The 72,089-nt window shown below is 34.2% G+C and overlaps 2 protein-coding genes across 3 annotated transcripts; one reads left to right on the top strand and one right to left on the bottom strand.

Annotated features, from left to right (window-relative positions):
- The first annotated feature begins 29,879 nt into the window (after positions 1 to 29,879).
- LOC145062671 (E3 ubiquitin-protein ligase RSP5-like) lies at positions 29,880 to 33,502 on the top strand. Of its 2 annotated transcripts, XM_079010247.1 has the most exons (8): positions 29,880 to 30,267; positions 31,086 to 31,270; positions 31,368 to 31,756; positions 31,840 to 31,979; positions 32,628 to 32,730; positions 32,822 to 32,919; positions 33,010 to 33,077; positions 33,169 to 33,499. In XM_079010247.1, the coding sequence occupies exons 5-8, from the start codon at positions 32,648 to 32,650 to the stop codon at positions 33,232 to 33,234; spliced, it is 315 nt and encodes a 104-aa protein (XP_078866373.1). In that variant the 5' UTR covers positions 29,880 to 30,267; positions 31,086 to 31,270; positions 31,368 to 31,756; positions 31,840 to 31,979; positions 32,628 to 32,647; the 3' UTR covers positions 33,235 to 33,499. The 2 variants fall into 2 exon arrangements, with proteins under 2 accessions (XP_078866373.1, XP_078866371.1); XM_079010245.1 differs by lacking the exon at positions 32,628 to 32,730 and having other exon boundaries at positions 33,169 to 33,502.
- An 11,308-nt stretch (positions 33,503 to 44,810) lies between these two features.
- LOC145064115 (RING-H2 finger protein ATL56-like) lies at positions 44,811 to 45,356 on the bottom strand. Its single transcript, XM_079011627.1, has one exon. It carries the CDS (start codon positions 45,354 to 45,356, stop codon positions 44,811 to 44,813), a length of 546 nt encoding a protein of 181 aa, XP_078867753.1.
- Between the last annotated feature and the right edge of the window lie 26,733 nt (positions 45,357 to 72,089).

Genomic DNA, 72,089 nt, shown 5'->3' with positions numbered 1-72,089 from the left:
AACTGGGTTCACTTCATTCATCGGGCTTCTTACGAGCAGAGCTTCGGCTCGGAAACTTTTTTCTTCGTGGGATCCTCGAGCTTCAGGACTTTCTTCGAGTCTCGGGATGATACCGGGGCTTCGGGGGTACTTCTTTGCATGTAAATCGAGGTAATATGAGTGAGAGGAGATAATTTGAGCAACCAAACTCGGCTGGCCCTTCAAATCTATTTACAGGGAAAAATCTGCCTTTGCCACATCGTGGTACGGTTTACCACGCCGTGGTGGCTGGGTCGTCACTGCATGCGTCATTTCAAGTGGGTCTGACAGACTCCAGAGCTCTTGCCACGTCGTGGTGGCTGATAGTTTTGGGGTTTCCCGCCACGAACTTCAGAAATTCATAACTTTCGCATACGAACTCCATTTTCGACGTTCTTTATATCGATGCCTAGGTGAGAATACTTTCTACAACTCTCGTTTAGACTCATTTGGCTAATTTTGACTTTATTTTTAATATATTATAAATATATTACTTTTATATTATTTTTAGTAGGTCGGGACAGGAAAACTCCGTTATAAATTCATAACTTCTTCATCTGACGTCCGTTTTCGCCTATCTTTTTATCGTTTCACTACTATTAACGAGATCTTCGATTCTTGTTTAGATTGTTTCGACTAAAAATCACTCGATCTCAAATTGAGGATTCGGGCTGCATACTGCTAAGTCAAAACTTCGGAAAAATCATAACTTCCTGATACGAAGTCAGATTTGGGCATTCTTTTCATGCACGCTCTCAGTTTAATGAACTCTAAGAATTTCGTTTGGATAACTAGGGCTAATATTGCTCTATCTTAATTTCGTATTTTACATCATTTAGCGTCGTGCCAGTTGTCATAACTTCTTCATTATAACTCGGATTTCGGCATTCTTTATATATTCGGAAACCTCGTTTCAACTACTACAATATTATCCATAGATATCGGCTTTATCTAACATTTCATTTTGAAGCTTATGTTTATTCTTAATTAAATTAAGACACACAATTAAGCACAAAACACATAATACTCAAACAATACACTTCTATTATTTCAAAACGGGTTACAAAGGTAAACTTAGACTATTATATCAATATTAATGATAAACCCAGAAACACAGGCGTTACACTATGTATTCTGCTATAATGTATTCTATGTATTATATCATATTCTGTCATAATATATAAAGTCATAGAAATTGCAAGTAACATGAAAGGATAAAAACCATGGTTAGATATTTGTTATTCATTTGATTGTTAATAAATTGAGACGATAAAAATCTGTTAATTTTTTTTATTCATGTCTTTCGATTATGTTTTTGCTTAATTATTTATATGTTGATAATAAATTCTGCTAGAATTTTAATGTTTTATTTAGATAAAATTTTAATATTTATATGTTGATAATGTATTCTAACAGAATTTTACTGTTGTATTCTAAAAAAATTTGTGATAGAAATGGTTTGAAGAACTGATGGGAAAGGTTTGAAAATTGAATTAAAGAATGATCACTCAATTTTTAAGAATGTTGTTATTTTTTAAGAATTACACTTGTTATTTTTTCAGAATGTTGTTATTATTCAAAGAATTATGATTAATTATTTGGTATATTATTAGTTCAAGATTCTATTTTGTGTATTCTTTTAAGATTGTATTTAGTACTTTATGATTGGCATTATGTTATTCTGACAAAATATGTTAGAATGTAGTTATTTTTCAATCTCGGATTCCAGAACTTTGTTATTATTCAATAAAATTTCTAATAGAATAAAATTCTGAAAGATCATCATTCTAACTAAAAAAATACTCTGACAGAATAAATCAGTTATGTTTACAAATTATGTTAGAACTAATAATGAATTAATTAAAAAAAATCATATTTTTAAAATTAGGAGAATTAATTATCCATAAATATCCGAAAATTTCCTTTTATAATTGTAGTTAATTGTCCAAAATACACTTTTGCTAAAATTTGTGAGATTATATGGTACATGTTGTCCCATTGTAATATCATACACTCTAAAATCATGTCCATTAATAAATTCCATCCGTTGGTCCAGATTTGTGCATTCTAGCACACAATCGTTAGTAAAAAAACAAAATAACCTAACTATATATATATATATATATATATATATATATATATATATATATATATATATAAGTTCAATAGAGAACCGTCATCGAAAAAAAAACCGAATATACCGTTATTCACGATTTTTCGTTCCCTTTTCATAGAGATCCATAATGATATATAAAAAACGAACTTTTTTTTTTTGAAAAAAACTCACTTAATTTTCAGGATTGATTTTTAGTTCATTTTTTAATTATGGTTCTCTATTGAACGTCACCCTATATATATATATATATATATATATATATATATATATATATATATATATATATATATATATATATATATAGGGTGAGCTTCAATAAAAAACCATAATTAACCAACGAACCAAAGAACCAATCTTTTTTTAAACTTTTAGAACTTATTTTTTATCAAAAAAAAAAAACTAAAAATACAGAAATTCATAACTTTTTATCATTTTCCAATGATATAAAATTCGATTTTTTTTACGTCAAATTTACAATGTGAATCTTTGAAAATTCACAACGTGAATCCGGATTCACACGATGAATCCGAAAAATATTTTTCACATTCACAATGTTAATATATGAATTTACATATTTTTAGAATTTCTTTTTTTCGATAAAAGATAAGCTCTAGAAATTGAAAAAAAGATTTTGTTACTTAAAGAATCAATAAAAAGGTAAGTGACTTATATAATAATTTTGGAATTAACATTATCGGATAAAAGATGACATTATCGGATAAAAGATGACGCAAAAGTAGTGTCCTTATTGTCAAGTTTGTATTTATACAATTGCAAAATTATATGGTTTCGCATAAACAACATAAAAATGAATGTTAGTGTGAAAACATTTTCAAAATATTCGTAAATTTTAATTATTATTTAATAATATTAACATTTTTAAATAATATAAAAAGTTGATAAGTAGACCGAGAACAAACTTTGACCATTGAAAATTTAAAGTTATCATGATATTTAGTTTTATATAATTTCATATTATATAAATAACTCTTTTATTTTTGTTTTGTGGGGAAAAAAGTAGATATAATTATTTTTATCTATCTTATATTGTCTTTAAGCTACTCTAATAAAATACCACTTATTATATTTATTAACTAGTTGTAAGACCCGTATAATATAAGGGTTGATTAAAATAAAATGTTAAGTACGAACGATTAAATAGAAATTTTATTTGAATTTGAAATTGAAATAAGTGAAAATTATGAGAAAAAAAACATGTAAAAAATAAATTAATTAAAATTATGAGTTTAGTGTGTACTAAACGGGTTAATTATAAGAAAATATTAAACATAAAGGTTTAAATTGTAAATTTATTTGGAATTAAATTTGAAATTTAAAATTTAAATTTTAAAATTTAAAAATTGATAGTCGTTATGGTAGGTTTAAACTATGGAAAGTAAATTAATGATATATTGAAAATGAAAATTAAAGTAATAACAAGTGGAAAATAAATTTATTTTAAATTATGACAAAATGACATGTGGCTAATCTTATGAGAGAAGGACATGTGGCAAAGTTATTTTCATTTATTAGAGTAGATTAACTATTTTCATTTTCTGATTTTATTAGTTATTTAGAATTATTTCGAATTTAATATCTTAAAACAAATAAAACTAAACAAAATATGACAAAGTCTAATCCATTTTAATTTTGCAATTGAAGGGTGTTTCTAACGGATGTGATATTTGCCGTTTCAAAGCTTTTAAGAAAAAGAAGGAAATCAAACTTTGTTATATATATATATATATATATATATATATATATATATATATATATATATATATATATATATATATATATATATATATATATATATATATATATACGAATTTTCAACGCAACGTAGGTTAAAAATATATTGTTAAAATGTTAAAAAATATATGTTTAAAATGGTTATAATATTGTCATTAACTTTGACATAATATTTTGAACAATATTATTTATTGACATCAATTCACATTCCTCGTTAATAAAATTAAATATAATTATATATTTAATATTATTTTTAACAATTTTTATGATTGATTAATTTAAATTTTTCCTTATGCCATTATTTTCCAATTTCAATAATGATGCAAATTTAAAATACAATTTATTTATTGTTAACGTTATGTGATTTATAAATTGATGTTATTATCATTTAAAGTTATTGGTCTTTAGTTTTAAACCATTTATTATTATTAATAAGTTAAAGAAGATTTTTAAGACACTCTTAATATTACTATTAAAATGTGAAACACACACTAAATAATAACTGATAAGATAGACAATTTGCATTTCAAAAGAGATTTGCATGGATTATATGACATATCCATGATTTTTATAATTTGATTTTATTATTTATAATTATGGTTCATTAGTTTTAAAACCACTTATTATTTTATTATTAATAAACGATAGAAAACTTTTAAAAGACATTTTTTATTATAATTAAAATGATAAACATATACTAAAATATAAAGTGATAAGATAGACAATTTACATTTTAAAGAGACTTACATGGATATTATATATAATATTGCATATCCATGATTTTTTATTAATTATTACTTTGAAGCAACACAAACATACAAACATATGTACAATATTTAATTAAATATTATCTATATCACTTTCCATAACATATGATCGATAATATGAATTTAGTCTAATTTACATTAAAGTTTCAACCACAACATACAATGATTGTTTTAAAATAATAACTAAACCAATAAAAATATAAAAAATGGATTTGTATATGACAAACTTACAAATTAAAAACTTTAACATAATAACATGGCTCGAAAAATGGTCCAAAGCCCTCAAACCAACACAAAACACTTAAACTTGTTTTCTTTGTGAATTTTGTATGTGATTTGTATTTGTGTGTCGACTCAAAGAGAATGACATTTTTATAGTAGACTATCCATTAATTGCTAATTAAACATATTAATAAGTTATAAACCTTTTCATTATATGTGATTAATTACTTTGAAGGTGAAAAGGTGTGGAGGTTTCAAATGCATGAGGTGCTTGGAAATTTGTGTGGGGGTTTCAAATGCATGAGGTGATAGGAAAAATGTCTCATTTATAGATTATAAAAATATTTTTAGGAAATATTTTAGTTAAAATGAGATTACAATTTAGTTTTGCATTTAGCACTACAATTTATCACTTTTAACTATTCACAAAATTTTCTTTGGGTTTTTAAGTGAAACTGAAATTTATATTTAAGTTGACACTGTAATGTTATATTTAAATTAACAATTTAAGTATCTTTTCCAAACTGTTCAAAAGTTGTAGCTTTAAACTGATAATGGTTTACACACAACAACATATTAAATCTAATAAATTAAGTATAATATGTAAAAGTTAAAGACATAACTTTATAAGTAGAAGTAAAAATATTATTTTAATATTAAAATTTAGTTTATATATGATTACACTTTATGTTTGATATTTAATTAACCTTATTAACATACTTATAATCATTATTAGAAAGACACTACAATTTATCATTTTTAACTATTTACAAAATATTTTTGGGTTATTTAAGTTGACTTATAATGTTATATATAAATTAACAATTTAAGTATTTTATACAAATTGTTCAAAAGTTGTAGCTTTAAAATGATAAATGTTTATATACAACATCATATTAAAACCAATAGGTTAAGGGCGTGTTTGGCTTAGCTTTTAAAAGCTCAAAAGTTCTTTTCCAAAAAGTTACAAAAAGTCAGGGAATCCTGACTTTTCCAAAAAGTTGATTTTCCTTGTATTAAAACTCCAAAAGTTACTAGTTTGCCAAACATCTTTTTGTTTTTTTTCTTTTACAAAAAGGACTTTTGGCTGTGAAAAGCTAAGCCAAACACCCCCAAAGTATAATATGTTAAAAGTTAAAAATATAACTTTGTAAGTAGAAGTATATATATTCTTTTAATATTGAAATTTAGTTTATATATAATTACACTTTAGGTTATTTAACCTTATTAACCAATTTATAATCATTATTAGAAAGAAATTGAAAAGTCACGAGAGTTTCAAATGAATGTGGTGAAAGGAAAAATGTTTCCTTTATAAGTATAGTGGACGAATTCCCAAATGTTACACAGTGTGCAATTATATTGTTTAAAATCTTGATTTTTATAACAAGTGTTTAGTTGCTAGAAGTTACTATAACCAAGTTAATAAAATTCATCAACGTCCGAATTAAAACGCAAGACCTTTTATCTAAAAGAAAAAATTCCACTAAGTGGGCTAGTCTCACATTGACATTTAATTAAATATACATTTCAGTTTAGGTTTTATATTTAAAAATATACATAATTTTTAACTATTAGAAAAATAGTCTTATGATATTTTGATTTATGGTTGTGATTTAAAAACATTTTTTATTTTAACCAATAAGTTATATGTATACATTTGGTTGAAAAATGAACAGTTGGTTTGAACTTAGATTAATAATTGATTTTAATGTATTAAATAAATCAAATTAAGGAGGTTAAAGTGAATGATTTAATTAAGTTAAAAAAAACCGAGTATGGTTGGTTAATTACTTGAAAGATTGTAACTTTGAAATGAATATTTTGCATTAATATGACTTTTATTATAAAATAAAAACCAAGATTAGTGAATAACTAAAAAATACACATTTTAACAATCTTGACATTGATATATCTTATTAGGTGTTTGTTTTATAGTTCCAACATTTAATATCATTTCTATTATTAAATATTAAGAATTTTTAAGTTGTGGAGGTAGCTTGTTCGAGATATATGTTTCTTCATAAAATTCTAATTATTATTTTATTGCAATTAGTGTGTTTGACTCCTTACTCTGTTAATGTTGATTTAAGAAAATCATTGCATTGATCATTTTCAAGAATATGAAACATGTGAATGGATAACAACAATAGAATTAAAAACCAAGAGATACAACTTGTACAACAAACTTACAACAATTAACAACGGTAAAGGGTAAAGTTTCTGGCATCATCTTTATAAACATCAATGCATCATCTCATTAAAAACTACAAATTTCCTCATAAAGCGATAAACTTATCAGCTCATTAAAATGAATTTCTACATCTCAATATGAACTTCAACACAAAAACTTACATATTGTTCAAAATGTGAGGTAATCTTCAACTTAAATATTCATTAAATCTCAGAGTGTTTATAAATAAGTTCAACAAATTATGCATATCACATTTTAAGCAGAATTAGAATCATAAAACTTGAAGTTAAATCCTCACCCTTGATTACTCCATTCACCAATTCAATTTTATCCCCCCATAATATAAACTTATAAGAAATGGATGGTGTAGAGCCTTGTCTTTCAAAAAATAATTGCACGTACCTGTATGCTCAATAAAATATTGCATGTGTCAACTTTAAAATAGATGTTAGAAAGTTCTCAAACCTAAGACCTACTTTTATTCACGATTAAAAACGCAATATGTGAACAAACCAACAAGAAAAACCAATTATTTTGATTAAAAACACAAAATCCATACCCTGCTTATTATAGATTATTGAACTTTAATATTATATTAACAACATAAGACTTTCATTTACACCAAAACAGAGAACAAAGGATCACTAATTAGACAAAAGAAGTATATTGTTTTGGTTTACGATATTTGTTTCTATAGAACTAAGTATTTATAGGCTAACTACATTTGTGTGAAGGGAATTTCAAAAGTCAAATTAAATCCTATAAGTTGAATAGTCTTGGAAGTTTCAAATGAATGAGATTCATTACATTGAAGGTGAAAGGGTGTGGGGGTTTCAAATGCATGAGGTGTTGGCAAATTTTTATGGGGGTTTCAAATGCATGGGATTCAAGGAAAAATGTTAGCTTTATAAGTATGTATGATATATATATATATATATATATATATATATACTAGTTTATAACCCGTGAGAACCACGGTTATAAAACCAATTAAACTTTCTTAGTAAAAATTTGAAATTATTAATCAATTATTTCAAATAAATTATTAATTAAGAGATATTTTTTTTAGTTATATAAAATTATAAAGGTTGATTTAAATAAATACATGAAATTATATCACCTTATAATAAATAATAATTTTATTTTATTTTTTATTCAAATTTTATTAATTTAATGTAATTATAGTGTGAAATTTGAAATGAAGAATCAATTGTAATACATTAATTTAATATAATTAAAGTGTGAAATTTGAAATGAAGAACCAATTATCAAATATTAATTTAATGTAATTAAAGTGTAAAATTTAAAATTTAAAATGGAGAATTAATAGGTTGACATGTGGCATATAATATTAATGAAAATTTCTAATAGTGTGACACTTGTCAATAGGAGAATAAACTCATTTATTTATTATAATAGATATATATATATATATATATATATATATATATGTATATATATAGGGCTAGGTTAATGTGTTTCTTACATATATTGTGTGTTAGAATGCACCAATAAGAATTTAGTAAAATTAAATAATTATTTAATTAAAAAAAGATATATATTAAATGATTTCCATAATTTTGTGTATATTAAATGATATTCATAATTATAATTCTCTTTTTATGAAAACTAATTAAAATTCGTCATTAATGTCAGCAGTAACATTCTTTTAGAATGAACTCGCATCTAAGTTTTTTTGTATGGGTTTGTTTTTTGTTTCACTACTCATTCACTTAAAATACAATAAAGTTGCATATAATATGAAGAACAAAAGTGTATTCTACTAGAATACTCTCTCATATGCTAGAATACACTCTCATTTTTCTAGATATGAGTTTATTCTGAAAGTATATTATTGTTGACATTAATGACAAATTTAAGTAGTTTCTGTAAAAAGAAATTATAAGTATGGATATCATTTAATATACATATAATTTTACTAAATTCTTATTAGTGTATTTTAGCACACAATAGATGTGAGAAACATTTGAACTTGCCTCTCTCTCTCTCTCTCTCTCTCTCTATATATATATATATATATATATATATATATATATATATATATATATATAGAGAGAGAGAGAGAGAGAGAGAGAGAGATTGGTTCGAATGAGAACCCAAAAAGGTTAAGAACTCTAAGAGCCACTTTTTAAAATGTTTCTATTAAGAGTATTTTGGATAAATCAAACATTTATATTGTATTAAACAAACATTTTCATTTCCAAGTTTACAAACTACTTGTCACTTGTTGTCGGACCACCATCGAACCACCGCCGTCGGACCGTCGCTAGACGAACATTAAATTCAATAGCATTTTTCTTGTCGTATTCACAAGTTAATACAATAAAAAGTTTAGCTCTAGTTTCTTTGGTAATACTTTTTATATATCCAGCCAAAATATACAAAAAAAATAGTAAAAAAATAGAATTATGTCTTGATAAAATCAATTTTTTTTGCTAAATTGTAGATTTCTTTAAAAAAATATAACATGTATAAGAAATATTAATATTCACAGTTTAAAACACAATATTCAAAGTTTAATAAACATAATAATTTACTAATGCACAGTTTAGTATTTTCATGCATATATTCATTATATTTGAACACAATTTATATAAAATATACAACTTAATACAGTCCATTTTAAGTTTAATACATAAAGTTCATAACATAACATAATACAATGTATTATACACTAATTTACATATTTAAAAAGTCAAACTCAAACTCTACCACCACCACCACAACCAACTACCATATGTCACCACCAACAACACGTGTCTCTGTCATAATCATCTCTCTTTTTAAATAAGATATGTATATAAAATCATTGATTGACAACTTAAATATTATATTCACAATTTAAGAAACCAAATAATTTTCTTATTTATAGTTTAATGCAAAATAATTATAAAAACTAATACATTTTTGCATATATATGCAACAAAAAACTAAATATATTCAGAAGAAATTAATACATTCATACATAAGTCATTAATATTTTAATACAAAATTCATTAAAAATCACAGCTTAATACAGTCAATTCACAGTTTAAACAAAAAGTTCAAAGCTTAATACACAGAAATCACAGTTTAATACAGTAATTTCACAATTTAGTAAATAAAATTCATAACTTAATATAATAAATGCACAACTTAATACAGTCAATTCACATCGTAATACAGTCATATCAAAGTTGAATACACAAAATTCACAGATTAGTATAATAAATCCACAGCTTAATACAATTAATTCATAGTTTAAGATACAAAAATTATACATTCATGACCATATGTTTCTGTCAAAGTTTATTTACACAATATTCACAATTTAAATTTTACACACTTTATTCAAAATTTGAGAAAAATCATATTTGTGTCATTACTATGATTCGTTCATCTCATATTTCATAAGGAAACATCAATGAAAAAACATATACATGAATCATAAAAGATGATACTAATCATCAAATACCTTATCTACAAAATAATAGTTATATTTTTTTTAAATATCATGCATTCACAACTTAAAACTTATAAAAGTTCATGCATTCACATCTTAAAACTTATATTTTCTTATTAATAAGAGTTAAAATAAATATCTAAACAATAATTGAAACATTATGTCACACCCCAAAACCGGAACGGCGGAAACGTTTGGAGGTGGAGGACGTCATGTTAAGTATCACGAGATATGTATATGGTAAGCAAGTAATAAACAACCATTTCATTTAGAAAGAAAGTGTTTACAATGTGTGTGTTCAAAAACATAGAAGTCATAAACAAATAACAAAACAAGACTTGAAGCTATAATGCTCCATCTTCTGAAGTCCCAGCACGAGCACCTGTCTAATAGTCTCCTGAGAATACAAGTTATTTGAAAGAGTTGATCAGCAATTAAGTTGGTGAGTTCATAAGATTTTAGTGATGTTAGTAAGCTGTAAAATGTTGTTGAAAATGTATATGTAAAAGTGGTGTAAGCTGTAAGTTCTGTTTTGAAAAGTTCGCCTGTTCCTCCTAGAAAATCATATATTTCCTACTTGAATGAAAGTTAAGTAAAATGACACTACAAGCCTTTCTATGGGTACTAAGTGGGTACAAGTTATATACGACTCAGAGTAAACAAACAATCAATTGTGCGCGTCTGCCCTAAGCTCACAACCCAACGAGGAACAGAAAGTAAGGTGGATAGCACACATCATTGGTTGTTAGATCATGGTCATATATAACCCTGGTGTATTCATTTGTTACTCATGGATTTAATTGTAATGGTTCCTTTATATCTAATGAAAAGTTCTTTTAAGAAAACCTATATTTCTTATAGTAAAATATTGACCATAGTGACTACTTTTATAATAGCTTTGTTTATACTGCTATATATATAATCTGATATCGGGTAGAAAGTTAATTGGTGAATCTGCCCTAAGTCCATAACCCAACGAGGACAGGAAGTAAGGCGGAAAACACACATTTAACTATCTATGGGTATTAGTTTTATATATAAACATGGTGTATAAACTAAGGTGTTATAGAGTTATTCACCTGAAGTCTTTAAGTGTATACTGGCTTAATAAAATGGATTAAGCCCTTATCTGGGAAGTTTCTAGTTTTGTATACCAAAAGTAATGACTTTGAAAAGTATGTTTTGTACTAGAAAAGTTGTGCTTTGACTCTGTGTCCTATAACCTAATCCATACCTGGTACCCTTATGATGACTTAATGTATACTAAGGATAAATATATATAGATTCGGGTAGATAATAGATTGGGTGAACTCGTTCCAAGCCCACAATCCAACGAGAATAGGAAATAAAGCAAAGAGCACACATCCTATTAGCTGTCGGAATCTATTAGTATATATGTATCCTGTGATGTATTCATTAAGGAATCATAATACTAGCATTATGGTCCTATCCTTTAATCGTAGCCTTCTACCAAGGCATCTTCTGTTCCGTGCTAAACCTGACTGTTCCTTTGTCAAATGTAAAAGTATATTCTCCCTAGTTTATAACTATCTTGACTAGAAAATAGATCAACTTTCAAGTGGTACTGTCACTTTATGAAAGTAATGGGAAAATTAAGTACACAAATGTCGTTTATAATGACATGTGGATGTACTAATAACCTAAAAACATATTTGTTTTATTACGGTCATAATGTGAAGGCTAGAACCCCTACTAAACGCTCTCCCTATCAAGAGATTAAGGGAACCAAACGGGACCCCCGCAATTTCTTGCAAGCCGTGTAATTCACATTAAAGTTATATGATCATGTGTACCCAATATACCTATCACCAATGTGTTAGTGATTCATTGGTATAATTAGATCCTGTTTGTGTGTTCTCATGCTATAGCAACTTAACTTGTTTGTTATGTTCTGTTCTGGTATTGTTTGATTCTCTTCACTGTTTGTTCTGTTATCGTATTGATCTTTGTGTGCTTCATTGTACTAGAAGTAATGAATAGCATTCTCCTAAACTATAACTATAATAGTTTACTAATGTTCTACCTGGACTGTTACTGAAAAGACTCATTTATCTACAAAGTTAGGCTTGTACTTTAAAAATAGAGTTTTGTATAACTATAAAGTAACATAACTTTAAAAGAGTTTTGAAATGTTGTAACAACTTATAATTGACATAAGTAACATTTTGAAAGATGTTAATAACAAACATTTACACAGTTATCATTGTGTTCAACTTGTATTCCCCCCTTCCCCCTTAAAACAGTTCAAATAGTTAAAAGATTCATTACGGGGTATGAACTCACCTGATGTGGGTGATTCAAACGGGTATGCGCGTACGGATGAGAAGTTCCATGAATGAGGTCCCGAGACACAACAAGTCCTAAATGACATATAAGGACACATATTGACATGAATATAGTGTTTATAAACAACTATATGAAAGGAAACACCTTCTGGGACTAGGAAAGACCTTGACCAAGTGTTGGAATCACATGTGATTCAACAAAGGAAGGTAGAATGGAACTCACATGAGTTTACTACCATGGGTTTACAGCCCAAGGGATTTTACGGCTGTAAACTCATGGTTACTCATGTATAAGTGCAAGCTTGAAGGCTAGGGATATTTTAGGGACCTTTGCTCTACCCTAGGATGAGGAAGACCACTATCTTTGAAGCCTTTGGGGTGTTTACGGACCATGGACCACTTTGTCATGTGTTTACGGCCATAATCACCTATGGGTGACGGTATTTTGATTGTTTTGAGTACTAAACACATCAAGGTAAAGAGGTAGGCTAGTCTCTAGGCTTAAGGAAGGAATTTAGGGCATCTTTGCACCATAAAAGGGAGTTTACGGCCCAAGAACATCCTTGGCCATAAACTCTCTTCTAACCTTTGTTTCTTGATGTTTCTAAGGTCTAGACATGTTTAATCTAGTGTACAACAAGTTAGAATAAGAGTGCTTACGATATAGGAGCTTGAACTAGTCGATTTGGCCAGGAACACTAGTGTGTGTTCTTGGTGTTCTTGGTGTAACTTGAATATCTAAACAAACATGATTTTCATGGATGAAATCAATGTAAGAAGCTAGTTAATAAGATGTATTAACTAATCAAGGGATAGAATACTCACTCTTTTGAAGATCTAAGGAAGAAGGTTGGATGATAGTTGAGAGGATTTGGGAGAAAATCCGGCCAAGAAAGGAAGAAATGAGAGAATATGACCCAATCCTCTACAAAAACCCTTGAGTTTACGGCCTCATGATTTTACGGCCATAAACTCATGGTCTTGTGGCCATGAACTCACTTAGATGGGGCTGGGGTCCGATTTGCTACACTGTGGTTCTAGTGGGTACTTTCTAACACTTATTCCTTAAGTGTATTAGGCTCAAAACTCCTTAGAATGACCTATAACCAGGCTAGAACTCTGTACTAATGATTTTGACACTCAGTTGAGTTGAAAAACCTAAATTTGATTTATTTGAAAAAACACTAACATAATACATGAAAAACACTAACATATACTTTTGGAGGTCTCACACACTTTCCAAGTTTCCCGGTTCCATCTAGGCCCTCCTTGATTCGAGTACGGATCCTCTGATTTTAGTAGTACGGGCCCATACTACCTTCCACATCTATCCGTACTTTCCTCAAGAATTTCTTCGACTTCACCACTTCCCTTTTTACCGATACCCTTTCCACTGACCTCATCCTAGGCTTCCCTAGGGTACTCTCTGACCTACTCTCCGCCATCAACCGCACTAGGAGTCCTCATCACCTCCCCCTAACTAGCTTGCGGATACTGTTACATATCCACTCCTTAGTTAGTTATAGCTGGTCAGAACCCCATAGCACAAAGCAAGCATCATTCGTGCTTTGAGTAATCAAACCAGGCATAACCTACATAGGTCATCCTACTGCTGACTAAATAGTCCTAGCATACACCTCATACAACAGGCACATAAAGCATCCTTCCTAGATCCTTAACCCTAACTAGCATGCAATTCTCAGAATCATATATCAGGCACACAAGGCATCCTCCTAGATCCTTAGTCCTATTCTAGCAAGCAGTTCTCTAAATCAAAACCATATAACATAACATAACAAGTATGGGTATCTTGGGGAAAACTTGCTTGAGCCTGGCCGGTCGCACGCATCACACACTTTGTCTTTCTTACAAAAATTCTTAGTTTAAATTTTAGGAAACCATTTTTCCTTGAAAGATCTTTTAGTCCCTCAGTTTGAGTCCAGACACCCCCGAGGGTGCGTCCGAGTCCCTCATACCAGGGCTCTGATACCAACTTGTAACGACCCAAATTTCAAGGCCAAAAATTTCATTTTTGAATTAACGCATTTAATAAACATTTTACCAAAACCTTGTCAATAAAAACATTCCATTGCAAAGTCATAATGCTGTATTTCGAACCATAACATCATAAGTATTAGCAATCAGAGTACAGTCCCAAAGACTTCTTGCGGAAACATGTATGTGTGTGATGCTCTGCTACACCGCCGGCTCTTTCCCCTTCGACGAAGAGGTACCTGAAACCAAAACCAAAACTGTAAGCACAAAGCTTAGTGAGTTCCCCCATCATACCACATACCATACAATATCGTCGGTATCTTTCAACCGGTAACCTTCATCGGTATCTTTCAACCGGTAACCTTCATCGGTATCTTTCAACCGGTAACCATCATCGGTATATTTCAATTGGTAATCAACATCGGTATCTTTCAACCGGTAACTGGGGACTATTTCACCCCTACCACTAGCATACAATCGACAGATATAAGTATACAGTCAAGCATATCCGGATACTGACCTACCCTTGGGCCCTAAGGACCGTTGTCAGGGAAACTAATCCCTGCTATACACATAACATACTATCCAGATAACCCTCATAACCAACACATAACCAGACCAAAATAATTATCACAAAGACCATTATCTTTTAAATACCCCTTTTTGGTGGGCCGACATTGTGGCCTTAGACCCACCCCTACTGGAAGGTAACTCACCTCAATGTCGTGCAGTGTCTGAACTAGCCTCGGCGCACAAGTCGACTCCCTACGACTCCTCGATCCCTAAACGACAACCTTCAACACAACACACATCACATACAGCCCTAAACAGGGTCAGTCCAAGTTCAGTCAAAGCCAAAATTGGTCAAAGTCAACATTCAGTTGACCTGACTCGTCAAGTTGGCCTACAAACTCGTCGAGTCCACACTTCTCTAATCCCGCACAAAACCCCGGATCCACTCGTCGAGTCTAGCAAAACTCGACGGCTTCTCCTTCAATCATACATCGGGACCATCCCCATCCGACTCGCCAAGTTCCTTCTTGAACTTGTCGAGTTCATCTCCAACTTAACTTGTCCAGTCTATGAGTCACCGAGTTGTATGAACAACTCGTCGAGTCCATTTTCAAAGATTGGGAGATTTCTACGGTTTTCCGAGTCTGCTCATACCACTCGCTGAGTCCCATGGCTTCCAGGTCCCTTTTCGCGTCTAAACCCACAAGGGACTTCCTTCCTAACACTTACGCATTCACAGAAAGGGTTTGGTGCACAATGGTCACCGACTCGTCGAGTGCCAAGAACAACTCGCCGAGTCCAACCTTGACCAATTCCATACAGTCGATTTAAATGAGGTCTAACACACCAAGACCATAGATATGGCCTCCTAATGTCCATTTTATATGTAAAGTTCCAAACTTGATGCACATGCATGGGGTTTTTAGCTCAAAAAATCCATATAAAGTGTCCTACAATGTGCATGGGGCTCTCATGGCCCTAAAGTTGGCACCTTTATGCCATGAGACTCCTCTTATGGTCCAGATCTGAAGGCTAGAGTCCACATAACACCCTTTAAATCTGAAAATGGCTTGAAAGCCCTAAATGCACCCAAGATCTACAATCTAAAGATGAAAAATCAAATGGAAGACCAAAACAGGAGCATTTTACCTTGATTAAGTTGAAGATGGAATGAGATTTTTGGATCCACAAGCCCCAAGTCGAATACTCAAGCTCCTCTTCTTCCTTCCAAGCTTCATAAGTCAACAAAGCACCAAAATGGCCTTAACACACACACACACAATCGGCTAGGGTTTTGATATGCAGCTCTAGGAGAGTGTTAGGTACAAGGGAGGCTGAGTTAAGGTGTTTATATAGGGTGCAAACCCTCATATTAGGGTTTTTGTCCAGACAGCACGGACTCATCGAGTCCGGTCTCTAACGCGCCGAGTCATCCACTTAACTCCCGTGTCCAAACTGCTTGTACTCGACGAGTTGGGCCACCAACTCGCCGAGTCCTAGGCCAAAATGCAAAATACTTAATTTAAAAATACGTACCAGGAACCAGGTGTTACAATGGGGGCTCATGGTAATACATTACAACCACCTTAGTGATCCGACTACTAAGACGGACATTAGGAATGGTAAATATCCAACAACGATTGTAAATTTGGATTGGTAAAATATCCTAGAAAGATAGTAAGCTAGGGTTGATAATATATCTTAAGAAAAGTTTTTTCAAAAAAGAAAAAAGATACTTCATTTAATACAACCAAATAAAGCAGAAAACTACTAAAAAAAAACCTACGAATTCGCCAACGTTATGTTGATATTTTCAAAATACATGTATTCTCAGGGAGATGAGTATGGAGGATAGCCGTGCCAAGGAGGAGGTCTTCTAGGAAGCTTGCTGGAGTTTATTTCCGACTGTTTGTTATTTCTAGTTATGTTCAAAATGTATTCTTAACCCATTAAACAATGTAATCCCAAATACATTATAATAAATAAAAGTATCGTTTGTGTTATACATATGTGTTATGTTCTATATATATATATATATATATATATATATATATATATATATATATATGTACCTCGATCCAATATCCCTACGTCGCATAGTCCGATGTTTTTGCCATCGGTCGGGGGTGTGACACCCCTGTTGTCCAAAAACTCCATTAAGCACTTAATATAGAAAGCTAAACCCCCAAACTTCCTAATCTTATCTAAATGAATGGCTTAATGGATAAAGTATCAGACTTTATCCATTTGAATGGCTAGAATGAGCACAAGCACAAATCCCAAGTCTCTAAAACCAACTTTTGCTTAAAAGTCCATTCATGAATGGATTAAAGTGCCCAAGCTCACATTTTTACGACACTATAACCTCAAAAACATGAGAAGAATTCATTCAAATGGTTTGGAGTAACCCATACTCATAAGGACCAAAATAATGGGGATAAAAGCATAAAACTCACAACCATACTAGATCCAACATAGAAAAGCATCAGGATGAAAGCATTACACCTTCCAGAGATAGATGTTGGCTTGTGAATCCCAGATCTACACACCTTGAAGTTTTCCACTTGGTTCTACAAACACCTTTTTCCTTCAAAGAGCAGACAAAACTCTCTAAAACCTCCAAAATTCACAATTGGTGGCATGGTTTCGTAGGAACATTTTAGGAAGGTGGATGCTAAGCATGGAGACGGTCTCAAGGAGTTAGAGCCTTTAAATAGGGTTCATAACCATAAATTTAAGGTTTTGATCAGTTGCAGCTACGCTCAACGTAGCTGAATCTACGCTCAACGTAGTTCATTAAAACCCTGATCAGCATTTCCTTATATGCTCATAGGGGACCTTCCTACGCTCAACGTAGGAGATAACTTCACAACTTCAACTTTATACAACCATAACTTCTTCGTTTCAAATCCAATTTTGGTGATCTTTGTGACAACCCGAAATTTCTATCATGTACAATACATCAATTCAATCAAAGTTAGACTCGTTTTGCTACCTTTTAACACTGTTTAGGGTCTATTTGAGAAATCTAGACCTAGTACAATCAAGATAGGAGCCTAGAAATGGGATAACAAGATGCATATCAAGCACACTCGGGCCAAACACTCCAACACAGGGAGTGTGCGGCCGCACACAAGAGTGTGTGGCAACACACCCATCCCAACCGCACACTCTCCCCTATATATTCAACACTTAGTCATTTTTGAACACTTTTCCACTTCTTCAAGGCTAGGACTCGTTTTCTCTCAAGTATCATCTAACTTCTCACTTCAATCTTCAATCAAGTAAGTGATTCATCCTTGGATTAGCTAATACATGACCTTAACTCGCCTTCCCCTTTACTTTGATCAATGAAAACATCCAATTTTAGTCAAGAACACACACTAGTTTTGGACCTTAATCACCCTTTCAAGCCTCTATAACATGTATACACTTGTCATAACTTGTTATATGCCAAGAGCACTTGATGATATGCTTGAAAAACACGAATTTATCATCTTCATAAAGGGTGTGCGGCCGCACACATCATAGTGGTCGCACACACCCCTTTTAGGTCAAAAAATGGCAATGAACTCCATAAAAGGCTAAAGCATGAAGTAAGAAACCTTCCTAGATGAGTCCTAAAGCCTTAAAGTACATTTTGCCACATTTCATAGGGAGTGTGCGGCCGCACACACCCCGTGGCCGCACACACACACAAATGGTGTATTTTGACCATACACTCCCTTGTATAGCCATACACCCCTTATATACAATCATATGTGGTTGTAACACTTCAATATAAGTGTTTACTAGTCCCTAATGTGGCCCCAATTCAATAATTAGTTGTTTCAAGCACTGATTGTATATATATATATATACATATATATATATATATATATATATATATATATATATATATATATATATATATGCCATTATATGGTTAATTGGATTCGTTTGTGCTCAATTATCCAATTGACACCCAACAATCCTATATCGATCTTTCATTTGAGTTACTCACTACTGGTGAGTTCATACCCCTTAATCTACCTTTTAAATGATTTTAAATGCTTTTATGGGGGTTGGGGGGGAATACAAGTTGAAACATTATAGTTATTATATCAATCACATGTGATTAATAACTACCAAACTATGGATTTGCTATGCTGCTAGCAGTTTTATCACTCAAACCACTTCAAAATGATTATCAAACTCTTTTACATGTCAAACTCTTTATCAAACTTGTTCTTACATGATAAACCTTTTCCTTTAACTCTTTTACACTTATAAATTGTCCAAGCCTTGTCTAATGCATATACAGTTATATAAGTAAGGTTTAGAGGACGTAGGACTGATAACACACTTTATTTCATGTTCCTTGTTTGGTTGTGGACTTAGAGTACCTTGTTGTTTGTCCGAGTGTCGTTTGATACTTAGTTATATATTATGTATATATGTATAGAAATAAAAGCTTTTATCTCAGTTCAATATACTCAGTTATACAACCAACTTTACTAGTAAAATATAATAGGTATAGTTTACGAACACACTACTAATTACTTCTAGTACAATGAAACATACAAAGAGTTAGTTCATACATGACTCAATACGTACTGTTATGAGAAACTAAGAGAACATACTATTATGAGAAACTAAGAGAACATACTATTATGAGAAACTAAGAGAACATACTATAAAGAGAAACAATACATACTATACACTATACAAGAAAACATACTATGATGAGAAACAAAGAGAACATACTACATACTAGACTGTGAGAACATATAATACTCTAGTACATACATTACATATACAAATATACAACAACCTAAATGTGAACCATTGTTCGGGGGCATGGCATCACTGCCATGGCCTGATTTGTATCCAGAATCTCCTGGAGGGAGAGCATGAATTTGTGTATAGGTGTATATTGGATTGACTATCCTACAACTTGTTGTTCGCTACAGTGGGACTTGCAAGTCTACGAGTGCCAAATGTCATTTCTTCTGACGTCTTTCATCGTCGTGTTATTAGTCGATAGTATGGTGCAATCATTTCACGTTACACCTTAATTAATGGCTGGATTAAGGTAGATAGTACTGCAACAGTTACTGTAATACAACACTACAGTACTATTATTATTTCCACATTACATTCAAGTTGTGATATTATCACATAAAGAGTAATGTAAAAGCTATATTTTTGGTTAATGATAGTCACGCTTGGGAAAATACACACTCATACAAGAAACAAACATACACAACATTTGATGCCTTAGTAGAAGGCTATGTTTAGTAGAAAATATAGGATTTTCTAGGAGATACAAACATTTACAAACTTATACATCAAACACTTACAAATGTTTTCATACAAACAATGACACTAAAATGTTTATGAACTCACCAGCTTTAAAGTTGATCAACTCTTTCAAAATAACTTGTATTCTCAGGTCATCAGTAGACAGGTACCGATGCCAGGTTTTGAGAAAATGGAGCTCGTTTAAGACTCATCTTTTATTTTGATTTACATTTTTTGGTGTCTTATAAACTTCACAGAACACACGTGTATTAAATTATATTATTAATGCAATGGATGATGTTATTGCTTGTTTACTACTAGGCTTTGTGGTGATACTGTACATGACATCCTCCACCCCCGAACATTTCCGCCGTTCCAGTTTTTGGGTGTCATAGATTGGTATCAGAGCATCGTTTATAGTGAATCGAGTATATCAACCCATAAAAGATATACAAACTATAAACACATCGGGATTAAATACTCTGATCAAGAGTTTATACTTTTAAATATTAAAATATTTAACCAAGTATACATACATGCATTCATACTAAAATCAGTGTCACTAGGACAGAACAAAAGTAGTACGATTGTTGAATATCACAAGTAGGCTTGGGAATGTGTGGTCAGTTCTGGGAGTGACATAGCCTGATCAACTATGTTGGTCCGAGAAGTGATTAGCATGTGCCCGAGAATGGTTGTGATATGTTAACAAGTCTAAAAACATACCAACACTACTACAATGAAAACCTTAGAACAAAACATAATCCTAAAATACTATAGGAGTATTTTGTGTTACAAAAATTCTTATCTGAGAACTAAAAAGGTCTTTATTAGTAGTTCAATAGTTGGTAAGTGAATACGCTAAGGTTATATGTAACTAGGATGTCATATACTTAGAATCTGTAATCTTTGCTTTACTCCCTATTCCTTGTTTGGTTGTGGGTTTAGAGTTAGGGTCACTTATTCGAAGGTCTATCCTGTTTTGATTTCATATAACTAGTATGCACCAAAAAAGTATTGAAGTAACTGAGAAAGATCCTCTTATAACTAGCTAGTTAGTACGTCTATTAACTATTTATTTATCCTTTTTCCTGCGTAGATAACATGGTTGGATTCCATTCCCACGGCGACCCATACTTCCCAAACGAAGGCAATGTCGGATGGCTTGAAGAAGATCCATAAGATGATCATCCAATCCCTTTGGACGATCACCATGTTGAAGGATTTTCAAATAGTTCTGACTCCGATCCAGAAGTCAACAACCTACCTCAAGGGGTTCAAGTCCCAAATCTCAACCTCGACCAACATTTTGAGGTCCCACACCCTTTAGGGAGACAACTGAACCGTTGGAGTGATGAGAAAGGTCAACCCTTACCCTTCAATGGAGACCAAAGCTTTTACAATTTAAGTGAGGGAGGTCCAGCTGACCGAGTCCTGCCCATCATGGTCCGTAGGATTGCTCGGAATGCCGAACAAGGTCGGGCAGCCATCAACCGAGTCATGGAAATTGACGCCAACTCTGGTGTTAACACGGTCCGCATTCGCCATCTCGAAGCGGCTATGGAAAGGACTAGGAGAACCAATGAGGCGCTGCAGCAACAGCTAGCTGCATCCCAAGCTAGAGTCAGGGAACTTCGAGCTCGGTAGGAATTGTCTGAAAGGCGCATGAGAGATATGGAGTGCCGTCTGTCAGAGTCAAGAACTCATTCTAGTGGTTCTCGTCGTAGATAGAGCCTACTTAACTCTCTCTTTTGGATATAACTTTGTTTATGTAAAAACTCTAGTTTAATTTCCTATCATTGTAAAGACTTTGGATTTGTTAACTCCTGATTAGGTTGTGCTTCTGTCAAAATTTTCCCATCTTGGTTTGATGTAAGACCTACTTGTAGGTCATTTTTCCTAAACTAGTTACATCTGTAAAACCAGTATTATTGACAGATATCTAACCCATGGAAATTATTATCCAAATGCTATCATCTTTCTAGTACTAGATCTACATTCAATCATACTATTCAATTGTGTTGTTAGGCGATGGAGAGTTAGTCCATGAGTCACTCTCATCATTTCTCACTATTAAATCCTTACCAATATCGTCATCTTTGTATACTTTTTAGTTAAAAGATGCCTCCGTGTCGATCAACGAGATGCAATCCTCCGGTGACTTCAACATCACCACCTCCTTCGCAAATTGATACGACAGCTCTAAATGCTGCAGTAGCTGCGACTGTGGCAACAACCATGGCTCAATATCATTCTACTGGTACCAGTGGAGGTGGAATAGCTGTCCATTCAATGCAAGGTGAGGTCCCCGTGCGCTCGAGAGAGTGCTCCGACAAGGACTTCACCAATTGCAAGCCAAATTCCTTTAAAGGGACTGGCGGAGTCATTTCCCTCTCGCAATGGTTCGAGAAGACCGAATCGATTTTCGAAATATGCTCCTGCCTAGAAGGGAGCAAGGTCAAGTTCGCTGCTTGCACCTTCGAGGAAAAAGCCCTAACATGGTGGAATAGCCATGTCAAGTCACTCACTCTAGTGATGGAAAATACTATAGGCTGGGAAGCTCTGAGAGAGCTTATGATTGAAAAATACCGCTTGAGGGGAAAAATCCAGAAATTAGAACAGGAACTATGAAGCCTAACCATGAAGGGCTCCGACATAGTTTCCTATACCTCTAGATTCAGCGAGCTGGTGGCCCTATGTCCAACCATGGTACACACTAAGGGAAAGAAAATAGAGAGGTACATCTGGGGGCTGGTGCCTCCATTTCAGGGGAATGTTTTAGCTTCAAACCTCACTACATTCGATAGTGCCAAGCGATTGGCACAACGGCTCATTGACCATGGGATCCTTACCTCGTTGTCAACCACAACAACCCTATCCATCTCAGAACCCTCCAAAGCCGCTGCCAACAAGCGGAAGTTCTGGGATGACAAGAAGAAGCAGAAAACTGCCAAAAAGTAGCAGGTTGTGGTCGTTCATGCTACGATAGCACCTGCCGCTGCTTCTCCGGTAAAGCAATACGCTGGAAGTTTGCCCAAGTGCAACAAATGCAACTTCCACCACACAGGAGCCTACCGGGAAATGCAGTGTGCTAACTGCAACAGGAAGGGGCACACTGCCCATTTCTGCAAAGCTCCGACGAGGTCAATCAACCAAGTCCCCGACGCTGGTGTGGTCCAGGCTTGCTACGGTTGTAGCGAGGTGCCCCACTACAAGAGGAACTACCCAAAGGCAGGGAATGCCGGTGGAGTGGGAAGAGTTTTGGCCATAGGGCACGAGGAAACGGTTGTTGACCCCACAGTGGTCACTGGTATGTTTCTCCTCAATGACTCATATGCATGCATTATGTTTGATAGTGGAACGGAGAGGAGTTTCGTGAACCAGAAATTTGCTAAATTTAGTAAGCAAAAATCACAAACACTTCAAGAACCGTTCACTATAGAAATGGTTAACGGAAAGACAGAGAGCACTAGCAGTATATACATAGGATGTGCCCTAACTCTAGATAGTCATTCATTTTCAATCGACCTTATGCCGGTCTCAATTAAAAGTTTTGACGTCATTATCGGCATGGATTGGTTGAGTCTGCATCGTGCTGACATCATGTGTTATGAAAAGGATGTTTGCCTTAATCTGCCGTCTGGCGAAACTCTTATTATCTACGGCGACAAACCCGACACGAGCCTTCGTATCATCTCAAGTATTCAAGCTCAAATGTACTTACATAATGAATATCGTGCATTCCTTGCATACGTTGTTGATACGAGCCAAGAAACCAAAGACCTGTAGCACATCCCCGTAGTACGCGACTTTCCCAACATCTTTCTAGAAGAACTACCAGGATTACCTCTGCAACGACAAGTCGAGTTCAGAATTGACTTAGTTCTAGGAGCTACCCCCGTAGCCAAATCGCCCTATCGTCTAGCACCCGCAGAGATGCAAGAACTGCCTGGTCAACTTAACGAACTTCTCAGCAAGGGCTTTATTAGACCCAGCTTCTCACCTTGGGGAGCACCAGTCTTGTTCGTCAAGAAGAAATACTGATCGTTTCGTATGTGCATCGACTACATGGAGCTCAACAAGCTAACCGTTAAAAATCGTTACCCTCTGCCTCATATAGATGATTTGTTTAATCAATTGCAAGGGGCGAATTACTTTTTGAAGATAGATATGAGATCCAGGTATCACCATTTGCGAGTGCTAGGGTAGGATGTCCCGAAGATAGCCTTTCGAACTCGTTAAGGACACTACGAGTTTGTAGTGATGCCATTCGGATTGACCAATGAGCCCGCAATATTCATGGACTTAATGAATAGGGTATGTCGTCCTTACTCGGATCAGTTCATCATTGTCTTCATAGATGACATACTTATCTACTCTCGTAGTAAGGAAGAGTATAGTAAGCATCTACGTCAGATCTTGGAAACGTTACGATCGGAGAAGCTTTACGCGAAGTTCTCTAAATGTGATTTTTGGATTCGAAGAGTCGAATTCCTGGGTCACGTTGTTAGTGAAGAAGGAATTTATGTGGACCCTTCCAAATTCAAAGCCATTGAGAACTGGTCAGCACCGAAGAAGCCTACAGAAATTCGTCATTTTCTAGGCCTCGCTGGCTACTATCGTAGGTTCATTCAGAACTTCCCCCGAATTGTGAAACCTCTTACGACTTTGACCCAGAAGGGCATGGCCTTTGACTGGGAAGAGAAGCAAGAGACAGCGTTCCAAACGATGAAACGAGCCTTATGCACCGCACCGATATTATCCCTCCCAGAAGGAATAGAAGACTTCGTGGTCTACTGCGATGCATTGAATCAAGGTCTCGGTTGTGCTCTAATGCAACGAGGTAAGGCCATTGCCTATGCCTTGAGACAGCTGAAAACACATGAGGTCAACTATACCACACATGATCTTGAGTTAGGAGCAGTTGTGTTTTCTCTGAAGATCTGGAGACACTATCTGTACGGTACGAAAAGCACTATCTTTACCGACCACAAAAGCCTACAATATATATTCTACCAGAAGGAGCTCAACATGAGACAATGACATTGGTTCGAGCTACTCAGTGATTACGAATGCAAAATTCGTTATCATCCCAGTAAGGCCAACGTAGTAGCTGACGCCCTAAGTCGGAAAGAATACTCTGGTCGTAGAGTCAAATCATTGACTATGACTATCCATTCACACTTATCCACACAAATTAAGGAGGCTCAGCTCGATGCTTTGAAACCTGAAAAAGTGGCAAGTGAATCCCTGAGAGGGATGGATAAGAACTTGGAAGTCAAAGGTCGCGGAGCTTTATATTTCATGGATCGGATCTGGACACCGAAACTCGGTGGCTTTAGAGACTTGGTCATAACCGAGGCGCACAACACTCAATATTCCGTCCACCCAGTTTCAGATAAGATGTATTTGGATCTTAAAAAGTTATACTGGTGGCCTAACATGAAAGCAGAGATTGCTACCTTCGTGAGTAAATGCCTTACTTGCGCAATGGTTAAGGTCGAATACCAGAAACCATCAGGTTTACTTCAACAGTCGGAGATACCAGAATGGAAGTGGGAGCGGATCACAATGGACTTCATAACCAAGTTGCCCAAGACAATGGGTGGTCTCGATAACATTTGGGTGATCGTTGACAGGTTAATCAAATCCACACACTTCCTGCCCATCAAAAAGACTGACAAGATGGAGAAGCTCACTAGAACATACATTAGAGAGGTCGTACGACTGCATGGTGATCTCATTTCCATAATCTCGGATAGAGATAGTAGATTCACTTCAAGGTTCTGGCAGTCGCTACAAAGTTCCCTAGGAACTAGGTTGGACATGAGTACAACCTACCATCCGCAAACCGACGGACAAAGTGAGAGGACTATTCAAACCTTAGAAGATATGTTGCGATCCTGTGTGATCAACTTTGGGAAGGCATGGGATACTCATTTACCCCTTGTCGAGTTTTCCTACAACAATAGTTATCACACGAGCATAAAGGTTGCTCCATTTGAAGCCCTATATGGCCGAAAGTGCAGATCCCCTCTGTGTTGGGCTGAGGTGGGTGACACCCAGTTAGCTAAAGGACAAGTTCCTGACAACACTCTCATAAGTTTGGAGATCATTCGGGAAATGACAGAGAAGATCGTTCAGATTCATGAACGATTGAAAGCCTCTAAATACCGACAGAAAAGCTACGCAGACAAAAGAAGGAAACCTTTGGAATACCAGGTGGGAGACCGAGTTCTCTTGAAAGTCTCACCCTGGAAGGTCTTAATACGCTTCGGAAAGCGTGGAAAGCTAAATCCAAGATACGTAGGTCCTTTCGAGATTCTCGCTAGAATCGACCTGTAGCTTACAAACTCAATCTACCCCGCGAACTCAGTAACGTACATTCTACTTTCCACGTCTCGAACTTGAAAATGTGCCTATCCGATGAGACTCTTGTTATCCCACTCGATGGAATCGAGATCAACGAGAGTCTTAACTTCGTGGAAGAACTTGTAGAGATCATGGACTGAGAGGACAAACAGACGAAGCAAAGCCGCATCCCAATAGTGAAGGTTCGTTGGAATGCCAAGCGAGGACCTGAATTCACTTGGGAGCGCAAGGATCAGATGAAACTTTAATATCCTCATTTTTTCGCTTAGTTATTTATAACTACTTAATTGCTTAAACTCTAATTTCGGGACAAAATTCTCTCTAATGGGGGGATGATGTGACAACCCGAAATTTCTATCATGTACAATAGATCAATTCAATCAAAGTTAGACTCGTTTTGCTACCTTTTAACACTGTTTAGGGCCTACTTAAGAGTTCTAGACCTAGTACAATCAAGGTAGGAGCCTAGAAATGGGATAATAAGATGCATATCAAGCAAACTCGGGCCAAACACTCCAACATAGGGAGTGTGTGGCAACACACCCATCCCAACCGCACACTCTCCCTTATATATTCAACACTTAGTCATTTTTGAACACTTTTCCACTTCTTCAAGGCTAGGACTCATTTTCTCTCAAGTATCATCTAACTTCTCACTTCAATCTTCAATCAAGTAAGTGATTCTTCCTTGGATTAGCTAATACATGACCTTAACTAGCCTTCCCCTTTACTTTGATCAATGAAAACATTCATTTTTAGTCAAGAACACCAATAACACACACTAGTTTTGGACCTTAATCACCCTTTCAAGCCTCTATAACGTGTATAAACTTGTCATAACTTGTTATATGCCAACAACACTTGATGATATGCTTGAAAAACACGAATTTATCAGCTTCATAAAGGGTGTGCGACCGCAAACATCATAGTGGCTGCACACACCCTTTTTAGGTCAAAAAATGGCAATGAACTCCATATAAGGCTAAAGCATGAAGTAAGAAACCTTTGTAGATGAGTCCTAAAGCCTTAAAATACATTTTGCCACATTTCATAGGGAGTGTGCGGCTGCACACACACACAAAAATGATGTATCTTGACCATACACTCCCTTGTATAGCCATACACCCCTTATATACAATCATATGTGGTTGTAACACTTCAATATAAGTATTTACTAGTCCCTAAGGTGGCCCCAATTCAATAATTAGTTGTTTCAAGCACTGTATATATATATATATATATATATATATATATATATATATATGTCATTATATGGTTAATAGGATTCGTTTGTGCTCAAGTCTCCAATTGACACCCAACAATCCTATATCGATCTTTCATTTGAGTTACTCACTACAGGTGAGTTCATACCCCTTAATCTACATTTTAAATGATTTTAAATGCTTTTATTGGGGGGGGGGGGGGAGGGGGAATACAAGTTGAAACCTTATAGTTATTATATCAATCACATGTGATTTATAACTGCCAAACTATAGATTTGCTATGCTGCTAGCTGTTTTATCACTCATACTACTTCAAAATGATCAAACTCTTTTACATGTCAAACTCTTTATCAAACTTGTTCTTACATGACAAACATTTTCCTTTAACTCTTTTACACTTATCAATTGCCCAAACCTTGTCTAATGCATATATAGTTATATAAGTAAGGTTTGAAGGACTTAGGACTGATAACACACTTTATTTCCTGTTCCTTGTTTGGTTGTGGACTTAGAGTACCCTGTTGTTTTTCCGAGTGTCGTTTGATCCTTAGTTATATATTATGTATCTATGTATAGACATAAAATCTTTTATCTCAGTTTAATACACTCAGTTATACAAACAAATTTACTAGTAAACTATAATTGGTATAGTTTAGGAAGACACTACTCATTACTTCTAGTACAATGAAACATACAAAGAGTCAGTTCATACATGAGTCAATACATATTGTTATGAGAAACTAAGAGAACATACTATTATGAGAAACTAAGAGAACATACTATAATGAGAAACAATACATACTATGCACTATACAAGAGAACATACTATAATGAGAAACAAAGAGAACATACTACATACTAGACTGAGAGAACATATAATACTCTAGTACATACATTACATATACAAATATATAACAACCTAAATGTGAACCATTGTTCGGGGGCATGGAATCACTGCCATGGCCTGATTTGTATCCAGAATCTCCTGGAGGGAGAGCATGAATTTGTGTATAGGTCTATATTGGATTGACTATCCTACAACTTGCTGTTCGCTACAGTGGGACTTGCAAGTCTACGGGTGCCAAATGTCATTTCTTCTTACGTCTTTCATCTTCGTGTTATTAGTCGATAGTATGGTGCAATCATTTCACGTTACACCTTAATTAACGGCTGGATTAATGTAGATATTACGACAATAGTTACTGTAATACAACACTACAGTACTATTATTATTTCTCCATTACATTCAATTCGTGATATTCTCACATAAAGAGTAATGTAAAAGCTATATTTTTGGTTAATGATAGTCACGCTTGGGAAAATACACACTCATACAAGAAATAAATATACAGAACATTTGATGCCACTACTAGAAAACATACCTTTAATGACTTGCAAATTACGACACACGCCGATTTAGGATACTCAAATGTGGGGGTCGTTTAAAAAATGTCATCCCATATAAAATTTGAAGGATTCAGGGCACGTTGCGTGCCGTAGAATTAAATGTCGTTTTATAATTTTTTAAGTAACGCGCAGCTTTGTTTCTTTAATTGCTAGCAGCGGGAAAAAAATCCCAAAAAATTAAAAAACCCGCCTCATTTTCTTCTCTACCCGGCCTAAACTTGCTTTCCATCTTTCATCGGTCTTCACAAAATTGACAAGGGGTATCCACCCCTCATTCACCTCCATCGCCTCCAACCGTCACCGCCTCTTCTAGTCCCTCTCCCCCTCAACTAGGTGTGGATTTGATTTCGTTTTCAGAAGATTTTTGCGATTTCCATTTCTCCCTGGTTGAGGGTCCATATCTTAGATTGAGATGGAGAAGAAATTAGGAGCGATGTATTTTTTTCATCTATAGAGTGAATAAAATTGGGTATTTGTGTTTATATTCATCTTTATCTATCCTCCTCCTTGGTACTGCTTGTCCATTAACTACAATCAAGCTTGGTGCTCGGTTCGTTCACACAACCAAAAGACCTAGGTCACGAAATATCCTGAAAGCGATCCATCTAAGAACCCTCCAAGACTTGAAGGAAATAGGTATGTGAAAATCTTAGCTTTTCAACACCTTTTTTGACATCATTAAGAATCAACTCTGTATATCAATATGTTATAAAATGATTCACCTTTATGTCCATAATTCTTACACCGTACACAAGAACATGTATTCATTTTCATACCAGAGGTGGAGTCTCAAAGACTCTATCCAACAACAATCTGAATCGGATATTAAATAAAGGTGAATACACCTTTGTTTCCTTTTTTTTCTTTGCCTCTATAATATTTCCATTACTCCATGTAAGTTCATCTATGTAAGCTTAATTTTCTTAAAAAAAAAATAATTTTACATGTATTGTAGGTGTTTGATGAAATGCATGAGTGAAATATAATTTTAAAAAGAATTCCACATTTTTTCTATGGTTTTTTTTTCTTCTTGGCCTGATTTAAGAGTTAATTGATATGTATCTGTATGGTAGTATTGCATGATGCAATAAGAAAGACAATAAGGACTTGGTTGGTTTCTTGATAGATATGTAGGACTTCATTAAAATGGGAAACCTTACAAATTGACTAACCCTCGACACTTGAGGAGATTTTGGATTGTCAATATTATGTAAAGACTTCATACATGAAGGTATTATATTTGACTTATTATGTCTGTGTATATTTTCGTGGATTATTGGTTTTAAGTACAAATTATATGGCAGTATTTTCTATCTTGGCCAAAAGTTCATGAATATTAGTTGTAAACTTGTAAGTGATAGTCTGTTTTATGTTTTTTTTCTATCTTATCCAAAAGTTCGTGAACCATCAAATCCATGGCATGGATTGTAATTTCATTTCTTTTGGTGGTGCAGGAAAAGATCATTAAGTTTCTGTTGCTAAAGAAGAAAACCAATAGAAGCTTCAATTCAAAAGTGCGAAACAGGAAAGAATATCACAACCCGGACTTCTTAACACATGTTGCCACTTATCAGAACATTGATGAGATAGGATCTTGCTTCAATATTGACGTTTTTAACCCCCATGGTTATGAAAAAAAGTAACTTCTATGATGAAATAGGTCCTTTATTTATTTTTAATATTTTTTCTTAAGGTTGTTCTATTTTTCTCTTATATAAATATTTATTTCAACATAGATGAGTGTGTATATTGTGGGTGTGGCTGCTGCTGATGTGGATGAGGAAGAGGAAGGTGGTTACGCGATCAGAAACTACCAGTTTGCATCTCCAGTTGAAACAACATGGGAAGGGATAAAAACTCTTGCAGAGCTTTTCGAGCAGGCATGCAAGCAACATGGTGACAAGAATCTGCTTGGAACACGAAAATTAATATCCAGGGACACAAGTAGATACGGATGGGAGGTCATTTGAAAAGCTTCATCTAGGTGATTACGAGTGGATGAGTTATGGTCAAGTGTTGGAAAATGTGATGGAGGGTTTTAATGACTTGGTCCCTCGGGATTTAATATCCATCTTTCATGATAAAGAATTGGAGTTGTTAATTAGTGGACTTCCAGATATCGACTGTGAGCAACTCAACTATTTTGACTTATACTATATTTATATTTGTTGTTTGTTATTTTTGGTTATTTGTTTGTTTGTTTGTTAGTGGATGATATGAGGGGGAACACAGAGTATTATGGATACAGTGTTGCATCTCCTGTTATTCAGTGGTTTTGGGAAGTTGCTCAAGCTTTAAGTAAAGAAGACAAGGCTCGTTTATTGCAGTTTGTGACTGGCACTACAAAGGTATTCTATTTTCAGTTAATCGCATTTAAGTTTAAGCCACGGTTGTCAAAAGTCTTTAACTTCGTCCTGCTAGATTCACCGCGATTCTTGTTTATAGTGATCATATTCCTGGTCTTGGCAAATTCCTACAGTTTAATTAGAAAAACAGGTATTCAGGCAATTGGTAAATTCAAATTCCTTAACATACAAAGAGTTGTAAACAGGGAGTAAGCATACACATAAATAGAAACTACAAATGGACTACAATAATAAAAAACAATTATGGGCGATGAGCCACGGAAGAATTCACCACAGTGTATATATATATATATATATATATATATATATATATATATATATATATATATAATCTGAGGGATCTCTTAGGCTAAAAGTGAAAAAGAAATTAGTGGATACCAAAAGGAATGAACGGCTATAATACCACATAAAATGGTTACTATATCATGAAGCCATGAAGTCACCGCCTTATCAATAATAATAATAATAATAATAATAATAACTACAAAAAGTAAATACAATAACTTGATCATACACTTCTCTCTAAGTGGCTCATATATGGAGAAGTACCACGCTTATATAGTTATACTTATCATTTTCTTCACCATATTATTATTTAATTTTTACATTTTATTTACATTTTTCATGTAGTGGCCCATGTGAGTCATCCGATGAAATTTGCCCAATTTATTCATTATGGGCAACGATTTATTGGACTTTACATGGCTAATTATGTGGTGAAAAGATCAACTGGGTAACTTTATTTTAGACCAAAAACCAATTATAATTCAAGGTTTTTAACTTTTTTTTTTGAAAATTACTAAGTAAATGATTTTGATTGCCAGATGGGCTCTTACTCATCCATTGTGTGTAGAACAAACCGAGAAGCTGAAGGATGAGCAGATGAAGCCTAATTTTTGGTTATGTTTCCTTGGTATTCGGGGTATATAAATTATATATTTGTGTATTTAAAATTGAAATGACATGTATGTATATATTTTATAATTTATATATATATCTATGTATGTTGCAGAACATCAGCTGATTTATTCAAGTGCTCCTCCACGAACCTATTATCACCCATCCATTGCTTCTATACAAGTAAGTATTCCCCTCCCTCATATTTTACATTCTTCATGATTTGTAAACACTTTTATACCTTTTGATTTACAAGTTTTTAACTTTATTTCAGGGATCGATCAAGAATAGCCTCAAAGATGAAATCATGGCAAGGCTACACTCATGTTGCATTTTTTAACTTTATCAAAGACGATTTACAAGTTTTTAACTTTATTTCAAGAATTTACAAACTTTAAACATTATTTTATACATTCAATGTGTTCTTGCTATATATAAACATTAAATTTTTGTTGTTTTTTTCAAGTTTTTTTTGTATATAAGTTTTGCATTCTTCATTTCAATTGTTAGTTGTACTACTAATGATGGAAGCTGCTAATAAAGGAAATTGAAGAAGCCGCATGAAATAGATTTTTTGTATGAAACACAAAGTAGATTAGATGAATGCAAATTTATATATTGTAAAAAAGAGAATTGTATGACATTAAATTTTATGCAATGAATTGTATTTTTTGTATATGGTATTTTATTTCTATTATGAGACATTAAATGCAAATTTAATTTAAAATTAATAAATATATAAATATATTTTTTTAAGCATTTAAATTTACGATATGCAAAAATGTATGTCATCTTCATTTATGACATGACCTTTCTTGACAGGGGTTTTAATGATACGCATTGCGTGTCATAAATGCGTGTCGTAAATGCGTGTCGTCTATAGACGACGCGCAAAAGCGTGTCGTCTCTCGTTATGACAGGGCCTTCCTTGACACGCATTTGCGCGTCATTTGAGCGTTTTACGACACACATTGTGCGTCGTAAAAGGCTGTTTTTCTAGTAGTGTGCCTTAGTAGAAGGCTACGTTTAGTAGAAAATATAGGATTTTCTAGGAGATACAAACATTTACTACAAACATTTACAAAGTTATACATCAAACACTTACAAACGTTTTCATACAAACAATGACACTAAAATGCTTATGAATTCACTAGCTTTAAAGCTGATCAACACTTTCAAGACTCGTCTTTTATTTTGATTTACATTTTTTGGTGTCCTATAAACTTCACAGAACACACGTGTATTAACTTATTTTATTTATGCAATGGATGATGTTGTTGCTTGCTTACTACTATGGTTTATTGTGATACTATACATGACGTCCTCTACTCCCGAACGTTTCCGCCATTCCGGTTTTGGGGTGTGACAATCTTTATATCCACACGAAGGTGTTGATGAGCCCCACATATCTACCTAATCACTTTCGACTAAAAACACACAGAACTAAAATCATAATTCATACAAGAAGTCTGAAATATTACTTTTCTCATTCTACCCCTTCAACCTCCAAAGTACAATTCCAGGTTTAAATCACTTCTCCAACATCATCAACATCCAATAGGGTCTAAACTCTATTCCCTTGAAGCCCAAAACCTTTATGTGGTTGAATTACGGTCTAGAATCCCAAAATAAAATATATCATGAAACTGGATGTTACAGTTTGTAATCGGGAAATGAGGGGAAAAGATGATGTAAACGATGAAGGTTTTAGCGGTGATCCCTCAAATTAACAACGAAAAATTGGGGAAAACAGAGGAAATACTTCAGGGGCATTTTTTTAGGTATTAGCGGCGACAAATACTCATGTACTACATGCAATACCAGCTGTTGGATTGGGATATTTATCAACGGTGAAAGATCACATGGATCAGGGTTTGAACCCTTTAGCCGCGATATCATCTATATCAGTGATATGTTAACACATTGTTTAGATGTCGTCGCGGCTAATTGTAGAGTCGCCTAGGATATTTCTTGGAGTGAGGGGTACCTTTCTTTCCTTGCTATTAGACGAGTGATACATGCGAGATCACAAGATCAATAACTTTATAAGTCACCGAAAACCACCAGTAAACCCATTTGCTAACATTTATATAAAAATAGTGTAATACCCCATTGAGTATAATTAAAATATTAGATATGGTACAAATCAATGAAATTTAATTTCCCTTTGGCGGTAACATTAACCAATTTGGATATTACAATTTATGTGTCTCTGAAATAGGGATGAGATTTAGAACCAGAAAACCGGACCGGAACCGGAATCGGAACCATTAGAACCGGAATATAGATAACCGGTTCCGGTTCCGGATTTAAAAATTGGCTTTATCCGGGTTCAAAGTAATCTTGGTTTGGGTCCATTGGGTCCGGGTAACCGGGTCTAAAAACCAGAATCGGTGTTTGGAACCGAAACCAGTTTTAGGGCCCGAACCGGTTTTTGTCAAACGTTTAAAAGATGTATATCTTATTTGTTTCAACTCCGATTGATATGCGGTTTTTTCCAACATGTAGTTTAGAGTTTGTACATGATTTTAGACTATAAATTTTCCATTTTTAGTTTTATATTCATTGACTTACAGTCCCCCAAAGTCGAGATATCAAAGCTGAAAGTTTTTAGTTTTTTCAGTTTTTTTGTATTCGGTGAGAGTTTTAAAACATGCATATCTAATTCGTTTGAAGTCGGATTGACATGTGGTTTTGTCCAACTTGTAGTTTACAGTTTGTACATGAGTTTAGATTATAATTTTGTCATTTTTGGTTTAACATTTAATGATTTACAGTCCTTTGAAGTCGTGATATCAAAAGTAAAATTTTTCAACTTTTCAGCTATTTGTTTTTGTACTTTGTATTATGTGAAAATCTTAACAGATGGATATCTCATTTGTTTAAAGTCGGATTGACATGCGGTTTTTTCCAGAATGTATTTTAGAGTTTATACATGATTTTATACTATAATTTAGTTAATTTTGGTTTCATATTCAATGAGTTACAGTCCCCCAAAGTCGGGATATGAATATGAAATTTTTTAATGTTCAGCGCGGTGTGGTTATTAGCCAAAATCTCACCCCTAACCGCAAATGCAGTTAATCCATTTTCAAAACCACTTGGTGTGGTTATTTTTGCGGTACGGTTAGACGGTTATTTTTGTGGTGCGGTTTTGGTTTTTCTATGTTGTTATTAACCGCATGGATTTGGTCCGGTTATTTTGTGTGGTTTTAACCATAGTTTAGAGCTCAAACGGTTTTAAGAGTTCAAACATATTACTTGTAGTAATAAAAAAAAACATAATGTATAAAACAATTAATTTAAATCACAAACAATTAATATCTTAAAAATGTCAAATCAATAGTAATTAACAATAAATTTCTTAAAATTGTCTGATTTCACCATTTTTCAAAGTTAAACATAACAAAAAACCATACTTTTGTCTTCTAGTATTTTATTCATGAAACTTGTCTTATTTTTAATATTTAATATATTAATAGTTAATAAAAAAATGTATATAATATATGTGGTGTGGTGCGCTTTTTTTTTTTTTTTTTTTTTTTTTTTTTTTTTGCGGTTTTTGAAAACTAATAACTGCATCGCATCGCAAATTTGCAGTTTTTGAAAAACAGAAAACTTCACTATCGGTTTTTATTGCGGTTGCGGTTTTTGAGGTTAATTTTAGTTACAGTGCAGTTTTTGCTCACCCCTACCACTAAGTACCAAAAAATTCTAGTGTTTCCTGGTTTTCCGGTTCTAAACCCACTTTACCCGGTTCTAACCTACCTACTTTGATGTTTACGGGTTTTCCAGTTCTACACTCACTTTACCCGGAATCGAACCAAAATCGATTCCTACATACCGGTCCGGTTTTTGATTCTATAAAATCCCGTTAACCAGTTTCGGTTTTTCCGAGTCCGAGTTTAAACCCACTTTCATCGAATTTCGGCGGGGTTTAGACCCACTTTTATCAAATTTGTTGGAGGGATGACGTGTAAAAACAGACAAGTATAAAGACAATTTACCTTTCTATTTCAATCAGGACAAATTATTGATGTGTATCTCATCGTCCAATGTTTTACGACAATAAAATACATTATGATTTTTTTCATATTATTATAAACATATCAAAAAGAGAACCATTTTGCCATTTTTTTTGTTATAAATTACTCTATTTTTCATTAATAAAACCAGTATTCATTATATTTTATCAAGTTACATAAAAATGTCACTAATGTTGTTATATTTACTTTTTTGACACATTAAAAAGCTTCTGCCTAAACATTTATTAATAATATTTATACAAATAATACTACGATCACGTTTCACACATATCGGCATATTCCTACACATGAGGGCAAACAGATATGCTCATACATTTCGTACTTTGACATCAAAGATCCTTTCAATATATATATATATATATATATATATATATATATATATATATATATATATATATATATATATATATATATATATATATATATTAGGCGAATGTCCGTGCGTTGTGCAGAAACACCTATATAGTTGAAGTCTTTACAAATATATGATTTTTTAAATATAACAGTAACGTCGTTGTTAAATTTGATATAATAATTTGTATATACTAAATTGATATAATATATTGATTATTTTGAATTATATGATAATATATACATTTATTATAACTTCATAATCTCAATCGCTTAAATGACTTCTACCCGCGAGTTACACATGAATAAAATTAAATATAACATATGATTTGATGTTATTTATAGTTGTTTTTATTGTAAATTAGTTTTTTAAAATTTATTTGCTTAATGTTTTAATTTCTATCATTATAATTATTTAAAACATCAAACATTGTTTTTTTATTTTAAAGTTAACAATATAATCATTTATATAGAGTTGTTTTTAACTATTGTTATTGTAAGTTAATTTAAGTTACTTATTTGGAAACTTTTAACGATTATAAAAATATAAATATTTTAGTTAAATTGAGATTACAATTTAGTTTTTGTTTTTATCACTACAATTTATCACTTTTAACTATTTACAAAATATTCTTTAGTTTTTTTAAATGGAACTAAAATTTATATTTGAGTTGACATTGTAATGCGCAGAAACACCTATATAGTTGAAGTCTTTACAAATATATATTTTTTAAAATATAACACTAACTTTGTTGTTAAATTTGATATAATAATTCGTATATTAATTTGATATAGTATATTGATTATTTTGAATTATATGATAATATATAAATCTATTATAACGTCATAATCTCAATCGTTTGAATGACTTCTACTCACGAGTTACACATCAATAAAATTAAATATTATATATGGTTTAATATTATTTATAGTTGTTATTTTTAACTAATTTTTTAAAATTTATTTGTTTAATGTTTTAATTTCTATCATTATAATTATTTAAAACATCAAACATTATTTTTTGATTTTAAAGGTAACAATATAATCATTTATATAGAGTTATTTTTAACTATTGTTATTATAAGTTATTTTAAGCTACTTATTTGAAAATTTTTAACGACTATATAAATATATTTAGGAAATATTTTAGTTAAACTGATATTACAATTTAGTTTTTGCATTTATCACTATAACTTATCACTTTTAACTATTTACAAAATATTATTTGGTTTTTTAGTGGAACTGAAATTTATATTTAAGTTGACACTGTAATGTTATATTTAAATTAACAATTTAAGCATTTTGTTCAAACTGTTCAAAGATTGAAGCTTTAAACTGATAATGGTTTACATGCAACAACATTTTAAATCTAATAAATTAAGTATAATATGTTAAAATTTAAAGACATAACTTTATAAATAGAAGTAAAGATATTATTTTAAAATTGAAATTTAGTCTATTTATGATTACACTTTAGGTTTGATATTTATTTAACCTTATTAACCAACTTACAATCATTATTAGAAAGACACTACAATTTATCACTTTTAACTATTTATAAAATAATATTTGGGGTTGTTTAAGTTAAATAAAATTTATATTTAAGTTGAGCCTATACCGTTATATTTTAATTAATATTTTAAGTATTTTATACAAATTGTTCAAAAATTATACCTTTAAAATGATAATGGTTTACATCCAACAATATATTAAAACTAATAAATTAAGTATAATATGTTAAAAGTTAAAAAAATATAGTTTTATAAGTAGAATTAAAGATATTATTTTAATATTGAAATTTAGTTTATACATGAATACACTTTAGATTTGATATTTATTTAACCTAATTACCAAATTATAATTATTATTATAAAGAAATTGAAAAGTCATGGGAGTTTCAAATGAATGTGGTGAATGGAAAAAAGAATGGGGGTTTCAAATGCATGAGATTCAAGAAAAAATGCTAGCTTTATAAGTATGTATGATATATATATATATATATATATATATATATATATATATATATATATATATATATATATATATATATATATATATATATAGGGCTTTTGACTTAAAAGCCCTTAAGTTTTCAAAATTTGTTCGGTTTAGTCCCCGTGATGAATTTTGGTGCGTTAATGCCCAACATTTGGGCTCTTTTTTTTTCAAAAATGCCATTTAGCAGGATCCGGTAACATCCGGTGACACAACTCTCATTTACTCCCGTTATCTTGTCTGTTAGACATCGAGAACACAAATATCTATCACCTTTACACCAAAATGTACTTCTTCTCCATTTCTCCACAAAAATCATCATTGTCGCCCATATTTCTCTGCATTTTCAAATCTTTTTAGGGTTTGATTGTTATCAAAAGCTCGATTAAAGAAGAAAACGATAATCAGTGTTTATAGTGTAAGTCAAGTAAAGAAGACGATCATCACATGTTAGGTATTTACAGTTTTGCACTAAATTTTCATTTTTTTTCCTTTGATCTCTTAGTTGAAATAAAGTTATGGAACCTTGATTTTATGTAGGAGTGAAGAATGGCTTCATTAGAGGAAGAATGAAACTATCCATTTGCTGCTTTGAACGAACCTTTTACTGGGTTGAATGAGATGGACTTTGAACTACATGGCATTTACATGGACCATGAACCAGAGGATGAGTTCGTGAGCACACTAGATAAGTGTAAGGATAATTTCTTGAATTTATTACTTAATGATGCTAATCTTCGTAATGCAAGTATATCTGATGAAATTAGAGCACGAGTATATCATGAAAATGACTGGGAAAGTGATAAAGATGATGAGGAAGAAGTACAACCTAAGTATAGGGTTCATGATCCCAACATCAAATGGGATAAGATGGAACCAAAACTTGGCGATATATTTGAATCCACTGAGCAACTTAAATTTTGTAGTGCAAACTATGTTGTCCCATGGGTATCAAATAGATTTTGCCAAGTGTGATAGTGTTAGAATTGTTGCAAAGTATGGGAAAAGAAATGAAGACAAACAATGCCCTTTCAGATTGCATGTTGCTTGGATGTACAAGGAAAGGAAAGGTCGTTACAAATATGAAAGGATCCAAAAATGCTCTAGGTCATTCACATTTGGTTTCATTGTGTCTCATGAATGGATTGGGAGACATTACATGACTGAGATTGCAAACAAGCCAAAGCTTAAGCTTAGGGAGATGATAAGTGATATTAAAAGGACATTTAGATGTGATGTGTCTATTGGCCAATGTAGGAGGGAAAAAATGGGCAAAAGAGTTAATTGAAGGAAAATTAACTGAGTGTTATGCAAGAATATGGGATTACTCCTATGAGCTTTTAAGATCAAACCCAGGGTCTACTTGTAAGGCTAGTGTCGTCAACAACCCTGATGGAAAGAGCTATTTCCACATATTTTATATCTGTTTTAAGGCTTTAAGTAGTGGATGAAAAAGTGGTTGTAGAAAAGTGATTGGTTTAGATGGATGCTTCTTGAAAGCTGAGGTGAAAGGTGAACTGTTGACAACAATTGGAAGGGATGCAAATAACCAAGTCTATCCAATTGCTTGGGCAGTTGTAGATGTGGAGAATAAACCTAATTAGACTTGGTTTTTGGAGCTTATACATGATGATCTAATGTTGGATGGTGGTAGAGGGTTGGTTATCATATCAGATCAACATAACGTACTTTTAGTTGCTATGTTTTTTATTAATATACTATATAATTGAAATGTTTTGTATTAATAGTCAATGTACTTATATGTTTCAGGGCTTACTGGAAGCTGTGAAAGACATTTTGCCACATGTGGAGCACAAACAATGTGCTAGACACATTTATGTAAACTTCAAGAAGGCTTACACCGGATTAGAATTCAAAAGACTTTTTCGGGCTTCAGCAATGAGTTGTGTAAAAGGAGACTTCAAGAAACATATGGGTGAAATAAAGAAGCTTAGTCATGGTGCATATGAGTATTTGATGTCCAAACAGCCTAGAACTTGGTGCAAAGCTTTCTTTACTCTAGGGTTTGTATGTGAAGCAGTTGAGAATGGAATCTCAGATTGCTTTAACTCCATCATAATAGAAGCTAGGAAAAATCCTTTGATAACAATGCTTGAGGAGATACGAATCTACATAATGGATAGGTTTGCTCACATTACTAAAAAGTGTAACAAATCGAAGTCCAATGTGTGCCCAAATGTGTTGAAAAAAATGAACCTTTTTGGGAAGTATATGAGGTATATATTATTTAGCCAATTGCATTTGTATTTTATAAATCAATGGTCTTATGTTAATGTTTTTTAATTTATATGCCAATTTCACGTTTTGGATGGTTATTCATAGCCAAGGTTCAGTGTTTGAAGCTAGGTTCAATTATGAAAGTTTCAAGGTAGACTTGGAGCCCAAGACTTGCACATGCATGCTTTAGAATCTTTCTGGAATCCCTTGTGTTCATGCAAATGCTTCCATTAACTATATCCATAAGACAGCTGATATATATTAATGAATGATTCTCAAAAGTAAAGTTTATTGAATGTTACCGAAGTAACATAATGCCTGTCAATGGGAGCAATTTATGGGAACAAACTCCCTTCCAAAAGCCTTTGCCACCAATAGCTAGAAGAATGCCAGGAAGACCTGTCACCAAAAGGAGAAGGAATTCAAGTGAAAAAAGAGACCAAGTTTGCTACTGCAAGAGTTAAAGTATCCAGAACTATAAGGTGTGGTAATTGCTTTGAATTTGGATATAACAAACAAAGTTGCACAAGTGAAACAAAGCCAAGAGTTACACATGCACCCAAAAAAATTGGTAGCCCAAGAAAAAATCAAGAGGAACATGAAAGTGCAACAACTGAAACTCCAATCAATCAAAATGTGGATCCCAATTAAGCATCTGGTTCTCGGAGAAAGACTAGAATGAGGAGTACAAAAACCAGTAATGAGCCAAATCAACCAACTGCTCAAAGGAGAAAAATAAATAGTAGAAGGGGTGGAGGTAGAGCTGGAGGTAAGGGGAAAAAATGTGTGGATGAGGGACAAGTTCAGATTGAGGGACAAAAACTTGTTAGCGAAGGGAAAAACCAGGATGAAGGGCAAAACTAAGAAAATGGACAACAAGAGGTTGATGAGGGTATGGTCAGTCAAGTTATAGATGAAGTTGGTGAGGGAAAATCTAAATCACAAAATCTGAGTGAAATTCTTGATGATGTTGAGGATGGTATAAATGAAATTCTTAGAGACATTCATGAGGAAAACCCGAGTTTCTTGAAGGTAATGCATATGATGTTATACCTGAGAAAATCCAACTGAATGAAGAAGATGTAGTCATGCTACTAGAGTCAGGATACAACATTGGTAAAATTGAAGGGAGTAAAGGGATAACAATGCCATTAGATGACATGGCACCTGTTGAACTGGTAATTAATCTCCTATTTATTCTACTTAAATTCAATTTTATTCTATTTGTACCATATTGTAATTACATGTCATATATTGCCTTAACAGGAGTTACAAGATCAAGAAGAGCATCCAGATGATGTTGAGGTGTTTGCTGATGATGAAGTTGATGATGTACAAGTGGATGAGGTACAAGTTGATGATGCTGAGGTGTTTGCTGATGATGGAGTTGATGATGTACAAGTGGATGAGGTACAAGTTGATGATGTTGAGGTGTTTGCTGATGATGAAGGTGACGATGAGGGAGTGGTTGCAACTGATAATCATGTAGTGGACGAGGTACAAGTGGAAGCAGGGATTGAAGCTACTATTGAGGGAATGGATGATAGAGTCAATAACTTGTCAAACCTGTCTACCAAACCGGTGCATAGGAAAAGGAAACCTCCAGAGAGGATATTGAAGCTAAAGTTGAAGAAGATTGTGTATGACAAAGATGGTAGTGGTTCCAGTGCTACCAAACCTGTCAAGTTGGATTAGTTGGGTAGTGATTATGAAAAGGGGTGAAGTGGGATGTTAATCACTGGCATATGATGCCTTCTTTTTGTATATCTTTTGTTATTCCTGGTTTTTGCAGCAAACATCCAATTGTCATATGTGTTGCCTTGATAGGCTTTTTGGCACAATTTGATGATTGCTACATGAAACATTATGTAATGCACGCCCCTTTTATATGAAATATGGTTTATAGTACTATTATTCGATTATAGCATCTTAAAATAGGTTTGGTTAATTGCATCATAAGTGTGGATTATAACATTTGACATTTGGTTTTTTATGCTTTATAGCATCATACTTTGGTATGGATTAAAACATCTTAATTTTGTATCAATTACATTATCTGAATTGCCCTATGTCATGACATTATTCAATGCCTAAACTGCCCTATATTGATATTATTATTCAATGCCTAAATTAGGTTACCATTTACAACTTTGCACATACCAAATTAGAAAGACTACAAAAAGGATTACCATTACATTATCATTGCCTAAATTATAGTGATTCTAGTTCAAAACATAAATGCATTACATTACCAACCACATTGCAAAAGTACAATACCTAAATTACATTTTTAGGACAACAATTGCAAGAATTATTGCATTAAACATTAACAACCCTGCAACAATCTTCATCAAACCCATCAATTCAGCAACAATCTTCATCAAACCCATCAATTCATCCTCTTATCGGATAGATTTGTTCCCACATTCATCCACCCACTTGAAAAAATGACACCTTGAAGACTCCTATAAATTAAAAAGGAGAAAAACGTGTAATCAAAACCCTAAAACCCTTCTAATAGTAATCATTTCAATTTAACACAAAAATTACAAAATACCTTGAAATTAGGGCATCCCCAAAATTTTCTACCAGGGTTATCTGGTGTTTTTGACACTGCTACGTAGCACACATCACCACAATAACATTTAACAAGTTTCGTTCTGCGTGAAGTTGCTGAGTTTGAAGACGATGCAGTCATTGGTGCGTGAAGATGCTTTGATTAGAGCTACGTAAATGAGGGAAAAGGGCTACGTAAATGAGAGAGGGGGACGAAAGTTGTTGGGATTCCCTTTTTTATGAGGGTATTTCTTTAACAGGTTGAATGTCACCGGATGACGGGCTCCAAACCTGCTAAATGGCGTTTTTGACAAAAAGAGCCCAAATGTTGGACATTAACGCACCAAAATTTGTCGTGGGGACTAAACGGAACAAATTTTAAAAACTTAAGGACTTTTAAGTCAAAAGCCCATATATATATATATATATATATATATATATATATATATATATATATATATATATATATATATATATATATATATATATATATATATACTGATTCTGAAGCTAATGTCTCTAAATTGACTTAATTGCAAAGAGCTTACATACATAATTAGGTCCAAAACATAAATTTAATCATTACATGATTAAAAGTTAAAACCAGCCAAATTAAATATCTATAGACGCTTGATTTTTTTTTAAATAAAAATACATAATTACAATGAAAATAGACGTGGAATGGAAAAAGATGCATAAAGCCTACACTTTAGCAGTCAAAATCTAGTAATTAACCACTACCTACACCAATTGCCCAGAAGAATTTACAGTCATCGTCACTGACAATCAAATCGGATGACCGATCAACTTCCAGCCGAACAGGTGTCCGGCAAACGGGGCAAGTTGGTACTTTCATAAGCCATGAGTCCACACAGTGTGCGTGAAAGATGTGGTTACACACCGGTAGCTTACGACACAAGTCTCCTTCGTTGAAGCACTCCAAGCAAATCGAACAGTCAGTGGAAGCAGCGGCGGCGGAGGAGTATTGGAAGGACGGGAGGTTGTTCTGTAAGTGGAGAAAAGAGTAAGAGGAGGCGGGTGGTGGGGTGGTGTGTTGCCGGCGGCGTTGAAGGAAGGAACCGAATATGAGGATGTGGAGTAGGAGGATGGCAGCAAGGCCGAGAAAGATAAGGAAAAGAGAGAGAATTAGGGACATAACCATGAATTTAAGAAAGATTGTCAAAAGCTTTGGGTTGCGTTTGGGTGGTGAATGGTTGGAGACAGTGGCATGGTTGATGCGGGTGTCTGAATAACGATAGCGATTGGTGTTTGGCATGTTAATAGAGAGAGAGAGAGAGAGAGAGAGAGAGAGAGAGAGAGAGAGAGAGAGAGAGAGATATGGGTGTATTTGAGATTGGGATCTAACGAGGACAATGGAAAAATGGTGAAGTGTAGAGACAGAAAATAGCGGCGGTTTGTAGAGAGAGAAAGATGTGGAGGAGCAGGCGGACAGACGTTGATGGGGACTTGAATACCGGAGATGAATACCAAGGGCTTTGTCGGTTAAGATTGAGTGCGACAGATTTTTAACGTTAGCGACGTAGAGTGGGATGAGATGGATACCACATAAAATTTGATTTTTTTTATTCATTACTTTATTATTTCGGTCTCATTCATTACTTCAATCGATTGTTTTTTCTTTTTTAAAAGTAATTTTTTCCGATCACCAATAAAATTGTAAAAGTCAGTCACATTCATTACGATCACTCGATTTTCTTTTTCTTTGTTAGAGCGATTGGTCAGCCGGTCCAAGCCAGTTTTGGGCCCAGGGTGAAAATAAAAATGAGGCCCCTTAAAAAATAAAAAAATTGTAGTTAAACAACTACAATTAATAGTTAATTTTTTCGGTAGTTTTTACCAAAACACAAATGACCACCACAACGAAGCTATTTTTAATATACAAGAGCTTTTATATTTGTTTTTTGAACGAAAAAATTAAAATTCAAAAAGAAAAATCAATGGGAAGCTGGAAGTATACAAAGCAGCTAGACAACAAATAAGATAAAAGAAAAAAAAAACTAAACAAGGGATAAAACAAAAAAATAAACACTATTCTATGCAACCAACACCAAAATATGAAAACTCAAAACCATTAAGCAACAATTAGCAGCCGTGCCATCCTTTTAACTCAACAAGGCCAAAATACAAGTGTCAAGTGACATCACCATCAAAAACCAATCTTGAGTATATTCAGCTAGGACTAAAACTCCACCAAGTTAATAAAAAAGGCTTACGACATGAGTACTTTCAAGAGGGGCAATTTCGTCCAAGTAAGACCAAAAGGAACAAAACCTCCTTCCATTTCCTATTTTTACTACTTTATTTTCCACAACCAAAATAATCCTTATGTGAAGGGCAGTTTAGTCAAACCAACACGAATAAGCATCAAGAGCCAAAAAAATCTGACAATCCACAACAGTAGCAACAAACATTATAATCTTCATTCTTCACTAGTTTTAACAACTAAGTTTAGGAGCTTCTCTAAATATAACTGTAAAGTTTAGTGAGATTTTTATTATCTCAGGATAACAACTCTCTTTAAGTACCAAAGAAACACATTCTGGATGCCTTTTGATCTCACCACACAAAGCTACTGGCGTGATCTAAACCTACTGTTGTGATCTAAAATCTATAAGTACTAAAAACTTACAATATTAATGAAAAACAAATAATGAAATAAACATACAACAATGAACAGAAACAATTAAAAACAACACAAAAGAGTCAGATACATGAAAAAACCAGAAACACAAAATGAAAGAGTGAGATACAGCACGAGCAAGAGCCAAAAAAAGTCAGATACATGAGCCCAGTTCGGAAATCAAAATTAAATATCTTTGTTACACTATTCAAAATATCAAATTAGATGTTGGATTAGCAAACTGTTCAAGTTTTCTGGATTAACAACACTTACACTTATTAAGTTCTTCAGAAGTCAGAACATTCGAAAATCAAATATTGAAAAGAACTTCAAAATAAAAATGAGAAATCAAAAGTTAGAAGCCCTTTAATACAATTATTCAGATATCGGCTAGGGTTGGGTTGAAAAATAAACTTCAGAAATCATTTTATTTATTTATCAGAAATCAAAATTCACAGTCACATTGATTATCATTAATCGAACTTCAGAGAACTGGATTTTAGAAATCTAACTTAAGGTTAATTTGAGAGGTTGCTTTTGGAGGGGAGAACCGGGAGATTCTCAAGAAGCCGAACCGGAAAAGATGAGACGCACAAAAAACGTATGTAAAATATAAAGTTCCAATGTTTACAAGGTTCGAACATGGCCCTCTTTTGTAAAAAAAAATAAATAAATAAAGCCTAAGGGCCTTATCCATCTCAACTACACAGGCGTTTGTTTTTAATATGAATATACGTATTTATATTATTTAAAACTATATATACATTATTCATAACTTGTAGGGGCCCCGGGATTTGGCGAGGCCCGGGGCGGTCGCCCAGCTTGCCCTACCCCTAGGGCCGGCCCTGCGATTGGTATAGACAGATGAACACGACGTTATTGCCGACGTGCGTTGTAACGGGGACGAGATGGAACTCGAATTGTAATTGGTTCTCTTTCTTTTTACCCTCTGCTTTTCTTCTGTTTTGACTTCACCTCAACCCCATTATGGTCGGGAATACCATCTCTAATTAAAATCATGAAGAGAAGAAGATGATGTGGCAACGATTGTGAGTGGGTATGGTTGTGACTCGTACCCAACGCTCTTACCAATACTTTTTCCCGATGAACAATAAAATTCAAAAAGTAGTGAATACTTGGGAAAAATTCTATTGATAATTATTATTAATTAATGAGTTCAATTTAAAGTGTTGTAATTTAAAACGATCCAGAACTAAAAGAACGTTGTGGATATGTGAATTGGATACGGATGTACCAGATTATATACCAAAAAAACTGACTTTTTTTTAGTTTTATTTTTGAGGCCATGTTGTATGTTCAAATAAAAAAAACCCCGAATATATTATTGTTTATGGTTTTTTGTCCTCTTTAAATCGAAATCCATATTGAAATGTACAAAACAATTTTTTTAACCGCATCATTTTCTTCTTTTTTTTGATAATTTAGAATCTATTTTTTATTGAAAAAAATAATAAATATATCAAATTCATATTTTTTGGTATTCTTTTAACATAAATTCATATTGATATAATATATATATATATATATATATATATATATATATATATATATATATATATATATATATATATTTAAATTTTAGTTCAACAGATGCACAATAAAATCACATTGTGAATCTACTAAAAACTAAAGATTCATATTGAGAAATAATAGTAATTCAGTTTCATATTGTGATTTCTAAAAACTAAATTATATACGGTTTATATTTACAATGTGAATAAATTAATTTATAAATTTTACAAAAATAATTTACGAATAATCAAAATGTTAAAATATTATAAAATTATATGGAACTATATTTCGAGTTATATGCAAATTTCACTAAATTAGTTTGTAAATGACCAAAGAATTGAAATAGTAAATCGTATTCACATTCTGAATGTTAAAACTAAAATATTAACAGTTCAGATTCACAATGTGCATCTGAACAAATCAAAGTTTTTTTTATTGCAATTGATGTTTATTAATAGAGGACAAAATTTTGATGTTTTTGGTATATTTAATTTTTTTTTGGGATAAAAAATAAACCTAAATATTGAATAAAAAAACAAAACGAAGTGAAGTTTTTTTCAAAATACAAATTGTTATATATATATATATATATATATATATATATATATATATATATATATATATATATATATATATATTGATGTTTATGGAAAGAGGAAAAAAATTATGACTTTTGATATATTCAGTTTTTTTTCGTTAAAAACATAGCCTAAAAAAATTTAATTGGAAAAAGGATATGAGTTTTTTTTTTGTATAATCTGATGCATATGCATCCAATGTACAAATCTACAATCATTCTCTTAGCCATTGATCATTATGATTTCCGACGCTCACGATTGGTTCATTGGTTCCTCATTAATAATTGTTCTCTATTGAACCTCACAATGAATATATATGAGTTTATACATTTATTTTTTAGGGTGTGTTTGAAAAAATTAATTGGCATTAGAAGCTGATAGTTAGTAGCTCTTATAGTTAGTAGTTAGAAACTGTAGCTTTTAATTCCACTTAAAAAATTACTATAAGTAATATTGTCACTTAAAAAGTTAATTCATCTACATAAGGTACAATACCATCGTAGCGATTGTACAAGTTAGTATAACCTACATGAAGTGGATGAATAAATTCCTTAAGTAGAAATATCACTTCTTTATTTATGAATTATGCACACTTGTTTGACAAGAGTAGTTATTATCTTTTAATTATATAAAATTAGTTAAAACTCAAAGCTAAAAGTTGTGAAAAGCTAAAAGCTCTAAAGACTGATATGTAGGATTTTGTTTCTACAAGAATTTGTCATTGAGATTCATGACGATAGAGGAATTTTTTTTGGTAAGTGGTCACTTAACTCGAATCGTGCCACCCAGAGACCCAACACTGATTCACTAAAACCTTTCATGATGAATACCGTTTTCGCAATTGAAACTGCTTGTTGACATAAACTACTTGGTTCCCGAAGAACTTCCCACATATCTTACACAAACACAAAAAAAAAAGACAATATTAAAAGGGCGAAAAAAGAAATAGATTTGGTAAGAACCGTAGTTAAAGAAGTATTGTGTTGGCCAAGTAAATAAAATGTGTGTGTAACAAGACGAGGTACAATCTATTTTAATTTTTTGTCACAATGAAGCATGAGGAGGGCATTTTGGTCCTCAATGAACGACCCAAAAAGTACTAGACAATGGTTTTTATTGGCCTCATATTTTTCATGACTCATAAATGTTTTACAAAAGTCGTGACAGATAGCAAGAGACTGGTCCCTTGACTTCCTGAAATCAAATGCCCTTTACCCCAAATTTAGCATGTGAAATCATTTATGTGTGGGATATTTGTTTTATTGGACCTTTCTTTTTTCTTTTTAGGTTTGTTTACACTTTACCAGTCATGGATTACATGCCAAAATAAGTTGAAGGCAAAGCCACCCAAACCGATAATTCAAAGGTAATGGCTAATTTTGTCATGTCAAAGATCTTCGCGTGATTTGGAACACCAAAAGCCATCATCAGTGACAAGTTACCCATTTCTGCAACCATACTCTTGAATTTGTTCTAAAAAAAGCTACAAGGTTACGTATCAGGTATCCATAGCTTACCATCTTCTAACCAATAGACGAGTTGGAGCTTCGATAAGCAAAGGGAATTATTGAGAAGACAATCAACATGTTAAAAAAGGTATGAAGTGTTAGACCACAAAATGCATTATGTGCATATTGAACGACTTACAAAGTGCCAATTGATATGTCTCCATATCATATCATATTTAGTGAAAACCTTGAAGAATACTAGTAGAACTAGACATATCAAGCATATCGGCTGTGAAATAATTAAATATGGGGGATGATGAGTCAGGAAAGAAAAAGAAAATGGAGATACACGAAATAGAAGGATTATGTAATCTCTAAATATTACTAAAAGAGAAACCTTATGACATCATCTTAAATAATCTGGACCCTTGATTGTATTTCAATCTTATTTTTTCCACCCTTAGATAAAATTGCTAACATCATCTTCCCTATATGGAATATATTTAATCCAATAAATGTTTTCCAATCGTCAAACAATAACTTACATTCGTTGAAATGGAATGTATTTAATTTCAATAAAAGATTTCCATATTTTAAATCTTCAATTTCCGGTTATGAAGATTTTAATATGGTCAATTTAAAATCTTATTACTAACAAAACCATTTCAATCAAGACATTAATATCAACCATTAATATAAATCAGTTTATATTAGTAAACCATTAATATAAAATCTACTTTTATTAGGAAATCATTAATACCGAAAAATCATATTCAAATTATCACATACATAAATGATTCATCCTTGAATCTGCGACTCACACTTATTTTCAATCGTTTCTTTTCTTCAAACCTTCTCCTACAACATCATTATTATTGTTTATAATTTACATCACAATTCTCTGCTTCAAACATCCACTCTTGTGCATTAGAAGGTCAGTACCTTCTTTTTTTTTCGATTATTTTTTTGTTCCTATATCAAATATATGTATTCATATAATTCGATTTTCTTTGTCACAAATTACATGAAATAGGTTAACTACTTTTCTGAAACTTTTCAAATAAACAGGAAAAGATATTACGCACCTTTAACAAAACAGAAATTAACTATCTTGGGAACTGACATTAATTACCAAAATGTTATTTTTATATATTAGAGATGATTATGATTTTTTTTTAATTTTTATGTCATAAGAATCCGGTTAATTTTGGCATGATTTTAAAATATCATTGAAATTATTATCTTTTTTATATCATATCAACCTACTTTTATATCTTTATATAGTAACAATAAAATTTGTAATTCTACACATCAAATATACATATTTCAAATTTTGTAATATTATTATACCTTACAAAATACAACAGCTTCCAAAATAATTTTCGCCAGTAATTTATCCATAATTTCACCAAATTTAAATTTTTATTTTCTTTATATAAATTTTTTTAATGATCATGATTTGTTTCCTCCAAAAGTATATCAAGCATTTACGTCTTAGATAATGCTGCCTCATTATAATTATTACTTTCCAAAAATATATCCATTTAATGAGGAATTTGATATAATGAAAGAAGTAAATGTTAATTAAAATGAGATATATATTCCATAATTATTACTCGGGTTTATTAAAAAAAAATTGATATCAAGGTGTAAACATTAAACATTTTTAAAGTGAAATTTCAGAATACATACAAACGATGATCTTGTACAATGAAATATAAAATTGAATAGACTGAAAAAAAACTATTAAGGCAGTCAATCTTGAAAATAACATAGTTATGAAAAATTATAAAGTAAGATAAAAATTATAACATATTAGGAGATTTGTAAAAAGTACAATTAGTAAAAGCATTACGATTATTAGAAAAAAAATATGACCGTTAAGATTATTAAAAATACAATATATAAACTAAATTATCACAATAGTAATGAAATGTCATTATTTGATATTTCATATAATTGAAAGATATACCAAATTACATTGATAATATACTAAAATTATTCAAAGTTACGTCAAAACTAATACAAAGTTCTTGCGGACACCAAATAAATAAGAACAAACATAAAAACTAGCATTTATATTGATAATCAATTTAAAATAAACCAATCATGAATTAGGAAAAAATCTCCATTGATGATATACTAAAATTAAATCCATATAATATTTAACATTCTATAACTTATATTACATAACTTTATTTGAATAAATGAAATAGTTGTCAATATTTAATGCAGTGGAAAAAAACGGTATATTGGTTGTCAATATATGTTTAAATTATGTAACCTTATGGAAGAAACATCTAATTAAAATTCTTATAATTATATAACAATATCATAATTATATGAGACATGGAAAGTCCTTCAACTAATAAAACAAAAAATGTTGTCTACAAAGAGGTCCTTCAATGATTATAGATATATATCGTTTTCGATGTATTTTATACACATTTCAATAATACCAATAACCATATATTTTTTTATAATCATTATGCAATATTTGTAGACGATTATATGCTTTTTATACGTTTCCCGCGTTTAACGCGGGCTATAATCTAGTAAAAAGTACAAAAAGAAAGTTATTAACAAGGAGAAGATGAAAATTTTCCATGATAATATAACCTTGCGAAAGGTATTCTCCAAAGATCAAAAGGTACTTGATACGTGTCTAATGTGGTACTCAAGACCACCGCCTTGGCCTGACCCAACTACAATGAAGACCGAGACTTGGTCATGCAACTGCCGGTCAAAGTAGTTACCTTTTCTTAGGAGTCCACGATTGTTTAATGCTTCCTAGCTAGTTTGTAGTTTCATTTCATGCACTTTATCTCTATATAATTGTAAGCTTCTCATTTTGGAAGTTAAGCAGAAAAGTTAATGAAATAGTTATTTGATTTTAGTCTATCTTCTTCATCTTAATTCTTGGGAGATTAGCCATCTCGAATTGGCTTCTATCAATGGTGCTTTCATTCCCGTTCATCATGTTTCCCCGTCAAGATCCGTCCACCGATGTCACACCGCCAAGTATCCGCGAGCAACTCTCCACACTCATCGCTATTTCTACTGCTAATGTCCGCCGCCTTGATGTAACTATCACACAAATGGCCACCCAACACCATCCTCGGCATTCAAACCGGAACCATGGCAAAAATAATCCCGCCTCCACCTCCGCCTCCACCACCGAATCAACAATCGAGGCCACCAACAATGTTCTCCCCACTGCTACCACCTCCACCAAAGTCGATTCCATCAAGTTTGTCACCACAACAACAGTTGTCATCCTTACAATAATTGTCATCTTTATCAAGGTTTCTGCCGCTGCCGACATCACCTCCGCCATCTCCCCCACCACGATTGCCAACAACAACACTATCCATATCGCGACGACCGCCGCCACAAAAGTCGTTATTGCCACCTCCGCCTCCAAAACCATTTCAATCGCCCCTGTCACCACAAAAATCACTCCCACTGTCGCCACAACCGCCGCCATTTAAAAAAATCTTCAGTCAAGTCCGACATCTCACGTTCTCTTTTCAACGATTCAACCAAAATTTTCCTCTCTATCTGCTCTACAAACTGTTGGAAAATTAATTATAATTAATATCTAAAAATGGATTTTCTCCATTTTTTAGCACAAATTTAATACTCTAAATATAATCAAAACGGGTTATTGATTATATATTTGTGTTCTCCTCCGTGATATCTATGTTTCGATATATCACACGTCCAAAATGGATTAAAAATGAATGAGAAATTAATTGTCAAAGTAAGGCAATTGAAGAGATGATAAAGGAGTTAAGTGGGTTTTTAAAACTTTTCCCACATTGGTGGAAGAAGGAAAATAAAATTGGTTTATAACTACAAAGACTAACTACCTTTGTAAGACTAATTAGAACCAAGGCTCTCTCTTGCGTACGCACGCAGGGGGTTGCAAATGCGAGCCAAATTGGCTTCGGTGAACTTGTGTGCGAGCGCATGTCCTGCAGACACGAATGCACCACCGGTCGACCAGAAAACTTCAAGGACCTTTTTTGCATTTTTTCTTATTGGTTAACTATTACAAAAATGAATTAAGAGCTATTAATCATAGATTTCAGTTTTGATTCTTTTGATTAATTTTATTATTTAATTGTGACAATTATGATTCCGTTTTAATGGCATCGGTTACATTGGGTAGTATATATACAATTCCTATGTGATTGGTTAAACACACTGAATGAAACGAAATCAATCTCTTCCTCTCTTACGCTTCTGCTTCGTCTTTTCTCTCTTGCTGCAACCAAGGTATAATCCGGGTCAAGTGAGGGTTCGAGCAATCTAGAAGAATTGCTTACCACTGTTGTATCCTGGGAAACAAACACCCATATAGGGCGAATTTGTTTTAAGCAAACTGTGTTAAACATAGGCCTCAGTCAAGAACTTTATGCTTTCGTTCTTTCGTACAATTTTGGGTTATATTTTCCTAACAGTATTAAAACGAATCGTTTGTGCGAAACGAAGTTGTGGGAAAAAAATATATTGTCTTTGTTTCGTCTTACAGTGCTTATAAAAATGAATTTTTTTCCTTCCCTCAGACTTGCAACATCTGTTTTCAGAAATCGTTTTCTAAGACATTTTTTTGTATCTATCTGTTTAAGTTTATTGCATCCATAATCTGTTACTGTTTTTAGAAACTGTTTTCTAAAACAGTTTTCAGATTCTTTCTTTGTTTCAAAGCTTTTCAGAACTTTTTTTTTCTGGAAATAGACAATACTTCACAGTATTAGTTGTTATTGATTTTAATCTTTAACAGTTTTACATTTGTTTTTTTAGCATGACTACTGGTGAAGGTTCCCAACCACCAAAGCCTGATGGTTCTCCTAATGCTCAAGGAGCTCAAATGATTACCATGCCTATCAATCATGCTGAGAAACCTGAGAAGTTCTCTAGACTAAACTTTAAAAGGTGGCAGCAAAAGATGCTCTTCTATCTTACCACATTGAATCTTGCTAGATTCTTAACTGAAGAGGTTCCTCGGAAGCCCGAGGGAGAAGGAGATGTGCAAGCTTTAACTGCTATTTATGCTTGGAAACATTCTGATTTCTTGTGTAGAAATTATGTTCTTAATGGACTTGTTGATTCACTTTATAATGTGTATTGTGTAACAAAGACAACCAAAGAACTATGGGACTCATTGGATAAAAAGTATAAAACTAAAGATGCCGGGACAAAGAAATTTGTGGTTGCCCGGTTTCTTGACTATAAAATCGTCAATGGCAAAACTGTTATGTCCTAAGTCCAAGAACTACAAGTCCTCCCACATGACATGCATGTCGAGGGTATGGGGTTTAATGAGTTTTTTTTGTTGCTTCCATGATTGAGAAGCTACCCCCTAGTTGGGTTGATTTCAAGAATTATGTCACACCCCCAAACCAAGGATGGCGGAAACGTCCGAGGGTGGAGGACTTCATGTAGAGTATCACAACAACGAGTATAATAGTGCTCAAAGTAAATACAACCATCATAAATATAATTGAAAAAGTTACACCAAAGTATATGTTTACATGATTTGAATCAATTACATTATGAAACAAAATGAACTGTTTGACGATTTATCGTCCCATCCTCAAAACGTTGTTGATTTCCTGTTTTCACTGAATTCCTGAGAATACAAGTAGTTTTGAAAAGTGTCAACACAAAGGTTGGTGAGTTCATAAGAGATTTTGTTGGAGAGTAAACCGTTTTCCTTGTAAAAACGATAGAATATGCATCCAGAAAATCCGATATTTTCTTTATAAAAGTTATGTAGTGTAGTCTTATAACCGAAGACCAAAATGTATAAGTAACCTCTCTTACTAATAGAAATGATATGTGTTTAAATTGACATAAACGCGCTTGAATTAAATGAAATTCCCGTAAATTCTTATGTTTGTTAATACTTTATGTATATGTAGTCCTAAATCTCAGGACCGAGAAAATAACAAGTATTGTCCATACTTAAAGATATAAATGTGGTTTCAAATGATGTGTAGTCATAAATACCAAAACCGAAAGTGTACAGTAATATCTGTACTTATTGAGATAAAAAGTGAATTTAAAATCAACATAAAACCCATTTAAGTTTTATAAAAATCCCGTAGACTTTATGTATTGTTATATCCCTATGTGAGTCGCTATAATCATACTATGACTAAATGAACATGCCACGACGTTTCTCAGGCGTCGAAAAACTGAAATGACATTTGTCACCCGTAGACCTGCAGTTCCCACTGTAGCTAGCAGCAAGGTGTGGGGTATCAAACCCAATATAGATCTATACACAACTATCACGTTCTCCCTCCAGGAGACTCTGATTATAACTAACAGGAATTATATCCCGCACTCGGACGTACGGAAAGAGATTGTCTCACAATTTAGGTTAACAAGTTTACGAGTTGTGTGCGTGAGTGTAAAACCTTTCTGTATGAATGTACCCTTTTTGTACGTGTGTGTTATGTGATGTATCATAAACTATACCTATTATAGTTTTATCCAAAATGTTTGTAATATATAAGAACTCTTTTATGAAAAAGCATTAGTGTTATGAAATCCATTAAACTATGCTTATTATAGCTTATATACGTGTTCTAAATGAATGAATAATCTTATCATGAATGACTTATTTTCAGTTTACGATGATAAAATTTACAAGAAACACATTCAATACTTAGAATTTATACTTATACACTTTGCTCAGCATAATACAAAGTGTTATGAAAATTATATGATGTTAACTAAATTAGACCTTCCTGCACTGTTTTAGAAAGGCCATAGAAAAATCATACGAAGTCGAAAACTAAATCCGTAACTTCTGAGAGTTCCCAAAATGTGTCTAGCTTACTCATAATTTTTATCATGATTTTTAATGATCTCTAACTTGGGTGAAAAGGTCCATAATCACAGACTGGTCTGGATTGGTGTTTGAAATGATAGGCAGTTTTGTAAAATTCACCATAAATTGTAGAAAAATCGTATAGAGATGTGCAAGTAGTCATTCTAAAGCTAAGAACTTGAACTACTTACACCTAAAACAGTTTTGAAAACAAAAATGTTTAAGTCGTCCAAAACAGTCCGTGAATGGAGTTGAACGTTTCTGATGAAGGCTGTTAGAAAAGTTTAGTTATGTTCTTGGTGTGTTAACTTGTATTCCCCCCCTAAAAACTTGAGAAAACATGAAAATGTAGGGGTATGAACTCACCTTGAGTGATTTTAGTAGGTAAGTGTTGAAGAAGAGAAGTGTTCAACCCAAGAACACTTGAAGAATCACTTGAAGATTCGAAGATCTAACACAATTATGAGAGAGTTTGTGTAAGATATCCATGATTCGAGTAGGAAGAAGTGAAATAATCATAAAGAGAAGGGATTATTCTTACCAAATATGGAGGAAAATCCCAAGATCAGCCCTTGAATCTCGAATTTCTAGAGAGAGAAAGTGAGAGAGGAAAGAGTTTGATCTTCTTGTGAAATGAGAGCAAATGAGAGAAGTGAGGAGAGAGGATGAATATTCAGCTCTCAAAAACGTGGGAAAGAGTGATGATTGAGTGGAAAGGACATTGATGTGACCTAGGTAAGGTGGGGAGGTGTGGCTAGTCATAGAGTGGGTGTGGGAGTGGTTGCTTGTGTCATAAAATAAGGTAAAGTCAACACTCTACCTTTGTACTTTACCTACTCTCTTTTGGATAAGGTTTTATCCTTAAAATGTGATTAAATCATTAATTTAGGGGTCTTATATGTTAAAATAAAGTTTTGGGTGAAAATCTCGTGTTAAAACAATTAAAAACGGGCTTAAAACGCGAATTTAATCGAAAACCGAGAGAAAAAGGCTTCCCAGCGAGGTTCGGTCCTAAGCCGAGGTTCGGTCCCTAAGCCGAGGTTCGGTCAGGATGGTGCTGATTCGGAAGCGAGAGGCTGAGCCAGAAGAAGGAACGAGGGCGAGGGGCTCGGTCCGAAGGTCAGAAGGGAAGGTTCGGTCCTCGGTCCTCAGAAGAGAAGGTTCGGTAGCCATTAGAAGAGAAGAGGTCAAAACCGAAAGGTGCCGAACGTTCGGGTTCGGTTGAGCAGCCTTCGGCTCAGAAGGGTTCGGTTTCAGTTCCTAAGAGGGGGTTCGGTTCCTAAGAGGGGTTTCGGTTCCTAAGGTCCGTTTTTCGCATAGACTTCCGTTTTTGGGCTGTTTTCTCCAAATTCGATGGTCGGGATGCCCCGAGTGATTATAAAGAGTTGGGAGAGATTTCGAGAGAGATGTGAGAGAGATTCCACATACTAAGAGAGATTTGGGAGAGATTTGACATACTTGGAGAGATTTCAAATACAAAGAGATATTTGGGAGAGATTTCACATTCTTAGAGAGATTTGGCAGAGATTTGACATTCTTGGAGAGATTTCTCATTCAGAGAGAGATTTGGGAGAGATTTCACATACAAAGAGATATTTGGGAGAGATTTCACATTCTTAGAGAGATTTGGGAGAGATTTGACATACTTGGAGAGATTTCACATACAAAGAGATATTTTGGAGAGATTTCCCATTTTTAGAGAGATTTGGCAGAGATTTGACATTCTTGGAGAGATTTCTCATTTAGAGAGAGATTTAGGAGAGATTTCACATACAAAGAGATATTTAGGAGAGATTTGACATTCTTAGAGAGATTTGGGAGAGATTTGACATACTTGGAGAGATTTCACATACAAAGAGATATTTGGGAGAGATTTCACATTCTTAGAGAGATTTGGCAGAGATTTGACATTCTTGGAGAGATTTCTCATTCAGAGAGAGATTTGGGAGAGATTTCACATACAAAGAGATATTTGGGAGAGATTTCACATTCTTAGAGAGATTTGGGAGAGATTTCACATTCTTAGAGAGATTTGGGAGAGATTTGACATACTTGGAGAGATTTGGGAGAGATTTCCGATAAGAAGAGATGGAGTGAAAACGATTGAGAGCGGTTTTGTGTGCAACGAATGTGAGTGTTCGGCTTTCCAGTGCAGGGTCCGTAAACTCCGTTAAGCCTTGTTTAAGGATCTTGCATGCTCCCGATGAGTATGCAACATTATTTTATCGGTTTGGCTTGTTGACTTTAGTTGACTTTGATTTGACCGAAAATTGACGGTTGTCACATCATCCCCCCGTTAGAGGGAATTTCGTCCCGAAATTTTGAACTTAGGCAAGGAGTGGGCATGAACAATCGAGCCATGATGTGGGGATACTTCCTAATCGACTGATTCTCGCGCCTCCAAGTGACTCCAGGTCCTTGGTTAGTATTCCTGCGAACTTTCACTAATGGGGAGTAGCGTTGCTGCGTTCGCTTAACCTTTCGGTCCATGGTCACTACGGTTCTTTCACGAAGGTGAGGCTCTTTTGGAACTCGATTTTGTTGAGGAGGATTACAAGAGTCTCGTCGAATAGATACTTCTGCAAGTTCGGGACACGTCGGGTAGAATGTACTTTACCAAACTCGCGAGAGTAGATTGAAGTTGCGATTACAAGGCTGATTCTTACAAGAATCTCGAAAGGCATAATTATCTGGGGTTTTGGCTTTCCACACTCTCCAAAGCGTACTAAACCTGCCCAGAGTGAGGTTTCCAGAGGAATTTGGTCTCTTATTCTAGAGTTCCAAAGGTTTCTTCCTTTTGCTTTTCTTTCCAGTCAAGGGTTGCTCCTTTATGGTCAAAGTCGTAAGGGGATTCTGAAATTTACGAGAAGTCCCAAAGGGACTAAGACGGTAAGTCAGCGAGACCCGAAAGTTTTGGGGTATTCCTGCTGACGTCTTTTGCGCTGACTGTTTTCTCAACGGTTTCGATCAATTGAAAGAGTCCTTAAGGATTTCCACATTGATAAGGATGTGTCTTAGGAATTTGAGTCCTCAATTCCAAAACTCGTATCTAGAGAACTTCAGGTAAAGCTTCTCTGATCGCATTGCTTTTGCGGTTTGTTGTAGCTGCTCTCCCTGGTTTCCTTCTTACAACGAGGGTAGATAAGCAAGTCACTTACAATGACAACGACGAACTGATCCTAGTAAGAATGGCACATCCTATGAATACTGCGAACGGGTTGGTCCTATCCGAGGGGTATCAATACGGACTTGCAGCGTCCGTATCGAATTTGGAGGATTGTCCTCGGACATCCTTCTCCAAAACTCGCGACTGGTGATATTTAGATCTCAGGTCCAATTCCTGAAGGGTACCTCGTTCCTTGTGGTTAGTCAGCCTATTCGTCTATACGAGGTAGATAGTAAAGGTTTCCACTGAAGATATTGTCGGGGCCTCTGAAGTTAATGGAACTATGAGCAATTTGCCTTTCTATATGAAGAATAAGACCAGAGCTTTCCAAGGTGAGAAGCTTGGTTCTTCCATTTCACTGTTGGGTAGTTTGACAGGTTTGGACCTGATAGTTTTTGTAGCTCGGTAGGAAGCATGTGGGTTTGGTTTGCGCGACTAGGCCTTTTCGGATGGTAGGATATTTACTCGTCCCTCTGGGCAATCTTGGCCTGAAGCTCATGGCAGGACTCGTACCACATTCGTCCCAAGCTTCCGTGCTTGAACCTTGTCTGCTACATGCATGACATTCCCAAAGGTCTCCTGTAAATGCTTGTGATAAGGTTTCGGGAAGTATAACACTCCTCTGATGCATGTTTTGGGGTTCCATAGCAAAAGACGATCCATAGGTTCGTGCAGAATGTTTATGAGAGACGAAGGTTTCGATGTTTGGGGGGGGGGGGTTAGGTGAAAGGTCCTTTTGTAGACGTTAAATCGGGAAGATGAGGGCTATATCAATGAAAATTAGATGATGACAACAATATCTTTTTAGATAAAACGAGTTAAGCTGTATTCGCAAGAAGAGATCACTAGAGTGATAGGGTATCTTGTGTTTCTTTTCAGGGTGATTCATTTTGTTTGATGTTATCATTATTGTAGATGATTCACACCATAGTGTCTAGCACTGGCAGTGGGTGTGTTTCGAGAATCAGTAATGATATTTGACATCATGATCCCTGACAGGTCTCCCTATGATCGAACGGTATATGAACGTCGTATGTGATCTGATGTTGGTGAATCGTCGAGTGGGTGGCCCCACTCAATTCTTACTACTAGACACGTAATAGGAGTCAGGATGAAACTATTTGTTTCAAGACTTCAGTATTTTGATTATAATTAACCCCGATGTATGCACAAAGTCATCACATCTTACAGGTAATGATCCTAAGATCATATATGAATGACTTTGGTTTGATTTGGACGAGGGAGTATTTTAACTACTTTTAGAAAGTCATGGATTTTAACAAGCATATAAAAATTCATTACAAACATATGATACTTAAACGTTTTTGTCGTTGGGAAACATTACAAAAATCCTAATATGGTTCCCTATTACCCTTGGTTCGTTTGTTATGCTCCTCCGCTTTCCCCGTCATTCCTCTCAGTTGGACAGTTTCTCTTGAAGTGTCCCGTTTCACCACATAGGAAGCACACTGGAATTATTTTGGTAATGGGGGTTGGTGTGATGTACTGAGTCGGGGTCCTACAGAAACGGGCGGTGTGCCCTTTCCTGTTGCAGTTTTTACAGTGTATCTCTCGGCAAGCCCCATTGTGATGGAATCCATACTTGACACACTTTGGGAGTGATCCCTCATATAGTCTGGCCGACGTTTGGGTGGCAGACCCCGTGGCTAGTGTTGAGGCATGTGTCGTGACTGTTGTTGTGATGGTGGGGGTGGCTATAGGTTGTTGTCTTTTAGTGGATCTTTGAGATTGGTGGCGCTCTTTCATGTTCCAAAACTTTCTCTTCTTGCTCGTAGGTTTGTGGCCCGAGGTATTTTCGCTGGCAGGCACTTGTTGGTGCTCCTGATTGTTACCATAATCTGTATTGTCAGTACCGCTTCCACTCCTGCTGGCGTTGTTAGCGTCAAATTGCGCCATGACGGCTGTCACGGCTGCTGTGACTGCAGCCTGAAAAGTAGCAGCGTCTATCTGCAGAGTTGGCGCCTTACTAGTTGGTTGGTTGCCTCTTGGTGAAGACATAGCTCTGTTTCACGATGAAAAACGTCTTCGTTAGTGGAAATGATTATCTTAAGTGCATCCTTACGATTTATATTTACGCATATAAATTTTTGCACATTACTGTACTATTCCTAGTGTTTCCTCTAACATTCTTGAAATGGAGTTACAGCAGTGGATAGGAGTAGGTTTCATACGGGCGTTAAGCTTTACTCATCTTAGAATCATGTGTGTCCAAACACGCTTGGCTGAGGAGTTTTGATGGGACCCGGTGTATTAGTGTTGGTATGATCGCACCCATAAGTCTATGAAGAAGGAACTTCTCAACAAAATGTTTAAGGGTGAGCTGATAATGAGTTTTTAGAATGGCTATACGTCACGAGTTTCTAACTAAGTTTTATCTTATATCGATTTGTAACGTTATTTGGTCGTTAAGGGCGTTCTGAAAACAATTCATAACGGGAGTCTTTATATGGTAAACCCATGAACTTTTAGTAGTTCTGTATCCAAGTGAACCCTTATACTTGACCCAAGCTAGGTCCTTATTATGACCAATTGATGTATGCTTAGTTATATAATTAAGGCTAAGTAGACCTTCGAGTCTATTAGGTATGTCCTAAGCCCATCTTGTTAATATGACTGTAGTAATTTGGGTTTTGGTGAAAATTTTTGACCTAGATGTAGGTTTACCTCACATCTGTGCATGGAAAAGTTTTGATAGCAACTAGATCCCTCGTTTAGTATGACCGCTTAAATCCCAGTGTCGTGCTTATGCCTAGAATAGAGTAGCACCAACGCATACTCACGAATCTAATTTACGAGGTCTTGTGAGAGGTATGAACTCTACTTACGACGATCTGTCCCTTGCGATGCATGAGGCAAAGTCGATGCACCTTGCAAATTGATGCTTGGCTGCAATCCTCCTCTCTTTGAATGTTATGTGTCTACCCCGTTACTCTCTTACCTCTGCCTGAGTGGTGATAAGGTCCTAAATAGAGAGTTGGTCTCCGAAATAGTAGTCTCTTTCCGAGTCTCGGGTACGTGAGACAGTAGGGCCTGTAGTAGCGTGCAGTTTCCGAACTCGGGTTATAGTCTACCTGCTTTAATCCCCGATGTTTGCGATCTGCCGGGTCTTCGCCGGGAGGGATCTGTCAGTCGGTCCCCCGTGGTTGAGGTCATAGCACCCTCGTTGGTCTCCACGTGGTGCTTGTTGCCATTGCTATCGACATTCAACCCTCGATCACGATTGCCCAACGGGGCATAGGTTCGATGTAGTCGAAATGGTTTGCGGAAACCCTTGCTATGCATGGAGGATTGATTACCTCCGGTTCTGCTTCTGCTTCTCCTCATAATCATTCACCACTTCTCGGGTTCGGATTGGGAAAGTAGGGGTCTTCCGGTAAGTAGGATCTTGCTATGTTGTACTTGCGAGAATAAGAGTGGAAGAGATAATTACTAGGCGTCTAACTCTATAATTAATCACTTATAGGGGTGATCCTTATTAGTTACTTCTATGATGACATAGTTCATACTAATTACATATAACAAGATATGATAGACCTTCGAATAAGTGATCCTACCCTAGATCCACATCCAAACAAGGAAAAGGAAGTAAGGCAATGACCACAAATTCTAAGTCTATGATTTCTAAGTTATATAATATCTTAGGGTATCCACTTAGGGGCTATAGATCTATTATTAAGGATCTATTTAGTTTTAATATAAGTAATTATAATAACGCAAAATACCCCTATGGTATTTCATTGTGGTAGTGTTGGTAAGTTTTTAGACTTGTTGCCATATCACAACCATTCCTGGGCATGTGCTAATCACTCCTCGGACCAGCATAGTTGATCAGGCTATGCCACTCCCAAGACTGACCATACATCCCCGAGCTTACCTGTGATATCAACCAATCATTACTTTTGTTTTGTTCTAGAATGATGCTGACCTTAGTATGTATGCATGCATGTGTACTTTTAATAAGAAACTACTTATTTCTAAAAGTATAGTTGTTTTGAAAACATAAAATCAGAGACTCTAGTCCCAATGCATTTATAGTTTGTATATCTTATGTGGTTCGATATACTGAGTTCACTGTAAACAATGCTCTGATACCAATCTGTCACACCCCCAAACCAAGGATGGCGGAAACGTCCGAGGGTGGAGGACTTCATGTAGAGTATCACAACAACGAGTATAATAGTGCTCAAAGTAAATACAACCATCATAAATATAATTGAAAAAGTTACACCAAAGTATATGTTTACATGATTTGAATCAATTACATTATGAAACAAAATGAACTGTTTGACGATTTATCGTCCCATCCTCAAAACGTTGTTGATTTCCTGTTTTCACTGAATTCCTAAGAATACAAGTAGTTTTGAAAAGTGTCAACACAAAGGTTGGTGAGTTCATAAGAGATTTTGTTGGAGAGTAAACCGTTTTCCTTGTAAAAACGATAGAATATGCATCCAGAAAATCCGATATTTTCTTTATAAAAGTTATGTAGTGTAGTCTTATAACCGAAGACCAAAATGTATAAGTAACCTCTCTTACTAATAGAAATGATATGTGTTTAAATTGACATAAACGCGCTTGAATTAAATGAAATTCCCGTAAATTCTTATGTTTGTTAATACTTTATGTATATGTAGTCCTAAATCTCAGGACCGAGAAAATAACAAGTATTGTCCATACTTAAAGATATAAATGTGGTTTCAAATGATGTGTAGTCATAAATACCAAAACCGAAAGTGTACAGTAATATCTGTACTTATTGAGATAAAAAGTGAATTTAAAATCAACATAAAACCCATTTAAGTTTTATAAAAATCCCGTAGACTTTATGTATTGTTATATCCCTATGTGAGTCGCTATAATCATACTATGACTAAATGAACATGCCACGACGTTTCTCAGGCGTCGAAAAACTGAAATGACATTTGTCACCCGTAGACCTGCAGTTCCCACTGTAGCTAGCAGCAAGGTGTGGGGTGTCAAACCCAATATAGATCTATACACAACTATCACGTTCTCCCTCCAGGAGACTCTGATTATAACTAACAGGAATTATATCCCGCACTCGGACGTACGGAAAGAGATTGTCTCACAATTTAGGTTAACAAGTTTACGAGTTGTGTGCGTGAGTGTAAAACCTTTCTGTATGAATGTACCCTTTTTGTACGTGTGTGTTATGTGATGTATCATAAACTATACCTATTATAGTTTTATCCAAAATGTTTGTAATATATAAGAACTCTTTTATGAAAAAGCATTAGTGTTATGAAATCCATTAAACTATGCTTATTATAGCTTATATACGTGTTCTAAATGAATGAATAATCTTATCATGAATGACTTATTTTCAGTTTACAATGATAAAATTTACAAGAAACACATTCAATACTTAGAATTTATACTTATACACTTTGCTCAGCATAATACAAAGTGTTATGAAAATTATATGATGTTAACTAAATTAGGCCTTCCTGCACTGTTTTAGAAAGGCCATAGAAAAATCATACGAAGTCGAAAACTAAATCCATAACTTCTGAGAGTTCCCAAAATGTGTCTAGCTTACTCATAATTTTTATCATGATTTTTAATGATCTCTAACTTGGGTGAAAAGGTCCATAATCACAGACTGGTCTGGATTGGTGTTTGAAATGATAGGCAGTTTTGTAAAATTCACCATAAATTGTAGAAAAATCGTATAGAGATGTGCAAGTAGTCATTCTAAAGCTAAGAACTTGAACTACTTACACCTAAAACAGTTTTGAAAACAAAAATGTTTAAGTCGTCCAAAACAGTCCGTGAATGGAGTTGAACGTTTCTGATGAAGGCTGTTAGAAAAGTTTAGTTATGTTCTTGGTGTTAACTTGTATTCCCCCCCTAAAAACTTGAGAAAACATGAAAATGTAGGGGTATGAACTCACCTTGAGTGATTTCAGTAGGTAAGTGTTGAAGAAGAGAAGTGTTCAACCCAAGAACACTTGAAGAATCACTTGAAGATTCGAAGATCTAACACAATTATGAGAGAGTTTGTGTAAGATATCCATGATTCGAGTAGGAAGAAGTGAAATAATCATAAAGAGAAGGGATTATTCTTACCAAATGTGGAGGAAAATCCCAAGATGAGCCCTTGAATCTCGAATTTCTAGAGAGAGAAAGTGAGAGAGGAAAGAGTTTGATCTTCTTGTGAAATGAGAGCAAATGAGAGAAGTGAGGAGAGAGGATGAATATTCAGCTCTCAAAAACGTGGGAAAGAGTGATGATTGAGTGGAAAGGACATTGATGTGACCTAGGTAAGGTGGGGAGGTGTGGCTGGTCATAGAGTGGGTGTGGGAGTGGTTGCTTGTGTCATAAAATAAGGTAAAGTCAACACTCTACCTTTGTACTTTACCTACTCTCTTTTGGATAAGGTTTTATCCTTAAAATGTGATTAAATCATTAATTTAGGGGTCTTATATGTTAAAATAAAGTTTTGGGTGAAAATCCCGTGTTAAAACAATTAAAAACGGGCTTAAAACGCGAATTTAATCGAAAACTGGGAGAAAAAGGCTTCCCAGCGAGGCCTCTCGGTCCTAAGCCGAGATTCGGTCCCTAAGCCGAGGTTCGGTCAGGATGGTGCTGATTCGGAAGCGAGAGGCTGAGCCAGAAGAAGGAACGAGGGCGAGGGGCTCGGTCCGAAGGTCAAAAGGGAAGGTTCGGTCCTTGGTCTTCAGAAGAGAAGGTTCGGTAGCCATTAGAAGAGAAGAGGTCAAAACCGAAAGGTGCCGAACGTTCAGGTTCGGTTGAGCAGCCTTCGGCTCAGAAGGGTTCGGTTTCGGTTCCTAAGAGGGGGTTCGGTTCCTAAGGTCCGTTTTTCGCGTAGACTTCCGTTTTTGGGCTGTTTTCTCCAAATTCGATGGTCGGGATGCCCCGAGTGATTATAAAGAGTCGGGAGAGATTTCGAGAGAGATTCGAGAGAGATTCCACATACTGAGAGAGATTTGGGAGAGATTTTACATACTTGGAGAGATTTCACATACAAAGAGATATTTGGGAGAGATTTCACATTCTTAGAGAGATTTGGCAGAGATTTGACATTCTTGGAGAGATTTCTCATTCAGAGAGAGATTTGGGAGAGATTTCACATACAAAGAGATATTTGGTAGAGATTTCACATTCTTAGAGAGATTTGGGAGAGATTTCACATTCTTAGAGAGATTTAGGAGAGATTTGACATACTTGGAGAGATTTGGGAGAGATTTCCGATTAGAAGAGATGGAGTGAAAACTATTGAGAGCGGTTTTGTGTGCGACGAATGTGAGTGTTCGGCTTTGCAGTGCAGGGTCCGTAAACCCCGTTAAGCCTTGTTTAAGGATCTTGCATGCTCCCGATGAGTATGCAACATTATTTTATCGGTTTGGCTTGTTGACTTTAGTTGACTTTGATTTGACCGAAAATTGACGGTTGTTACAAATTACTTGAAACATAAGAGAAAGGAGATGTCTATTGAGGACCTTATTGTTCGCCTTCGAATTGAAGAGGACAATAAGATAGATCAAAAGAGTAGTTATACCCCTACTTCTTAGAAAGCTAATGTGGTGGAGCATGGTCAAACTTCAGGGAAGAACAAGTATGGAAAGGGGAAATTCCAAAAGAAAGGCAAGGGTTCACACTTGGGAGCCAAAGGTGGAACTTTGAAGAAAAAGTTTCAAGGGAACTGTCATAACTGTGACCAGTGGGGTCATCGGGCTGCAAATTGCAAGCTTCCAAAGAAGGCTAAGGAGGAAAATGTTGTGGAGAAGATAACCAAAGATGTGTTTGACATCGATCCTGCAGCGGTTATTTCTGAAGTGAATCTTGTGGAGTCTAATCCAAGGGAGTGGTGGATTGACACGTGAGCTACCCGTCATGTTTTCTCGAATAGAGAATCGTTCAGAAAATTCAAGGTTGTGGATAATTGTGACAAGATGTTCATGGGGAACTCGGCCACTTCTGAGATCCAAGGTGTTGGAAAGATTGTGTTGAAGATGACGTTAGGAAGAGAGCTGACATTGAATGATGTGTTGTATGTACCCGAAATTCGAAAGAATCTTGTCTCGGGTTGGTTGTTGAACAAGCATGGTTTTCGGTTGGTGTTTGAGTCAGATAAATTTGTGTTAACCAAAACTGATGTGTATGTGGGTAAGGGGTATGCTGATAGGGGTATGTTCAAACTTTGGGTAATGGATCTTAAGCCAAGTGACAATGATAATGAAGTGAATAACTCTTCTACTTACTTGCTTGAGTCTTCAAATATATGGCATGCTAGATTAAGACATGTTAATTTTGATAATCTTCATCGTTTAATTAAACTCAATCACATACCACATTTTCACATTGACTCAAAATACAAATGCAACACTTGTGTTGAATCAAAATTAACACGACAATCTTTCAAGTCCATTCAAAGGACAACCGAACCACTTGGATTAATTCACACCAATGTGTGTGACATGAAATCAATTCCATATAAGGTGGAAATAAGTACTGTATCACTTTTAATGATGATTGTAGTAAATTATGCTATGTCTACTTACTTAAAAGTAAAGATGAGGCTATAGAAAAATTTAAAGTATATAAAAGTGAAGTTGATAATCAACATAATAAGAAAATTAAAGTGTTGAGAAGTGACCGTGGAGGTGAATATGTATCACCATTTGAGGAATTTTGTACAACTAATGGTACCATACATGAGCGTACTGTTGGATTAGTGTCTAAGCCTGTAACTATATTTGGTAAGCTATTGACCCGGTTATGCATGGTCCTTTTGGGTTGCCTTCACCAAAGCATCATGATAGGATGATTTATGAATAAAGAGGTTGTTATAATTTATTAATATATTATATGATTAATATATTAAAAGAGAAATCATATAGTTTAATTAATATTAGACAAGAATTAATTTTGTGGCTAAAAGAGATTAATTAAATAAAGGGGACTAGAAGTGTCAATTGTTTGATAGTTGGTTTTTGGGCTGTGGATCCTTATGGATCATTGGGGTGGACGAAAATAAGGTGCATGGGCTCCTTGGAATCGTCCAAGCCCTAATCTAGAAGGATCCTGGACTGCCTAAGGCCTAAGTAATCCAATTAGGGTTTCAGGCTGTAACCCTGCGGCTCATGTATTTAAAGGACCCAACGGCTATAGAAATCGGTTACTATAAACCCTAAGGAGTTCCTAGAGCCGATTTTGTGCCGTTAACCTCTCTCCATATCATCCTCTTGCTTCTTGGTGTTTGTAAGCCATTAGAGGAGTGACAATTATGACTCTAAGCTCCACGAATAACAAGATTCAATCTTCCAAGAAAGAGGTAATCATCTAGATCTACTTTATCTTGTCAATTTCGAATTGTATATCATAGATCTAGGGTTTGTAATTCTTGGATGAAAAGCATGTTCATTAGATAAACCTAGATCCAAGCATTAAGGTTTGTATGTGCATATAGGAATGTTCTTATGGCTCAAACCCATCAATAGTATCAGAACCTTGATTGGCTTCTCTTGAATTTGATGCTTTGTGTTTTGATTCTTGTTGAAAATCGACTTTTCTTGCTCTCTGCCTGATGAACTCGGCGAGTCCCATTGTGGACTCGACGTGTAGGATGAACTCGACGAGTCCATATGGGGACTCGGCGACTCAGAGCGTCAGACAGAGGGAATTTCGGGATTTCTTTCTGTTTTGCTTAAGGATAATTACCTAAATTGTTTTAGACTAATAAAATCCGAATTTTATTAGCTTTTGATCAATATCCTCATCAAAACAAAAGATAATTACCAATTGTTTAAATAATAATTTCCTTATTTGATAATACTTGATTATTTGAATTAATTGTTGAATTATCTTGCTAGAAATATTGACTAGGTCAAATATAGATAATTATGGAATTAATTGTTTAATTTAAATTATTTGTTATTTGATCCCTTGTGTTTTGAAAAGTTCAAAACTTGCCCTCAAGTTTTGAAATTTAAATTTTACGATTAAAAGTTTAATTTTGAATAATTTAAAATTCAAACCCTAGAATTTTATAAGTTTAAAATTCAACCCTATATTATTATATATTATTACAAGCTTAATATATATATATATATATATATATATATATATATATATATATATATATATATATATATATATATATATATATGTACAACTTAAAATGCTAGTCTTACCGCTAGTAGGCCTCATTCACGAAGCCGATCTATAAGGTGGGTATAAGGTTGCTGCCTAAAAAATGGCGCTTAATGGGTGTACACTCACACCCACCGCTTGCTTGATTGGTGGAGGGTCGTTAGCCGAACGGGTAGGATAGGGCAATCCTATCCTCATTAATAAGTATAATGAATCTATATAAAGTAACTAAACGTTTTCACAAAATTCCCAATATTAGTTACTTTAGGCAAAGTAAATTGATGCAATCCCATGAAATTAGACTTTGTACCCTTGCTAAGAAGTTAGTGGAGCGTGTGTGGTTAACCGGCACACTAATTGGTTCTAAGCAAAGGTGGAAAAGGGTGACTCATTGTTTGTCATAGTTCGATGGAGCGTGTGTGATTAACCGGCACATCGTATAGGTGACTGTCACAATGAGGGCACCATGTACATTTGCATGGTTATTCACACCCGCTTTGTGATCCTCGGCATCCCAATCACAAACTAGTGGGGCATATCGAGATTTAAACATGTCATTGAAAAGTTCAATGAATGTCAAAGGAATCTAGGAGTTTTTCAACACATTTAAAACTTTTTTTTTGTTTTTCATGGTGGAGAATTAGTGAATCGTCATTCACTTACCTTCAAATTATTTGAATATTAGATTACGACATCCCTTTTCTAATGTGTAAATAATGTTGTTGGATCCTAGTCGTAATTTCTCTTTTTGGGTGTTTAATTAGGGATTCATTTCTAATCAAACTTTGTTCTTTTCTATTTCAGATGTCGAACTCAAACAACAACAATGCTTCCGACTCGAATCCTCTGATTCGTTCTCACTCATGAATTTGTGTGGGAGAGTGATATTCGACGGGTCCAATTTCAATGATTGGATCCGTAACATCCAAATGGTCACTCGTTACGAGGACAAAGAGTATGTCCTCGATAAGGAGCTAAAGGAGATGAACATCAACACTGCTACTCCCGAAGAGATCGCTGCCTTTGAGGCCCATGAGCGTGATGCTACGAAAGTCCATTGCGTCATGCTAGTGACCATGACTGCTGAACTACAAAAGTCCTATGAGGACTACTATCCCTATGAGATGCATCAGGACTTGGTGGACCGTTACCACCAAATTGCGAGTCAAGAGAGGTATGAGATCATCACCTCAATGATCACTGCCAAAATGGGCAGTGGAGAGTCCCTTACCGCTCATCTGCAAAAGATGCAGAGATATGTCGATTGTCTGCTGAAGTTGAATGTTAACTTCGATGAAGAGATGACAATTGACATTATCCTTCACTCCTTGCCTCCCTGCTACAACCAGTTCCGCATGACCTATCACATGAATAAGGAACAGGTCACCTTTAGCAAGCTCCAAGGATTGATGAGAACTGCTGAGAGCAATCTCAAATACAAGTCTGTTGCATCAACTCCCACTCCAGCCGCTACTCCTGTTTTGGCCATAGGGCAAGCGAGGGGAAAGAAGAGGAAGGCTCCCTCCAATAGCCACCACAAGGGTAAATCCCAAGATGGTACCTTTTCTAGTGGAACCAAAGTTAGTTCTGCTAAGCCCAACTCTAACCCAAAGGAGGCAGAGTGCCACCACTACCACA

This window comes from Lactuca serriola, chromosome 7 (genome assembly GCF_051521515.1).
Source record: "Lactuca serriola cultivar US96UC23 chromosome 7, Lser_US96UC23_V15, whole genome shotgun sequence".
Classification (NCBI taxonomy): Eukaryota; Viridiplantae; Streptophyta; class Magnoliopsida; order Asterales; family Asteraceae; genus Lactuca; species Lactuca serriola.
This window is presented reverse-complemented; position numbering and strand designations above follow the sequence as displayed.

Excerpts from the sequence above, each read along its gene's own strand:
- LOC145062671 (XM_079010245.1), top strand. The coding sequence starts at position 31,630 with ATGAGTTATGGTCAAGTGTTGGAAAATGTGATGGAGGGTTTTAATGAC. Across the intron at positions 31,757-31,839 it reads TGGACTTCCAGATATCGACT|TGGATGATATGAGGGGGAAC; the intron begins GTGAGCAACTCA and ends TTTGTTTGTTAG. Across the intron at positions 31,980-32,821 it reads TTGTGACTGGCACTACAAAG|ATGGGCTCTTACTCATCCAT; the intron begins GTATTCTATTTT and ends TTTGATTGCCAG.
- LOC145064115 (XM_079011627.1), bottom strand. The coding sequence starts at position 45,356 with ATGCCAAACACCAATCGCTATCGTTATTCAGACACCCGCATCAACCAT.